Source organism: Dendrobium catenatum, unplaced genomic scaffold, assembly GCF_001605985.2.
Source record: "Dendrobium catenatum unplaced genomic scaffold, ASM160598v2 fragScaff_scaffold_410, whole genome shotgun sequence".
Classification (NCBI taxonomy): domain Eukaryota; kingdom Viridiplantae; phylum Streptophyta; class Magnoliopsida; order Asparagales; family Orchidaceae; genus Dendrobium; species Dendrobium catenatum.
This window is the reverse complement of record NW_021318872.1, coordinates 559,915-630,460: the sequence shown is the minus strand read 5'-3', so window position 1 is coordinate 630,460 and position 70,546 is coordinate 559,915. Positions and strand designations below refer to the sequence as shown.

The 70,546-nt window shown below is 33.8% G+C and overlaps 1 protein-coding gene across 2 annotated transcripts; it reads right to left on the bottom strand.

The window, feature by feature from the left end:
* Positions 1 to 12,479: 12,479 nt before the first annotated feature.
* LOC110097243 (sialyltransferase-like protein 1) lies at positions 12,480 to 14,350 on the bottom strand. 2 transcript variants are annotated; one of them, XM_020823507.2, is made up of 2 exons: positions 14,213 to 14,350; positions 12,480 to 14,123 (listed from the first exon to the last, which is right to left on the bottom strand). In XM_020823507.2, exon 2 carries the CDS (start codon positions 14,031 to 14,033, stop codon positions 12,831 to 12,833), a length of 1,203 nt encoding a protein of 400 aa, XP_020679166.1. In that variant the 5' UTR covers positions 14,034 to 14,123; positions 14,213 to 14,350; the 3' UTR covers positions 12,480 to 12,830. The 2 variants fall into 2 exon arrangements, with proteins under 2 accessions (XP_020679166.1, XP_020679167.1); XM_020823508.2 differs by lacking the exon at positions 14,213 to 14,350 and having other exon boundaries at positions 12,480 to 13,167; positions 13,273 to 14,185.
* Positions 14,351 to 70,546: the final 56,196 nt, after the last annotated feature.

Below are 70,546 nucleotides of genomic sequence, written 5' to 3'. Positions count from 1 at the left end.
AACTTTACAGTTGTATCCGGGCAGTTTTCAAAAACTAAGTTTTTAAAAGCTTTTGAATTTTTCGATATTTTTCGAATCGTAATGTTGCGGAAGGATATTCAATCACTAGACCACAATTATTTAAAAATATGTCATTTGATTTTTGGAAAACTCGCATGTCTATTTTCTTATAATCGATTGATTTTCGTATGTGGCATATGATTTTAATTGGTTATTCATCACCATCACGTATTGTTAATGGAATTAAAACTGATATTTCTTTTAATCAATGGAATAGGGATGAACGAATGGATGCTCAATTAAATGCAAAGTTTTTAAATTATTTTTTCTGTGCTTTAAATTATGATGATTTTATGTTAATATCCACGTGCACTACCGGTAAGGAAGTTTGGGATAAATTGCACACCATATACGAAGGCACTAGTGAAATCAACCAATCCAAGTTGAATTTGTTAATGCATGATTTTGAAAGGTTTTCTACGAAACCTTTTGAAACGATTTTAGACATGTATACAAAGTTTATTCAAATTACTACATCATTACATGCCTTAGGAAAAGATTTTTCAAATTTTGAAAAAGTTAACAAAATTCTTCATTGTTTACTTGAAAAATTCGATGCAAAAGTAGTTTCTATTTGTAAATCAAAAAATTTGAATGATTATTCTATTGATAATTTGATTGGCTCACTCATTGCCTACGAGCAAGGGTTGGGTCAAAGAATTTTGGATGCAGGTGAAACAATCGTTCTAAAAGCTGAAGATATGGAAAAAGGAAGCTTAGTTGGTGACGATAGCAATTAATTGTCAAGCAAATCACAAAGCTCGCCAATGCATAAGCAAAAGTGGAAGAAAGGTAAAAGTGGTAAGGATATCCATATTTCCACTGATACTATTTGTTTTCGATATAGGAAACCTGGACATATGAAGAATACGTGCCCTAATGTAAGAATTCTTCCTACAAAAGAAAAGGGCAAGATAAAGCTAAAGTTTAATTGGGAAAATAATGAAAAACAAAAAGTCTCATAGGCAGACATAGTTTCTGAAGAATCGGACCAGGAAAGAGATAACGGTTAAAAACCTATCATTTTTTTTTTATATTGTGTTTTTTCGTTTCTGTTTATTCTTTTCTTTTGATTGTTTTCGTAAAAAAAAAAAATTTACTGATCAACACACACATTAAATTTTCTAAAAAATGAAAAATCTACTTCCTATTTTTTTCTTGAAATCTTTGGTAAGTTTCTATTGACTTCTCTAAAAATAGTCAAACGAAGGAAACTCTTGATTTTTTTTCTTTCAATCTCTATTTCTTAAAAGAGGTTATTCTACTTTTGATTTAAAATCTTTTTCATCATTCAAATTGGTTTTTGAAATAAAATTTTTTTATCTCCCTACGTTTTATTTATCGCATAGGAATCTTTTGCAAGTCGTTGAATCTAACTCAAAATTTTCTTAATCAAAAAATTCGCTTTTTCACTAAGATGGGTTTTTCCTTTATTTTTTTTAGGATTAAGAAAGGTAGCATATTCAAAAAAATGGTCAATGATGTCAAAAATAAAAGATGCGCAAAGCGCCAAATTGAAAAATATAGAATACACAAAGTGTATCAAAAGATGCGCAGTGCGCCAACAAATGGTCAAGAGGCATAAAATGAACCCACAAAAAGTTAATGCTTACCATTCTTGTACTTCCTAAAAAGCTTAAGAAAATCCTTGATACTTTCGATACTTGACTTTGAAAATCTTGATTCTTGATTCAACAATTCGTTCATTGATCTTCTGTTAGATATATTTTATGGAATGAGTTTTTGAAAAATGATTGTTTCTTTCTCTAATTTGTTTTATGATTTAGATATTAAATTAAAAGTTTTTAAGCCTTTTCAAAGAACTTGAGTTTGGATTATCGAATCTTGAATTTCTAACCTTTACTGGGCTATGTGTTGTCAATCCAATTCTACTAAGTTTTTGATTAAAACTAAGAGGTAACTTTCTCATTTTAAGAATATTTATTTTTTCACTAGATCAGCGAGTGTTTCTGTCTTTTGGTCATTTTGTTTTTTGTGCCTCCTCTCTTTTTGATAATGTCAAAGGGGGAGAACGTATTGTTGAATTTTTGTATTGTTTCGTGTTTGTATCTTAAATTTAAAAACAACAAAAATATTTTTATCTCTCCTATTTTTAAAAGAGTTTTTCTAGTGAGAGGGAGATTAGGAAGAGTATTTTTTTGAAAATTCAAATTGAAATGTTTTGCCATCATCAAAAAGGGGAAGATTGTTACGGATCTAGGATTTAAGATTTTGATGATAGCAAACATTCCTTTTTTCTCTACGATTGCCTTATGTGCTAACGTTTCAGGTCCACACGATCAGACTGCAATCTTGAACCAGCTCAAGATTGGGTAGACTAGATCTATGTCAGTTTGTAATCTTTTCCCTATCTTGAGTCTGTTGTATTTGGTATGGCTATAACTTGGTAGAAATTCTCTTGCTCCCTATATGATTTTTATTTTTGGTAACATTGTCCGGGACGATATTAATATCGGCCTGGACGATCTGTCCAAACTTAGAAACCCTAATTAGGGCATCCTCATTAAGGCAGCCGTCAACTGATCAGCTTGGACGATACTTGTATCGGCGGGGATGATAATCTCAACTCAGAAAGAATCAACCGCCATAATCAATTTAGGAATTCTTTATTTTAGGAAATCGGCCAGGACGATATTATTGTCGTCCAGGACGATCTAACTCAATCATGCCTAAATTGATCTGGTATCTTTGGAAAGCATTAATGGTTGATTGATACGATCACATCGTCCGGGACAATCGCATGATCGGCCAGGATGATGGCCTGGACGATCTACATCGGACAGCTTGTATTCAGGGCGATGATCAGAACGAATGAAATCGGTTTTAAACTAATAGGCCAGGACGATCGTGAGATCGGACTGGATGATATAACCAATTTTCTTCTGATCATCTCAAATTGTCCCGGGCTAATGAGCTTAATTTGTACTGATCGGCTAGGATGATATACCTATCGGCCTGGACGATAATGTTGGCAACTTGCATTAATGAGCTCGTTTTGAGAGCTTCTATTTAAGCTAGGCATGACACTTTGTAAGGGTCTTTAGCAGCCATTGTAGCTTCGTTCTTGTGGGGGAAACTAGAAGAGAGAGCTTGAAAGGGAGAGAGGAAAGGGTGGAGTTTGAGAGAGGGAGAAGATCCTGTGAGGGGGGACTCAAGGGAGTGTGGAGGGGGTTCCACACGATTGCTCCGGCGAATTTGCACCTGAGTACCATCGGATTCAAGGCTTGTCTCTAGGTAAGTTCACCAAAGAAGAAGATCTCTTTGGTGTCAAAGGACCCGGCGACTCCGCCGCACCGGGGAAGGTGGATGTGATTTTGTAAGGGCTTCTCCGCCTAGCTGTGGGGGCTAAAGGAGAGACACTTGTTTTAGTGCAATACTTGGAGGGTGCCTCCAAGGAGTGGACGTAGGTCAAGGTTTGACTGAATCACTATAAATCTGGTGTGTTCTTTCTTTTTATTGCTTCCGCGTTTTAATTTTCGCACCTTTTTTGTGGTGATTTTGGTTTGGGTTTTTGTCTTTGTTTAAAATATTCTTCTTTTCCAAATCACCTCTCTCTTTATTAGCCTTGAGCCAGTTCGTATAGGGCCTAGCATCCCTAACGAACTTTCAAAAATATGCTATTTCTAATGTGGCCAATTATATTTGGGTGCTTTGGAAGGATCCTGTTCAGATAGATTTTATTAGTGATTTCACTCAATTTTTGCATTACAATATTGAAGCTTCAAATTTATAATGTTGTGCCTATTTTGTTTATGCTGCTTCTTCTCGTTATACAAGGAAATTGTTATGGGAGTAACTCATCAACTTTCATAATATTTGTAACTTGCCTTGGTTTGTTGGAGGGGAATTTAACACTATCTTAAATCCTTCTAAACATATTGGTGGTTCTTCTCCTATTTAATAATCTATGAAGGATTTTAATAATATTATTATGGATTGTAATTTAATTAATATTGGATTCTTTGGTAATAAATTCACTTAGAATCGTGGTCATTTATGGTAATATTTGGTTAGGCTTTTCTTTAATGATTGTTGGCTTAACACTTTTGATTCTATTATTGTTGAACATCTTAGCTGGACTTTTTCTAACCATTCTCTCTTATTAGTTTGTCTCAAGATCATGCATATTAATTCTCATGCTCAATTTAGATTTCAAAACAATTGTTGCTTCACGACTCTTTTATGGATTTGATTCAGGAAAATTGGAATGCCCCTTTACATCCGAATAACTCTGTCTTTGGCATGATGAGATTTTGGTTTAAGCTGAAAATTCCTAAATAAATTTTAAACTAGTGAAATTATAATATTTTTAAAAATCTTTTCTCCAATATTTTGAATGCTGAAGAGAAAGTGAACATTTTTTAAACTAATTGTAATTTGTCTCCTTTTGATGATAATTTCAATTTATTGAGGAATGCTACAGATTATCTTTTTAAATTATAAGCATAGGAGGAAGCTTATTGGAAACAAAAAACAGTTGTGAAACACCTTGTTGAAGGTGATAATAATACCAAGTACTATCATGCTTGGGTTAAGAGAAAATGTGCTAAAAATTGTATTAATAAAATTAATCGTGATGATGGTTTTGTTACTGAGGATGGTTGAAAATTACTAATCTTGCGATTGAGCATTTTTAAAATCGTCTCAATAGAGATTTTCGTCCTACTCATATTGATAACCCTTATATTATCCCTAACCTTATTTCTCAAGAGGACAATGAATTTCTTTCTAAATCTCCTTCTTTAGAGAAAGTTAAAGAGATTGTTCATGGCATGAATGGTGACTCTGTGGCTGGGCTAGATGGTTGCAGCACTAATTTCTTTCAAAAGTCCTAGCATATTAGTATTAATGATCTTTATTTAGCTGTTTTGGATTTTTTTGCTGGTACTATTACTCCTAAGTTTTTTACTTCTACTTTATTGTGCTTATTCCTAAGAACAACTCTATTAGTAACTGGAATGATTTTAGACATATTAGTCTTTGTACATTTTTTAATAAATTTCTCTTTAAACTATTTATTAATTATTTAAATTACTTTTTGTCTAAATTTATTTTGCCTTTTCAAATGGGTTTTGTTAAAGGGAGGGCTATTGTGAATAATATTCTTTTGGCCCAAGAATTTTGTCAAGATTTGGATGTTAGGGTGAGAAGTAAAAGGAATGGATTTTTTAAATCCTCTCATAGCCTTAGACAAGGTGATTTGATTTCTCCTATCCATTTCATTATTGATGTTGAGTAGTTATCTAGAGGTCTTGCCAACCATTTTTAGAATTCTCCTAGTCTGTATTTTATAACATTGGGTGGTTTTCCCATCTCCCATTTTTGTTTTGTTAATGATTTCATCATTTTTTACGAATGCTTCTATTAATAAGATCAATAAACTTATGGTTTTTTTTTTCATCAATTTGAAATGGTTAGTTATCTTGCTTCGAATAAACACAAATGTTATTTTATTGCCTCCAAGAAAGTGCCTAATGATTGTATTTTGGCTATTAAAGATTTAACTGGTTTTATTCAAGGTCATTTGCCTATTAAGTACCTTGGGGTGCCTCTTTTAAAGGTAAAAAAGAAAAATTTTCTTTTTGATGATCATATTTCTTCTATGCAGAACAAGATTATGTCCTAGGATTCTAATTTTTTTGAGTTTTGGGGTAGATTAATTCTTATCATAAGTGTTCATTGTTCTCTACCTGTTTATATTTTTTAAACTCTTTTTCCTACTCAAGTGGACTGTAATAGAATTGATATGCTTTTCAAAAAGGTTTTCTGGAAAGGGGATAGTAGCAATTCTAAAATTATATGGTCCTCTTGGAACAAATGTTGTGGTGTTCTTGAGAAGGGAGTCTTGGGGTGTAAGTGTTTGAATGATTTTGCCTATGATTTTTCCTCCAAGTTATGGTACAACTTTCATGCTAAAGTGAGCTTTTGGGCTAATTTTATGTTTGCTAAGTTTGTGTGGGTAAACATCCGACTTCTTATTGTTTTAACATTAGTGTTTCTAAAGTGTAGAAGAGACTTTGCAAAGTTAAATGGGTTGTTGAGCCCTTTATCTCTTGGGGCATTATTGGTGGTGACATTTTCTTTTGGCACAATTGTTCATTGGAGGATTAAACAATTGATGCTATTACTAAAACTCCTCCACTTCGGCTATAAAGGTGAATTATTTTTGTTAATAATAATTGTTGGAATTATGAAAAACTTGCTAATGTTATCCCTTACCCTATTATTCAACAAACCTTAAACCTCCCCCTGAACACTGACTCAGATGATGTTCTTTTATGTGGTTTATCCAAAGATGGTTATTTCATATTAGAGGTTGTTTGGAATACTTTTAGATTTAAGAATGAGGTTAATAATATTTTATTATGCTTTGGCATAAAAGTATTCCTTCCATGCTAGCTATTTTGGTTTGAACAATTTTACAAAGGTTCATTCCTATAGATGATAACTTAATTAAAATATGTTTTATCTTACCTTCCAAATGCCAATATCATGTGGAGAATATGTATCATATTTTTCTTTCTGGTCCTTTAGCTGTTAAAACTTGTACTAATTTTTATAATATTTTCAAATTGAATTGCTTCAATGTTAAAATGTCTATTAATGCTATGCTTAATACTTGGTTTATTAATTCCAATGGTTACATCAGAGATATTATTCATTCTCTTATTTTGTGGTATTTATGGTTGGATAGGAACAATTCTCTCTTCAACGGTGTTGGTATGAACCATAATAGAAGTATCCAAAATGTGAAAGATAAGGTTTTGGCTCTTTATTATGTTAAGTTACTCTCTATCATTAGTTATATATTATTGCCTTAATTATTTATCCAATCTGGCTAATGTTGTGTTCCATCTAGTTGACAATTATAACTTTATTTGAGTTAGTAGTTTGAGCTATTCTCTTGGTGAATTTTCCTTTTCCATCATTATATTTTGTTTTTTGTTAATTGCTTTCTTTACTGACCCAGCATGCCTTTTTGTAGAGATTTTTCGAGACTAGTGCTCGTTTTGTGCAGGGTCACCTTTTGACTGGTGAGGCTGAGCTTATTGTGGATTGCTATGCCTCTTTATTTTTTATTTTTAGAATGTTACTAGGTCCTTTTGTATTTGTGTTTAGTGGGGATCATTGGCTCTTAGGTTTTTTTACTTTTTCTTTTGTAGCTCTTTTGAGCTATAACAAGCTAGCAATCCCCTTAAGGACGTGTAACCTCTTTTTTGATATTAACGCATAGGCCCCTTTGTGGATTTTAACAAAAAAAAAAAAAAGAATTCAATAAATCATAAATAAATAACTAATAACTAGATAAATACAAACAAAATATGCATAATCATTAAATCATGAATGCAATCAATGAAAAATAAAAGAACTACAATAAAACTTAAAAAAAATTAATAAATAAATCAAGAAAATAAAATTTACAGATAAATTAAAAATATATTAAAAAGTATATAAAATTCCAAATGCTTTCGAACATTTATAGGTCTCACATTAGGTCATTTCTGACCTATGTTGATGATTTCATAATGATTTAAAGTGATAGGAATAGAAAATATATGAAGCTTATATAAATAGATTAAATAATGAAGGCTAAACATTAAAAATTTGTGGGTTCCAGTATGTGTCACTTCCGGTTCATTTTCATGTTAGCGAGTTGGCCTGGACCTGACCAAAATTTTCAAATGGGTCAAAAATTGGAATATGAACTCTACCTATTTGCTAAATGGGTTGACTTAAAACCAGATATTTTGGGTCGAATTCTTGTCAAATTTTAGGTCATGTGAAATTTTGACGCCCCTAAAAACAACCAAAATAATGAAATCCACAAAAACGTTTTCAAGATTCCAAGGATCCATTATAATAATAACACAATAGCTTCCAACAACCTATAAAGACCATTGGAGGAACAAGGTGAAAGAATAGAGGATAAACACTAAAAAGTGCACTTTCATAACAAGATCTTTCTTTTTTAGAAATTTTATCTTAAAATAATGGATATCTCTCCAAAGCAAACTGCCCTTTTTTCTTTGTCTAAGTATTTCCTATTTCTCACTTTCTAATTTCAAGGTTTATAAGAAGATATTTATATTGAGTGCTAAAAAACATAAACCAGAAATAAACTGAGAAAAATATATCAAGGAGAACATATAGTACAATTTACAATTTATATAGTATGATCAATATAAAGTAATCCATGCATTTCAAATTGTGTTACGTACGATTGTATAATCTTATTCAAATATTATATTATACTTAAGTTTGATTCATATTAAGTAATTCCTTAACTTACGTTGCTTAGTTAAATTAAATTAGAAAATCAATCATATAGTACGATGTATTTTGCACAATATAAATAACTCAAATTTTGAATTAATTTGATTAAATAAATTAATAAATATTGATATTAATTTGTATTTAAATATGACATATCATACAATTTGATTATTTCATAGATAATAATTCTCAAAATCTAAAAATCACTTATATATATATATATAGGATGTTAGGCCCTATGAACTAGTCCCGAGGCTAACCAAGAGGGGGAGGGGGTGAATTGGTATTTTTAAAAATTCTTTAAAACCAAAAGAACGATTATCACAAACAAAAATCACCACAGAAAAAAATAAGAGCGGAAAATTAAAGTGCGGAAGCAGTAAAAAGAACACAAGGGTTTATAGTGGTTCGGTCAACTTGACCTACGTCCACTCCCCGGAGGCGCCCTCCGAGTATTGCACTACCAACGTGACTCTCCTTGAGCCCCCACAGCTAGGCGAAGAAGCCCTTACAAAAACACCTCCTTTTTTCCACACCCGGTAAGGCAGAGAACCCAACTCCTTTTGCTTTCTCCTGAAGCAGGCAGAGAACCACGATCACTTGCTGAAACTTATCTCTCACAACCCTTCCAAGGACAAGAGGCTCAAGGGAAGAAGAAGTGGAACAATGCTTGGAGCAACCCTTGTGAACCCCCTCATAAGCTCCCCCTCACAAGATCCTCTCTCTCTCTCCTTTAGGTTTTTTCAGGTCAAGACAGCAGCTAAGGATGTTCAAAAACGTTGAGCAAGAGCTCTTAAATAGAAGAGCTTCAAAGGAGCTCATTAATTGCAAGTTGCCGACTTTATCGTCCAGGACGATATGGAAATTGTCCTGGCCGATTAGTACAAATATCATAAGATCGGCCAGAGCATCGCCCTGAATGCAAACTGGACGATTGAAAATTTGCTTGATCGTTCCAGATGATATCATGATCATCCCGGCCGATCAGTTCAAATCAGATGAAAATCGTCCAGAGCATCACCCTGAATTTGAGCTGTCTGATCCAAATCGGCCAGAGCATCGCCCTGAATTTGTATTGGCCGATATTTATCGTCCAGGAGCAACCAAGGGTTTTTGAATGGATCGTCCAGGCTGATATTGCGATCGTCCAGGACGATGTTATCGTATCAATCATCCTTAATTACTCCCATGATTGTCGGATCAATTTAGGCATAATTATGCAATATCGTCCAGGCCAATAAAAGAATCGTCCTAGCCGATTTTCAAAAATACAGAATACATAAATAGATCATGCCGGCAATTTCTTTCTGTATTGAGCATATCGTCCTGGCCGATACAGATATCATCCAGGCCGATCAGTTAATTACGGCTGCCTTAACTAAGAATCCTGATTAGATCTTCTGTTTTGAACTCGATCATCCGGGCCGATGTGAGTAAAAACACAAGTTCTAAATCTCTTATGTGTGTGTGTGGGGGGGGGGGGGGGGGGGATAAGGGGGGGGGGGTGTTACTTAACATCAGTCACTTCAAATAATTACAATTGACTCAAGAGAAAAAAAAAAAAAATGCAGACTGACTCAACCCTAATATACCCAGTCTTGAGCTGATTCTGATTTCCGTCCGATCTTTGAATCTTGAAAATATCAGTAGTAAAGGCAGTCGAAAAGAAGCAAGAGTGTTTGCTAATCATCAAAACATAATTCATGCAGCAACCTCTCCCTTTCATGGGGTTGTAGGTCGACTAAACATGATTTCACCTATTGAGGCAAACACCATAGCATTGCTATACACAATGGTTATTGCTTCAAAATCAGTTTGTATCATTGGTTGCACATCTTATTTCAAACATCCAAGAGTTATCATTGAGAATTCCTTTCAAGTTTGGAATGAGGGTACTTGGAGGATGAAGCCAAAATTACACTATTTTACTCCAACTTGATTTAGTTGTTGGTGAGGTCAAGTAGGACAAGTCTATTACTCCTAAAGGCATCTGAAACAAAACTTTTTGAAAAACCTAAATTAGCATTGCTTCAGTGAAAAAATGCTTTAGGTCTTGAAAATCCAGCATCACATGCTAGAAGTGAATCTTAAAATGGCAAAAGGGCTCATTGGGCTCTTATCACATTCATAATAACTATACAATTATTTAGCTATCATTGAACACCAACAAACTACATGAATAATTATTTCTTGAAATTTGCAAAGTAGGTGATGCTCTCCAAAGTAAGGCAAGAGAATGACCTACCGTTGTCTCTTTGAAAGAAATAAACTCTACACTTCACCACATTGCTAATATTCAGGCGGGAGATCATTGACTTAAATGATCAATATGGTTAGTAAAGTTTCAGCTCCCTTAATTCCTCCTTTTATGTCTTTGTTAAAGGAGGAATGTGGGTGTAATTAATTATTTTTTTATAAATTACTTTATGCATTTCTTCCAAAAAAAAAAAAAACAGAAAAAAACGGAGGTATCATAAATTTGAATTGTGGATCTGCCTCAATAAGAAATCATTTATGGGTTATGCTTTACAGTATTGATTAGTCATAGGAGTCTCCTGAACAGTATACTCTAGTAGGTACTCATCCTTAGAAAGAGATTGGCAAAAAACATTCACATTGTGTGAGTAAGCAAAGGCAAATATGAAAGGCCATTGAGCCAAGTTCTCAAGCAATGATCAATCTTATCAAATGATTTTCTTTTTTATTCTATTGCTTAAAAGTAACAGAACCATAAGGTCACTTACTTTTCAAGAAGCTTTTCTCATCCTTGAGATATTTCAAGACCTATTTATTAGCCTTCAATTTTCATGCTCAACACATCTTTAAGATGTTGGATAAAATGTTGTTCATTGAAGCTAGATACTAACATTATTATCGATGCTAATGAAACCCAAATAGCTGAGGAAGAAAGAGAAATTAGAGCTTAGAGATTCTCTTAAATTGATAGGGTTACAAAGGACGTAATTGAAGCGTTAGATGGAGGAAGATGAATCTAGCAAAACTAATAGATAATCATAGTATAAATAATAAGAAAAAACTAAAAGGATTTCAATTAGCTAAAATTTTGGCCAAAATTAACAAATGATACAACATCAATTCTCGATTAATTATACCAACTATATAAAATTGCCTATATGGAGTAAATAGATAAAATGGACTTGGTATATCTAGTTATATATCAAGTATTGCTAATAGGTATCCACTAGGTTGGAATTTTTTGTGAGTAAATATCTTCGTGAGTTCTAGGGTGAACTTATTAGCTAAGTATTAAAGATAGGGTATAGATTGTCCTCTAGTTGGCTTGATGAGATTCGATCATGGGCGATTCAAAACTTTAGGCGACTTTTGTTTTGACAAATTCCAAAATTTAGTTCAAAATCAGCATGTTAAATACGATTCAAATTCTTATGATGATTTATGAGCTTGATTCACATAAGTATGAGTGTAAATATACCACAAATTATTATAGGTAACCAGTCCTGATAACATATCAGATGTATGCCGTTAACTTCTTGTTGACCTCTCTAGAAAGAAAACCATAATAGGTAATGTTTTGTAGAGATAGTATAGCAATAAAGAAGGACAAGATTTGGTTCAATTAAGGAACTTAGTTCTAACACTAATATAGATTACAATATTTTGTTGTCAAGAAATCATGACCAGAGCCATGAACGAGAAAAAGAAACAAAGTAATGATCAATGACAATGTCTAATAGTTGTTAATCAGGCACTAGCAGAAAAAATGAATAAACAGTCTGCGCTAAGAACCTATAAATCGGGTTCATGATTTGCAGAGAATCCCATTGATAGTAAAGCTTAAGTTTTACAGAAGATTATACACCATAAATTACATCCGTAGCTAAATAAGCCTGAGCTTAACTAGAACACTCTTTAATGACAAATATTACAGGGTCGTTACTGAAGACAATGACTAGTCACATGAGCATTTCAACAAAAATGTTGCAAATATCATTTAGAATTTTATGGTAACTTTATGATTTACAACATAGATATCGTTTGCAAACAATGCAGAATTTTCCAATCACACGGGAGCACTGCTAATGGACATTCTTAAGAACCAGTCAACATTACAAAATCCATATTCCCAAAGTTTCTACATATTGTTTTTTTTTTTTTTTTTGGCATATGAGCAGCAACAACATATTATACATTTAATTGAATAAAACTGAATAATTTAATCTATTAATGCTTCTTTATCCAGCATCTCCTAATTAATCATGGTTCCACACATTGCTTTAAGAAAAGTTTCATCACACAAGAATTGCAAAAAGCCAAAAAGACCTGGGGATTTAATTTTACATTTGCAGGTACCATCAGGCACATCATAGCATAGGTTGGTGAATGGTTGTTCCTATCCTATTCAATACTTTCCTTTCCGAAAAATTATATTCAATTGAAAACGTGAAGCTTGAGCTCACATAAACCTAAAGTTTCAATTCAATTGAATCAAACTCTTAATAATAAAAAACAAGAGGTGGAACTGTTAGCCCAGAATCCTTAAGGAAAGGTATCACCTGCGGCCTATCAACTAGATCTTGGTAAAAGGCATACTCTGCATCGTAATCGTGCAAATCTAGCTCCGCCTTCTGGTTTGTATGATAATGATGCTTAGCATCCGCCGATTTCCCAAACCCAAAGACGCTAACTTGATCACAAATCCCCAGAGCTAGCATCACTGCCTGCATCCCCGAGGAGTAATGGAACATCTTCTCATCATGAAACTTGGCCCAATCCTCAAATGGTTTTCCAGTCACCTCAGCGAATCTCTTCAGTGAATAATACTTGACAATTCTGCTACACAACATATCAAAACGGATATCAGTGATCAACAGAGGAGCTCTGTGGGAGGAGTTACAGATCGTGTAGTCAAGAAAGTGGACGGCTTGGCAAATGTACATGATCATGGGCACGTTCTCGCCGTAGGGATGGCAGAAGCAGCCCGGTCTTCGGGCGCAGAGATGGAGAATATTGCTATTCACAAATGAAAGACCAGTTTTGGAGCCGACTTTGCGCTGGTAGCCATGAGTGCGGGCGTTATTGAGCCGTATCACGAGCTCGTGGCCATCTATGAGCTCGCCGCGGTCGCTATTGAGGAGGATCCCGCTGTTTCCGACTACGGCGCAGGAAGCGTAGCGAGGGCTGGAGTCCGTCAATCCGTTGTGGCGGTCAAGGGGCCGTTTCACGAGTTTATAGAGCTCAGACATTATTTCCGGCTGGAAACGGCGGTTCTTCCACCAATCACGGAGGGATCGGCGGAGCTCTGGAAAGATATTGTAGTCACGAGGGGAGCGAACGCGGATCTGGACCCGGCCATCTAATCCGGCGCGAAGCCCGACATCAAAGTGGCTGTTCTCTCGCCGCCACATCGCGGCTGGGAGATGGCGCAACCCAGCGGAGGCGACGCGTGTAGAGGAGGGGAAGTTGCCTTCCAGAAGCTCGTCAATGTCCTTCCTCACACCTGTCTCTGCAAGATCCAACGAGGCAAGGCGGAGAAGGATGGTGACGTTGGACAACACCGATACGACAGGGGATGCGTCGGCGGCAGGAGATTGAGAGCCGAAGCCCAGACGGACGGAGGCGCGGCAACTGAGGAGGGTGATGATGGCCAGGAGAGGGAGTAGGCTGAATGGAAGCCGGAGCGAGAAGACGCGCTTCATCGATCTCCAACACTACAAGCTTGTCAAGCTAGGCATAACGTCGAACAGCTGAGCGATGGGTAGTAGAAACCTAATTTTCCACCCAGCGAGCTGTGAAGAAAGAGAGAGTAAAGTTAAAATTATTATGCTAATATCGAATTGATTAGGTTTAATAAAGGAATTCTTAAATAGAAGACGACATGTGGATGCTGGGTTCGTAATCCTTTCCTCCAAAATTTTGGGTTGAAGGAAAGGTGAGCGCCGCCGGATAAATAGATAAAGCCAGCAATAACATTCAATAAAATTTAATTACAATTAATATAAAAAGTTAATTATTTATTTATATAATTTTTTGTTTAAATAATTCTAAGCACTTTTTTTCTTGAACTCTAGAGCAAGGTAAGTGTGAACTCACGGAGCTAAAATTTATATTTTTCAATGAAAACATAAAAGTATATTTTTTTAAAGAAAAAAAGATAAAAATTTTATTTTAAGAAAATCATTTTATGGGGCATGGCAAAATCTACAAAAAATTTTTATGAGGGCACTAATTATCATAACTTAATCCTTTTAAAATTTTCTTAACACATTAAATTGTTGGATCTAAATTAACAATGGGTGATACTTTTGACATTACTAGTAGGCAAATTCTAAGAGTATAATCAGAAAGACTATGTGAGAATGGAGGGAGAGAGAGAGAGTAATCGACTAGCACAAATATCTGCCTTACAAGACCCAATGGATGTTAAAGATGCCAAAAAAATTCAAATGATCATCTCGACCAATTATTTATAGGGATATGAGGATTAATACAAATGTTGCATCAATAAGTAAACAAGAAATGCATGATTTAATGACTCTACAAAGTACTTTGGGTACATTTCACCAAACACGGCTGACTAAAGTGTTGAATCACCTTTCTCGAACTTTCCTTAAATGCCTGTGGGTGAAATCAATGGTGGTGAGTGCTTGTGGATGAGTAGGAACAATTGTGTTCATTGGAAAGTTTTGAATTGAGAGAGTTGAGGATGGATGACACCCACAGATCATTATGAGCCTACATTAGAGCACTATTTTGCCTTACTGATAGAGAGGCAAGTGAGCTTGAGTAGCATGGTGTATGAACTTCATGGTCAACTGATTATAATACAGAGAGTTGGAGTCTTTTGGGGAGGCACCTTCCTTATATTTGAAGTGGCGAGTGAGATTAGCACTACCCCCATCGTGGTGGATGGAAAGAAACATTGACATCATGATCTTCATCTTCGGTGAGTGGCAAGTTAAATGAATTATGAGTAGTTTAGATTATCTGTATGCGAGGTGAACCAATATTAACTCCTTTACAAAGCTATATTTCATGACCTTTGCGTGAGCTCTTTTATGGACTCACAAGATGCAAGCTTTGTTTTCCATGACTCGCTAATTACTTTTTAAATACCTAAAAAGGCCTTTGTTAGTTTCCATTTAGCTCTAGAATTCATTAGACCCTTTGGTGGGTGAAGGATTAAAAGGGCAAGTTAATTAATGATGAGAACTAAATAGAGTTGCCAAATTATTACAAGATTAAATATGAAGTTACTATACTATTTTTATAATAATCTCAGTTTATTTTCGTGTTGATCCATCCAATAATCTTCACATTAGCATGCCAAGAATTCAATGCAAATGATCCTCTTCACTACAACAGAACCCCTATAACTACCACCAAACAAGAAGCAGTCTAAGAACAACTTTGGACGCAATTGAAGAAAAATCGAATCCCCAAAACCTCTGCCACACAAACCTTCATCAGGCATACTATGCTAATGGATGAACACCATCAAAATGGTGGTTCGCTCAACTCCACAATAAAGGATTCCAAAAAAAATATTCGCTTAAAATCCAGAAGAACCAAAACCACACAAGAAGGGATCAGAAATTACCCCAGAAGAAAAATCAAACCAAGAACAATCGATAGAAACACCAAGCCTACAGAGAACCTTCGCCAAGATAATCTTCATCCAAAACAACCTCAGAAATTCTGTGAAAGAAAAATCTCATTCATCCCAAAACAAATCAGATCTGAACATGATTGAAAAAACCATTCCAAGAAAATCTAACAGCCATTACAGGCCGACGTAGAACCTTTGAATGCCAAAGGTCAACCAAATGCCCATTCAAATAATTTGGTCTACCGAAAACCCCTACATCCAGAATCAAGTTAACTTTGGAATTAGAAAAAGAGATCCACGTTGGCCCTCCGTCGGCCATACCAGATCGACGGAGAACTTCCAACCTCCAATGCTCCATTAAAATCGCTGCTTTAAAATTGCCACTTTAAAATGCCGCTTAAACAATAAAGTTAAGCAATCAAGGTTAAATATTTTACTTAGTGACTATAAACTATTTAGCATGAAACCTAGTGAATCGATATTTGAAAATTATACTAGGTTTACACAAAGTATCACCTCCTTGTATACCTTAGGAGGAGATCTAACTAATTATGAGAAAGTTAATAACATTTTGAGATGATTGCCTTCTTCCTTTGATGCTAAGATTAGTGCTATAACTAAGTCCAAAGATTTAAATATTTATTCAATAGATAACTTACTTGGATCACTAATTGCTTACGAGCAAAAAGTGAACCAATGACAGTTTGATGCAGGTGAGAAAAAGAAGAAAAAAAACTATAGCCTTAAATGCTAATGATATGGATATTAATTTGTTTGGTATTGAAAGTGATCAAGTTGCCCTAATTACAAGGAAGTTCAAATGCTTTTTGAGAAAGAAATAAAGCACCGTCATAAGTGGAACAAAGGTAAGAGTATCAAGAATTCTAAACTTTCTTCTGATGTGATTTGTTTTGAATCCATGAAGCTCGGTAATGTAAAAGCTGATTACCCTACATTTAAGGCTCACCCAAGCAATGAAAAGGGTGAGGAGAAACCCAAGTTCAAAAGGATAAGAAATAGATCCATAAGGCTTTTTGGGCGAATTATGCATTTGACTCATCTAAGACTAAAGCTGAAGAGGAGATAGCAAACTTGTGTTTAATGACAAACAAACATCTTCGTCATTCTGATCAAGAAGATGTATGCAAATTATCATATGATCAATTACTTTAAGTTTTTAAGAAAATTAACTCATAGGAAGATTAAAATATTGTATGATAGTTTGAAACATGAATTTCCAAATTTATAAAAGAGCATGAAATTTTGATTAAAAATCATTCTACACTTGATAGCAGTCACATGAAATAGTTAGATGAGTTTGACGAATTGAACAAATAGTATGAATTATTGAAATCATCCAGCACTTTACTTAAAAATGATTTTAAAACATTTACGGATGAATCTGAGAGTATGGAGCACTATTTAAAAGTTGATAATACTATTTTAGAAAATGCTAACATATTTTTAAAAGCTGAATTGAAAGCACATAAGGAAAATAAGATTACACCCACCCCAAAAAAATTTTTCAATCCTACTCCGAATCAAAAAATTTTAAAATCTTGGAAGATGCATTATAACCTGAATAGATTAGTAAACCCTTTTCCTAGTGTTAAATATTTTTCATATGTCATGCTAAGAAATATTTCCCACATATGCACGATGCATTGTAGAACACATTTGGTATGGAGACCCAAATTTCATGATTCACATCATAACACACATTAATTGTATTCTTCTTTCCATAAGAAGGGACACAAACCAATTTTGGTTCCTAAATCTAACATTTGATGACTTTGTTGGTGTGCTATCACATAAGGCCTCATGAGAGCTCGTGGTACCTAGAAAGTGAATACTCATGCCACATGATTGGATATCCAAATCAATTCATTTCACTAGAGGCCAGGTCTAGAGGCAAGGTCACTCTTGGAGATGACAACACCAGGAAAATGGTGGGTGCAGGTATAATAAAAAACTTCAAGAACTTTTTGATTGAAAATGTTTTACTTATTAATGGCTTAAAATGTAACTTCCTCATCATCAGTCAGCTATGTGATAAAGGCTTTATCATGAATTTTTTGTCAAATATATGCATCATAAGCATGAATAACAACACTATTTTGTAGGGAAAAAGAATCAATAATATTTACATGTTTGATTTAAATAATATTTAATATGTTACATCTTTTTGATTAAAAACTATTATTGATGAGTCTTGGTTGTGATATAGGAGGTTATGTCATGCTAGCCTGAAAATACTTAGAAAAGTAACATAAAAGGACTTAGTAAGATGAATCCCCAAGCTTAAGTTCATTAAGGACCTCCTATGTGATTCATGTCAATAAGGGAAACAAGTCAAATCTTCTTTCCATTCCATTGAGGACATTAAAACCTCTAAACTTTTAGTAGTCCTTCGCATGGATTTGTTTGAACCCATTAGCACTGCCAACTTTAGGGAAAAAAGTCTTTAGATTTATAATAGTCGATGACTGTTCGAGGTTCATTGGATTAGATTTTTGTCACATGAAAATAAGTCATTCAATGAATTTAAATCATTCTACACTTGGATTCAGAAAAAACTAGGTTATAAGATCTTCACCATTTTTAATAACCATGGTGAAGAGTTTGAGAATGTGAGAATTGGAACTTTCTATGAGGAACAAGGGATTAGTCACAACTTCTCAACTCTTAGGACCCCTCAGTAGAATAGGGTAGCTAAAATGAAGAACATGACCTTAGTAGAAGCTGCTAGAGCCATGCTTGCTGAATATTCACTTCTAAAATACATTTGTGCTAACACAGTAAGCACAACTTGTTATGTGTTGAATAGGGTGAATGTTAGTTCCAAACTAAATAAGATACCCTATTAGATTATTAAGGGTAGGAAACCCAAAATATCTCACCTCCACATCTTTGGTTGTAAGGTTTTCATTTAAAATAATGGGAAATCACTCTTAGGAAAGTTTAACCCAAAATCTGATGAAGGAGTGTTCTAAGGCTATTCTAGTGTGGGAAAATCATTTAGGGTATTTAATAAGAGGACTCTGATGGTGGAGAAGACTACTCATGTAATATTTAATGAATTTAATTCTGAGAAGACTAGAGTTGAGGAGGAATAAGAAGGTGAGATTACTAAAGGAGTGGAAAATACAAATCTAGAGGAAAGGGTAGAACTTCAAAACACTATTAAAGTAGATGAGATTATCCAAGAAGTAGAATCTACAAATCTGGAGGAAAGGGAAGTACCTCGAAACACTTTGCCTAGAGATTGGATATATTCATCGAGTCATCCTAAAGAACTAATCTTAAGAAATAATTCTGAAGGCGTTAAAACTAAGCGTGGACTTAGAAAAGAAGTTAACCACTCTACCTTCATCTCATTGATTGAACCCACCAACATCAATCAAGGCCGTTCTAATGAATTTTGGATCCTAGTCATGTAAGAGGTATTAAACTAATTTGTTAGGAATAATGTTTGGGAGCTTCTAGAAAAACATAAGGGCCAAAGTGTAGTAGGAACCAAATGGGTCTTTAAGAATAAAATGAATGATTATGTTGTGGTGGTTAGGAATAAGGTGAGATTGGTGGTTAAGGGGTATAATCAAATAGAAGAGATTCATTTTAAGGAGACTTTTTCCCCTGTTGCTAGATTGGAAGTAATTAGAGTGCTACTAGCCTTTGCATATTATAAAAGATTTAAGCTTTTTCAAATGGATGTCAAGAGTTCATTTTTAAATGGGGTGATAAAAGAAGATGTGTTTGTAGAACAACCTATAATGTTTGAGAATTCCTAATTTCCAAATTATACTTTAAAATTAAAAAAGGCTTTATATATATTAAAATAGGCACCTAGGGCATGGTATGAGAGTCTTAGCACATTCTTACTAGAATGGGAATTTGTTAGGGGTAGACTAGACTCTGCCATTTTTTTAGTGGAGTATAAGATGAATTACTCATTATTTAGATTTATGTTGATGATATACTTTTTGGATCTTCAGATAAAAAGCTATGTGATGATTTTTATAAAATAATGTGTAGGGAATTTGAGATGAGTATGATGGAAAACTTATCCTACTTTTTGAGATTTAGTATAAGACAAATGGATGATGGAACCTTTCTTAATCAATCGAAGTATATTAAGGACATCTTGAATAAATATAAAATGAATAAAGCCAAGCCAATAAACATTCCCTTGAGCTCTAGCGTCCAATTAGATAAAGATTTGAATGTAAAACCAGTTGATCAAAAGAAATATAGAGGGATAATTAGATTGATTCTTTACTTGACTGCTAGAAGATCTGACATAATATTTAGTGTTTATCTTTGTACTAGATTTCAAGCTAATTTAAAGGAGTCCCCCCTAACTGTAGTTAAGAGAATCCTTAGATATATCTTAGGAACCCAAAACTTAGGAATCTGATATCCAATGCAAAATACTTCTTTTGAGATTATAAGATATTCTAACTCATACTTTATAGGATATAAGGTGAATAGAAAGAGTACCTTTAGAATGTATCAATTCATAGGATAATCCTTAGTCTCTTGGTGGAGAAAAAAACAAAACTCAGTTGCACTTTCCACTACTGAAGTTGAATACATAGCCTTAAGAAGTTGTGTGGAACAAGTCCTTTGGTTTAAGCAATAAATTCTAGATTTAGGATTATCTATAGGCCCAACATCAATTATATGTGATTACACTAGTGTCATCTGCATTTCTAAAATTTCTATTCAATACTCTAGAACCAAACACGTCGGCATAAGGCATCACTTTATAAGGGACCATGTTACTAAATGAGACATTGAGCTACACCATGTAGCCACTAAAAACCAACTGGCTGACATATTTACTAAAACACTTTCCTTTGAAACTTTTAGCATCTTAAGAACCAGATTAGGTGTCATATACATACATGCATAAACTTAATGGTTTCTGAACTCTGAATTTTCTATTTTTCTAATCTTTCTTTAGTTATTGTTGTTTGCTTACTTATTTTATTTTTTGTGCTATTGTTTTCTTTTATGTTGGGTGCTTTATAATTATATTTTGTTCTTTTATTTTATTTTATTAATCACTATTAGAATGATGCATTTTGTCTTATTTTTATTTTTGAAATTTAGTAATTAATGATAGATATCCCTAAATCTGTTAAAGGGAGAAACGCCGTTGAATGTTTCCCTTTATCTAACTCCTTTTAGCGATGTAATTTTATTTCTAAACAAAAGTCTATCTCAAATTAACAACTAGACATTACGATTGAGAACTTTCCTATCTCCTTATAGTAATCTATCTCATATAAATAATGTTCAAAGTCATTAAATCACTTTCAAGCTTTCTTCATCATATTATTGTATTTATTATATGAATATGATTTTGCTATGTGGTTTACTCCTCCTTATATTAAAGAGTTAGTTTTTCTTCTCTTTTATCTGGAAGATATTCTTACAACTGAGAGTATTTAAAAGTTTTGAAAGGGAGCTAGCTTGTAAAAATGACAAGAGGCATAAAATGAGCCCCCAAAAAAGAAAAACATAAAAGATGTGTGATGATTGCCAAAAAATTGAAAGATATACAAAGTGTATCAAAAATCAAAAGATACACAAAGTGCACTAACTAATCGACAAGAGGCACAAAATGAGCCCATAAGAGAATAAGCTTGCTTCTCTTTCAAACCTTTAAATCTTAGAAGAATTCATGTGTCTCTTTATATTTTCAAACACTTGATTTTGAAATCCATCATTGTGACTAATTTCTTTGAAATTTTAATTTATAAGATATTTTTCTGGAATAAAGTTTTTGAATGGATCACTTTTTCTTATTTGATTACTTTTTCTGAGTTTGATCTTTATTTTCAAAATATGGTTTGCCCCATAAGAAGTTTGAGCTAGGGTTAACAGGATCAATTATTCTACTATTTTTTGAATTTCAACGATGTTAATTCATTTTTCGCTAATTTTTAATCCAATCCCAAGGAAAATTCATCATTACATTGCATTGATTAACAAAAAAAACCCTTAGATTTTTTGCTCTTTTTAGTGCTTTTTATGGTATTTGTATTTTTTTCTTTTTAATTTGTGCTTGTTTTTTTTTCTTTTTTATGGTTTCTTCTTATCAACTCTTTCCATCCTCAAAATTCATTTTTTTTCACATCATCCTAGACTATATTCCTATAGTCCTGGATGATATCATCAATTCACCTTTCATTATCTATCAAACAGCTAATCTGACTCTACTATTTGAGATCGTCCTAGACAATCCACATTGTCCTAAACAATCCATATCGTTCTGGATGATCTGATTAATTTCTTCTTCAATTATTGGTCGTCCTAGATGATCCACATGGGAAAAATGGTTAAATATTTTAAATTCATCCTATATGATTTATTATTGCTAATCATCCTGGATGATCCACCTGATCATCCTGGATGATATATTTTATCAAAGATCATAATGGCTGACTCCATGGGAGAATCACCTATGTCTAATCATTCTGGATGATGTCGAATTATTATGGATGTTAGGATCGCCTTCTATACAATTCGTCTCAGACATCATTATTGCTCTTGATCGTCATGGATGATTCCATAATCATCCTGGATGATGTCCCCAACCTTATATAAACTGTTGCTTTGAATTGATTTTATTCACTCCAAACTCTTCAAATTTTCTCTCTTTTAGTCAAAAATCCTCTCTATGTCTATTGGAAAGCATTACAGGATGCCTACTGGAAGCCCCTCGAGGGCCACTATCGACCCCTCGACTCACTAAGGTGGCTGATCAAGCTCCCTATCTTTGCTACAAAACTGATGGAATCATAACTTCTAGGATTGATAATTCATACACCCTCACTTACCCGGTTCTAGATTTGTTTTCTCAAACTACTCTCAATTTTATTCAGACACTTGCTTTCCCATTTAATTCAAAACTCCTTTACGAGTTCTTTTCTAGCCTAAGGATCAATACCACATATACCGCACTATAGTCCTATGTTCACAAATGCCCTATAGAAATCACATACCAGGATTGTCACAAACTTCTCCAACTTTCTACCACTAGGAACAAGCTTCATATCTTATCTTCAAACCCTGATTATAATTCAGGTCCTGTCAATCAATTACTGAGGAACACTAATGCCACCTTCCATGATGGGTCCTCAAGAATCTTAGTAAAGGATTCTAGGATAATTCAATATATCCTTAAAACCTTTTTGATCCTAAAGGCTGGTGACTATGTTCACATCACTACCCTACACTAAAGCACCACCTATTATATAATGTACATATGCAGTTCAATGCCACAGATCTTCTCTTTCGCTTCATTGAGCACTTGACTAGTATTAAGGATCCTAAAAATAAAAGAAAACCCAATCTAGCCTTAGGACACATCATAGCTTTTATGCTTGAAATGAAATACAACCTCCAACATCCTAACCCACCAAACTACCAACCAACCTTGTACACAACATCTCCTTTCACATCCTTCACAACACTCGCATCCACTTAGAGTATGAGGAGGCAGAGGGAGCAGCGGAAGCGGCTATTCTTGAACCCAATCCTATCTGCTAGTAATTACAGCTTGATCAGTTGGTGGAAAGGTTTTACCAGTGGGAGGCTATATTTGACTCCTACGTCATTGCGCAAGAGTAGCTGCATGCAACCAATGTCGATTTATTCCATGCATATATGGCTCAACATCAACAGCAGCATGACCAGGATATGGCCTAGTTTAGGGAGCAGTTTGCTTCCATTCACATTTTCTTTCAGCCACAACCACCACACATCCTTAACCTGATCAGGGCCCTTCATACCTATAGGCTACTTTTTATAATAATTTTTTTTTGATGTTTTGTACCTATTTCTATAGTTTGTTCTATTTTGTGTTTCCTTTTCTATTTTCCCCTTTTATGACGTCAAAAGGGGGAGTAGTGTTACTGTTATGGTTGTATCATTTAGTGTTAATATTATTATCATTATACCACCTGCTAGTTTTAGTAAATATGCAATTCTTTATTTATATTATCTCTTTTATTTTAGGTTTCATTTTTATTAATCTACTTTATTTAAATTTCCTAACGAATGTTTGCCATCATAAAAAAGTGGGAGATTGTTGTAAATCTAGATTTAATGATTTTTATTTAATGATAATAAATATTTATGACATTCTTATTTCTTTACTATAGTTACTACTATATATCTATTTTAGTTGCCCTGCCTACTAATATTTCAAGTCAATAAGGTCAATTACAATTCAAGCCAACTCAAGATTAGATAGATTAGGACTAAGTCGGTCTATAATTGTAATTCTAGTGATTTTTTTCTTTTCTTGAGTCAAATATAATATGGTGGATCCTGATGCTAAGTAACCTTATACACATACACTCAGATGGAGAAATTTTCTAAGTTTAAGGGTTTTTTAATTTTGATTACATCATATAGGACGATCTAAAATCATCCTAGATGAACAGTTAAAAATAGAAACCCTAATTAAGGATCCTATGTTAAGATAGCCTAACTAAGCAAATCGTCCTGTATGATATTTACATCGTCCTGGATGATAGGTTCAAATCAAAAATACTCAACTGCCAAACTCTTTTAGGTATGATATTATTTTTTGAAATTATATTGGATGATACCATATCATCCTGGATGATTCATTACAATCATACCAAAATTAATCAGGTGATTAAGGAAAGCAATTAAGGTTAGATGAATCGATCATATCGTCCGAAATGATTGCAGAATCATCATGGATGATCAGTTAGAAAAACCTTTTTTTTTTGAATTAGTTGGATGACCAGAACTATCTCTTGGATGATCTATTATAATTTTTCATCATCCAGATGTTTATGCTGGATGGCCAGAACAATGTGCTAGACTATAGTCAATAATTTTGAATGAATCATATAGGACGATACAAGCATCATCCTTGATGATCAATTATGTTTCTTCATCGTCTAATATAGATTTACTAGACAACCAGAACTATGTGTTGGATGATATGTATGATTTTGAACTAATTGTACTTGATGATGTCCACATCATCTTGGATAATCAGAACAAATAATATGCTCTAATCATCCAGTACACCCAAATCATGCTGGTTGAAAGGGCTGAAATGCACTGATCATACACGATAATATATTGATCATCCTAGACGATCTTTGATAGCATATTGCAAATTAGGGAAATTTTTAAGGCCTTCTTTATAAGATCTCTTGATTATTATTGAGAGTATCTTTTGCTGAAGTTTTGAACTGAGAGAGCTTAGAGAAGGAGAGGGAGAGTTTCAGAGAGAGCGAGAATCTTTTGAGGGATAGTTTTTGAGGTGTTCACAAAGGTTGCTCAAAGCAAGGATTTGAGTCATCTTCTCCATTTGTTATTCATGGCTCCTTGGTGGCTTTTGGGAGGTCTTTGTTAGCAATCAATAAAGGTTCTTTGCCAACTTTAAGAGGAAGCAAAAGGAGTTAAGGTTCTCTACCTCACCGGGGTTGATGAAAAGGAGTTTGTAAAGGCTTCTCCGCCTTACTTTTTTTTTTTTAAGAATTACAAATTGCATTAAAAGAAATAAAGATATTACAAACTAACCAACTAGACTACTATCATATTCCTTCTTCAAAAGGCTATACAAAAAAGAAGGAATATCCAAAAAATAAGTAGAATCAAAGCAAAATCTATTGTCTAAAGCTAAAGTAGGGCATAAATCAACTACTTTATTACAGTCTCTAGAGATATGTTAAAAAATTACCTTATTGAAGTCATTGAAAAATTACATATTATCTGAAATCAAGTTATTAGCTGCATATGTTGATTTCTTCATAGAATCTTGAAGGAATTTTATCACATGTTGTTTTCACCTTCAATTATTATGCCTTTACTATCAAACATCCAATCTTGTAAGAATTCTTTCAAGGTAGAAATAGCCTACAACTCAATTTGATTAATATCCCAATTTATATTCTTTTTACCAAAAGAAAGAAGTAGTCTACCTTTAAAATCTCTTATTATACCTCCAATGCTTACAAATTTAGCGTCCATTAAAGAAGGATCCACATTTATCTTTATCCAATCTAGAGGTGGGAGGTGCCAACAAGTACCGAACTTCAAATGGATAGAAGCACCCCAGTCAACTAGAATCGGATATCTAGCAGTGGATAAAATGGAGAGAAGCACCCAGTCAACTAGCAGTGGATGAAATGTTTGTAGCAATAACTGAATTAGGTAAAATAGAGTTACCATGTGTGCTATCATTCTGACATTTCCACGAAAAAAAACTACTGTGCAGTAAATCCTAATAGTTTTCAAGAAGTCTTTGGAAAGTGCTCTCAGCTAAGATAAACAGTTAGCCAAAGATTGAAAGATAGGAATATTAAATCCCCAAAATCTTAGCTTGCAAATTATGTCAATGAGTTATTTGCAATGGACAACAATATGAAAACAATTTTTAACTTCCTGGCAACCTCTAGCACAAAGATCACTATGCCAAAGTCTTCTTTATTTTAAAAATTCATTGGTAAGTAAGGTGTACCTTCTCATCCTCCACCAAAAAAGTTCAACTTTTGGTTTTAGCTTTAACTTCCTTAACTAATTGGAGAAGCCAAAATCTTCATCTTGATACTTGTATTTGACAAATTCTGCATAAGCCAATGCAGAAATCAGTTTCCCATATAGTTGGAAAAGTGGTTCCACCTTATCATTATGTCCATCGTGAATAGCACATTATTACAAAATAAGATTTACAAGGTCATGGTTAAAGAACCAATTCAATTCAGACAAGTTCCAATAGCCATCCCGAAGAAGAAACTGCTGCAACATCACGCCGTCTAAGCCAATACAGTCAGCTAACGTTGGCCATTTATTAAAGCACCACGTCCAATAACCAAACGTCATTCATAACATTGATACTTTTACCATTTACAATTTGCCATTTAACTATTGTATTTAAGTAAGAAGCCCCATCCAATAGAATAAACCAAACAGCTGAATGACCTCTTTTAAACACTCCATTCAAAATGTTCGTACCATATTTAGCAAAAATGGATCTATACAACAAAGATGAAGGATTTTGAGAGAACCTCAAAGACAATCTATCTCCTAGAGGACCAACTTTATACATCAGAATATTAACCCATACTGCCTAGATTTTTGGGTTTACATAAATCTTCCTTTGCAACATAGTGAAGACCACATCTACCATAGTCATTGTACTAGATGAAGTCTCGACAAAGTCTATCCAATTCATGTAGAACACTTTTTGGAACCAAAGAGTGAGTAGATGCAAAAATAGGCAAAGATAGAAAAGTGGACTTAATAAGAACCATCATACCAGCCAAAGATAGAAATCTAGCACCCAAAGGATTAGCCCTCTCCAATGCATGATCAATAATGGATTGAAAGTCATTCTTCACAATTCTTCTTAAGATAATTTTTATGCCCAAGTAATGAAGCATTTTAACTACTTTGAAACCACATTTCTTCCCAATTTTCTTTCTCAAGCTTGGTCTCACAGATTTTCAAAAGTGAATATAAGATTTGGTATTGTTAATACTTTGTCCTGTCCATCCATAATACTCCATGACTAAATTCATCACAGCTTGAACCATATAAGAAGATGCTATCCCAAATAATAGTACATCATATGCATAAAGGAGATGAGTAATTTTAGGAGCACTTGGAGAAGTTTGGATACCCAACTATTGTCCTCTTTGATTAATAGCATTTGATATAAGCTGAGAAAACATGATGAAAAGGTAAAGTGACATAGGACAACCTTGCCAAAAACTACTTTTAGTTCAATCCATCTAGAACTCGTACCATTTAAAAGGATACAAAATTGCACATTAATCACACATTCCATGATAAGATTGTAAATCTTAGTTGGAAAACCGAACCATTTAGAAACAAGATCCAAGGTCTCCCAACTCATACTAACAAAAGCTTGTTCTATATCAAGCTTAACTTCCATAAGTCCTTTTTTCTATTTCTAGAAATTTTAAATTTATTGAAGATTTCATAAACTAATAGGCTATGATCTGACATAGATCTTCCCGGAATAAAAGCAACTTGTTCTTTCAAAATGATTTAGAGATACAACACTTCAATCTATTCACAATCATAGTTGAAGCAACCTTGTAAATGGTTTGGCAAAGACTAATAGGATGAAAGTTAGAAGGAGTTACTAGGTTCTTGATTTTAGGAATTTGATCAATCAATGTGTCTTTCCAAGCTCCATGAATTTGCCCGGTCTTGAAGAAGTCATCAATGTCCTTCCAAGTTGCATCTTTGACAATTTTCTAAAAAAATTTGAAAATGAAGAGGTACACCAATCCAAACTGGGAGATCTATTTGAGCCTTACTAAAAAATCACAAAAGTAAATTCCTCTTTAGTGAATTCAGCCTTTAACAAGTCCCTATCATTATCATCAATCATCTGATCCAAGTTAACTGAAGGCCAATTAAGACTCATAAACTTCCTAGATCTCCATTTGTTTGAAAAAAACTTCAAAAAATAGATTCAATCTTCTCCGTGTCCTCCATAACCATGTTATTTCCATCCTTAATTTGCCTAATCAATTTTCCATTTCTTCTAGCTGAGGCATAATCATGAAAGAATGTTGAGTTTGTGTCACCCTCTTCATTCCAAGTAACCTTTGCTCTTTGATTCCACCAAGTAGATAATTTCAACAAAGTAACATTGAGTTCATTAACTTTAGCATGAAGTAAAGTCAACTTATCTGGACTTAGGCCTCCTTCCAATTCTTCTTCTAGTTGTAATTTAAGAATCCCATCCTTCTATTCCTCCTAAAAAAAAATAGATTTTTACACTTATGTTTGTTCCAAAAATAAAGAGACTTCAAAGTTCTCTTAATTTTCCTATCTAAAACTACTGCTGCCCTGCCAAAATTCTTCTTCTCCCAAGCATTAGAAACAATCTTCCAAGTTGTTGGATAGGACTTCCAAGTGTCTTCAAACCTGAAAACTTTAGAATGCAAATGATGCACTTCATCAAATTTAAAAGCAATAGGGCAATGGTCGGATGCCACCCTTGCTAGATGTCTAACCGAAGCCGAAGGAATTAATTGTAGAGTTGTAGAATTCAGTAAGCATCTTTCCAGTTATTCCCAAATCCTTACAGTTCCTTGTTTATTGTTGCACCAAGTGAACCTTAGACCAATAACACCTAAATCATGATTAGCCATAAAAAATTTCATCTTCTTTGATCCCTTAGACATACAAAACCTTTTACCACCTCTCTTGTTCTCCTTAGAAAGAAGATAATTGAAGTCTCTTCCCATAATAGTAGGAATTCCACATGACACATTCCTACCAAGGTTTTCCCAAAGATCCCTTCTAACCTAAAACTCCTTATTAACATACACCATGGCCACATGCCAACATCCCTTACTAGTAGTATCAAGAACCCCAAACACTAATTGAGAAGAGTGTTCAACCATAGTAAAGGAAACTAGATTTCTATTCCAAAGTGAAAGTTTGTTAGGGATTTTAGGCCCTATGAACTGGCCCAAAGCTAATTAAGAGAGAGAGGTGAATTGGTAAAAAATTATCTTTCAATCAAAATACAAATAAAAAATAATATCACCACAAAGAAAACTAAATGTGGAAATTAAATGCGGAAGTAATAATAGAAAGAACATACCAGATTTATAGTAATTCGGTCAAAGCTTGACCTACGTCCACTCCTTGGAGGCACCCTCCAAGTATTGCACTAAACTATGTGTCTCTCCTTTAGCCCCCTTAGCTAGGCCGAGAAGCCCTTACAAAATCACTTCCACCTTCCCGGTGCAGCGGAATCATCGGGTCCTTTGACACCAAAGAGATCTTCTTCTTATGTGAACTTCCCTCAAGACGAGCCTTGAATATGATGGTATTAAGGTGCAAGCCTGCACAAGCAATCGTGTGGAATCCCCCTGCACACTTCCTTGAGTCCCCCCTCACAGTATCTTCTCCCTCTATAAGAATTCACCTGTTCCTCACTCCCTTTCAAACTCTCTCTTCAAGTCTCCCCAAAAGAACGATGCCATAATGGCTACCAAAGACACTTACTAAGTGTCATGTCATAGCTTAAATAGAAGATCTCAAAATGAGCTCATTAATGCAAGTTGCTGACATTATCATTCAGAACGATAGGCATATTATCCTGGCCGATCAGTACAAATTAAGCTCATCAGCCTGGGATGATTTGGTACGATCAGAAGAAAATTGGTTAAATCATCCAGGCCAATATAATATCGTCCTCCTAGCCGATTAGTTTAAAATCGATATCAATCATCATGATCATTGCCCAGAATAGATGCTGGTCGATGTTAATCATCTAGGCCATCATCCTGACTGATCTTGTGATTGTCCCAGATGATGTGATCGTATCAATCAGCCTTTAATACTTTCCAAATAAACCAGATAAATTTAGACATAATTGAGTTAGATCGTCCTCGATGATCTGTATATTGTCATGGCCTATTTCCTAAAATAAAGAATACCTAATCTGATAATGGTGGCTGATTTCTTAATTGAGCCTATCGTCCTGGCCGATATCGTCCTGGCCGATATAAGTATCATCCAGGCCGATCGGCTTAATGACGGCTGCCTTGATGAGGATGCCCTAATTAGGGTTTTTGCTTTTGACCTGATCATCCAGGATGATATAAATATCGTCCCAGACGATGTTACCAGAAAACAGTAAACTTTAGGGAACAACAGAAAATCTTCCAAGTTACAAAGCATCAGGAGCCACACAAAATACAATAGACTCAAGAAAGGAAAATAGGTACAAATAGACTCAGACCTAGTCTACCAAATCTTGAGCTGATTCCAAATTGCAATCTGATCATGTGGACCTGAAAAGTCAGTAGATAAGGTAGTCGTAGTGAAATAAGAGTGTTTGCTATCATCAAAATCATAAACCATGAAAATAGATCCACAACATAAAGTACCAGAATACCGTTAGATGTACCTTCAACTGGCTGATGGAGAAAGTCCCAATTAACACCAATAATCTGTTAATATCTCTTCTACCAATATTTTCCAACTTGGTTTCAGGTAACCCAATAAAAAAAACTGCATTGTCTTTCACAACTTCCCTTAGGTAAAGAGAGGCATCCATATTTCTTGACCCTCTATAATTCCAAAAAATAAAGGAAGTCATTAATTACATAAAGGAGAAGAGTCCCCACGTTTCTTCTTTACCTTGCCTTCAACTTTCCTTTTCCTGGAGACGAGTTTAATAGGACCCAAAAATTTTAGCTATAATTTGGATTTCTGTTTAGAAGAATTCAAAAGCTCTTTATCAGCACTTCCTTGATTTGTTTTATCAACATTTCCTTGGTCTTTACTTCTAGTGATATCAGTTCCTTCAGCATTAATGTCAGAGACAACTTAATCAGTAGCTTCGAGATCCAAAACAGAATTTGTATTATCATTAGAATCTACAAGAGAATCAATAGAAGGATTGTTCTTGTTTAGATGAATCAGTAAAAGGATCATTTTAATCCTTTGCTGCTTCAGTGACTATATGAAGTATAACATCATTCACTTTGTTGATATCTTCAGCTAAAACTTTAAACCTGTTGGACATACATACATCAGGCAATGAATTCTCACAAGTAATGTCCTGATGGTTACCATTAGAAGTACTTTCCACAATGGATGCCTTATCTTCTTGACTAATATTCGCTGCCTAGACACTATGATTATTCTTCTCAACATTAGTGTCATTATAATTATCAGGATTCTTAGTAAGAGCTTCCTTTTTCCAACTACCCAGTTAGTTCCAATTCATATTTGTTCTATTTTTGAACTTGACATGAATTCATGGACCATATTCCTCATTTTGATGATGATGTATTACATCATTTTGAGTAGTAACATTCAACTCATTACAATTTCCTTTATCTTTTTCATATTTTGATTGGAGAACCGGGCATTCAGATTTTAAATTCCCAATTTTGGCACAATGATAGTAAAAGGAGGTTAATTTTTCATAATCAACTTTCTGGAAGAATCTTCCACCCAAACCATCAACCCAAACTCCCAAAGGGAATTTTGATTCTATGTTGATACAAACACAAACACGAGAAATTCCTTCTTTCCTCATTTAAAAGAGTTTCCATCTAAATACATTGGTGTTCCAATCCTTGAAGTAACTTTAGCAATATTTACTTCATCCCAACAATATAATAGCAAAAGTGGAAATCAAATCCAAATGGGTGTAGTTAAACCTTTATAAGATAAAGGAAAAAAAAAAAGGAGACCATTTGTCCATACCTATAATGTGACCACCAACGTACCACGAGCCACCACTGAGAACTGCTTCCATGGCATCAGATGTTTTAAATGAATAAAGAATCCCGGTCAGACCCAAGGTTGTCAAATGGAAGTTACCAAACTTATTCCATTACCTCCGGAGCTCAAAAAAGGAATGTTCTTCCTAAGAACCTTCAAAACAACTGAGTTAGTCAAAATTTGAGAATTAGCTAACTCCAATTTAGAATTTAATTTCACAGTAACCCCCTCTGAAGACATTTATGTTGAGTTAATATCAAAATTAATTTGGATATTATGAGGCTTCTTCCATGCATTGATAAACGATTATTTTTTATTGCTAAATTCATCAATCGGTTGATCCATAGCTTTATCATTTAATGAAATAAGGGCTATATAGTTAATAGTTGTTACTTTAGGATTAGAGAAGTTGCGATTAAGGGATCCTTCATTGTTTCCAACAAATTTATTGAATTTAAGAATCAAGTTTGAGGATGTAGAGGCATCCTGGTCCAGGGTTTTCGAATGAAAAAGCATTTAAATCAATACCTGATTCAGGCATAGAAGACAACTTCGATGGTTCTACTAATTTCTTACCCTTCCCCTCAACAATAGGATGTTGGATTCTATCATGAAGAGCAATTGATCCATAACCTTCTCTGATGGTCAAAGGCTTATGGCAATTTCTTGAATCTCCTTTGATAGTTCTTTTATCCTTAAGAACATCGGCATTGCCCAGAATCGAAGAAATCTTAATTGATGATGGGGATGACCCACTAACAGGATGAAGTTGGTAAGCTGAAGGTGGAAGTTTTTTAGGAGGTGTCCACTCTGTTGGCGGTCGGATGTCCGATGCCATCATGAAGAGAAGCGGATTACCCGCAAAATAAAAAAGATTAAAAAAAAACTTTATCTCACTAGAAAAAACATAGAGCTTCTCTACCTTGCTGTGTGAGCAAAAGGAGAGTCACTATATTTTAATTCAATACCTAGAGGAAAGGCTCTAGGGAGTGGATGTATGTCAAGTTGACCGAACCACTATAAAATATGGTGTGTTCTTTCTATGTTATTCTTGTACTTTTTTTCCGCATATTATTTTCTGTGGTTTTTTACATTTGTTTTAAAAATATGTAAAATGGTTTAAAATTTTTTTACTTTGTGTTTAAGAATTTGTAAAACTGCAAATTCACCCCTATTGGTTAGCCTCGGGCTAGTTCAAAATGACTTAACATCCCTAACAAACTTTCAGTACTGTTGCAACATAGATTTCAAGATTATGTTTTATATAATATGATTTTTAATGATACTAAAATATTATTTTTATGATTACTATTTCTCTTAACTTATAATAGACATATGTTCTTTGTGTTGTTTGTGTATTAACATTTAAGGTAAACCATACTTTAGACTAATGAAGAATTCAAGACAGATTAAATTAGGATTTCATGAAATAAGTTCTGTATTTTTTCTATTTTTCTTGAGTTTGAGGAGTGTGATTATAATTTGTTAACCGTGCAAAAACACACCGGGGGAGTGAGTCAAAATTTTAAATTTTAAAACTAATTGTACTGGACAGTTTGTCATGATAATTTCTCCAAAATGAAGTTAATCAAATCAGGCCCATGACTTTTTTTTTACCATTCGTATTATATGTTAATATTTCATATAGATGACTCATAGAGTATGAAATGAGGTCATCCATATTTGTACCAATAAAAGCATGATTTGTATAAATAGTTCGTACTATATGAAGTGGGTGGCAAACATATGATTCATAGTCTACAAAATGGGTTTGTACAATATCATTATGAATGAACTTGTTTAGTTTTAAACTATTTGTATAGAACAATGTCATATCACTCAGATGACTAATAGAATATAAAATTAGGTTCGTACATGATCATACATGAAATTTTAAAATATTTGTATGAATGAAATATGATCGTACTATATGATCTGAGTACGTTCAAGTTGAGTTTTTCAATTTTTTGGCAGGTTTTTCTTATCTTTCATATATAAGCATTCTAAAAACTGACACTACAATGATCTTGCTGTAAATTTATTTTAAGAGTGGAAAAGGAGAGAGTTTGGGAGAGTTTTTTATGAGTGAAGATTAAGATATATTTTGAGAGAAATTTGTGAGGAGATTCACAATGTTGCCCTGAGGCAAGGATCTCTTGTTTCTTCTTCAATTTTATCCCTACTTTCTTGAAGGCTTTTGAGAGAAGATTTTTAAAGAATATCATGGTACTCTACCATTACCAGGAGGGTGAGAAAGGATGTTGGTACTCTACCATCACCAAAAGGGTGAGAAAGGATGTTTGTACTGTACTATCACGTGGAGGATGAGAAAGGACATCTGTACTCTACTACAATAGGGTCGTGGAAGAGAGGTTTTATAAGCGCTTCTTCACATTGCTGTGGGAGCAAAATGAGAGCCACTTTTTATTTTGTGCAATACGTGAAGAAGTCTTCAGGGATTGGACAAATGTCTAGTTAGACCGAACCACTATAAAATATAGTGTTCTTTTGTTCTTTAACTTTTTACTGCATTTTTATTTTCTGCACTTTAGATTATTTTGGTTGAAAAATATTTTGTGAAAATGTATAATTTTGTTAAATATCTTAAATCAATTTTCTAAAATCTATGACAATTTTTAAATTACCAAATCAACTCACTGATGGTTAGCCATGGCACAGTTGTATTAGGTTTAAGAACATATTCAAACTTTCATGTACTCGTACTATATGAATTAAATTATAATGTATGACTTATATCATACCGTACAAATAAACTCTTATTGAAATGCTCTTTTATGGTTGTAATAAAATTACTTCTATTCTTTCTTAAAAGTTAAAAAATTGCTGACATGATTAAAAACAAAGGGATAAAAATTTATGAATTAACATATCCTTTCTTATTTCCTTTACATGTTAATTCACTGTGTGAACTTGAAATCTAATTTTAATTGGAGTTTAGATGGTTGAAATGAAAACACTTTCATTCTACTATATATTTTTATATCATGAATATATTCTACAATTTGATAAATGAGATTCATTACTCTTCATAAATCACCCAATTTATTCCTATTATAAATATATAGTTTTCTTTGTAGATTATTCTCCCAATATAAGAGAGTGAGTTACTCTTCTCTTCTATTATGAAGATAATATTTACAACTAAGATTCTTAAATATTTATAAAGAAAATAATTTGTAAAAAATTCAAAAGATGCATAATGACGTCAAAATTAACGGTTGCACTAAGTGTATCAAAAAAAAAAAAAGATGCACAATGTACGTTAAAAGTTGATAAAAGAGGCACAAAATAAGTCGAACTTAAATTAGAATTTCTTTCTATTAAATCTTTTTTTTTTTTTTAAGAAATGCAAATATTGCATTAAAAGGAAAGTAAGAACAACCTAATACAAGCTTGAAACAAACAGTAGTTCCTTGATAAAAGAACTTTATTGAAAGCATATTTGTTAAGCTAAACGTATTATAATTGAATTGAAACCGACTATTTCCCATTTTAAAACCCTTGAGATGTAGGGGATACCAAAATATTAAACAACTCGAGGGTTGGTTAGTATCCCAGATTTTCTAACTGGTTAAAAAATAGAACCTAGTATCAATCTCATAAGCAATTATAATAAGTTTAGAAAACAAATAAAAGACTAAAAGAAAAAAGAAGCAATAAAATAAAATACATTTAAACATTGTCATTCCAAAAACACCTAAGAAATAAAGGTATTTCAAATGCCATTTCCAATATTCCAAGTTGTAGTCCAAAGTTAGTATTCTGAATAATTCTTTGATCAATAGCTCCATCTTTAAGTATCTTTCCACTTTGTTAAAAGCCAAGGAAAAATCAGCAAGCATTTTAATGAGTTAAATGCGAAGAACCTCTCATAAAGTTCTTCATTTTGAGATCAGCAATCCTGCTTCTAGGTAGATCTTTCACCTGTCCTAGAGCTTGTAATTCTTTGAACAATTTGTGTTTAGAACCAAAAGAGCCATTCTCCTTAGTATTATCCTTTAATAAGACAATTTTTTTGAATTTTAAACTAATCGTAGAAGGAGTAATGGTTTCATTATAAACACCTTTTGTTACTTCATTAATATCATCCATTTCAAAAGTCCTTGTTGCATTTGTTGGAGTCAAAACTGAATTCTGCACCTCAACAAACTTTGACTTAGTCAATAGATCGTTTAAAGTTTGATCAGCAAGTAATTTTGTTTCAGAATTATCAGCCTCCTTATCTTCCTCCTGAATTTGTGGAATTTCAAAATTTGAATTTTGAATTTTCAAATCTTCAGCAATCAAGGTCTGATCCACAAAAATTTTTGCATTTTCAAATGGATCAATCACCATACCATTATCAACAATATCGGCATTATTTTCAGCAACCAAAGCTTGTGAAGGATTGAAATCAAAATTTGAATTTTGAGCTACAAGCGGCTCAACAATTAAATTTAAATCTTGGCTAAGAGCATCTTCATATCCTTCCTTAATTTTTGCATCTTCTACAATTTGACAATTAATTTATGCAACATTCAATGGATCGGCCACCAAATCTATAGTATTAGAATTCTGAGCTGCTAATGGATCAACAATAACTCTGATTAAGCAATAACATTTTCTTCATCTCCTTCCATGAATTCTGCATTTTTGAAAGTATGGCAAACAGCATCCGATTTTTCCTTGGCTGAAAAAACCTTGGAATTAAGCTGCTTTTTCTTAGAATTTTTTCTATTTTTGGTTTTGAACTTCACATGCATCCAAGGTCTATAAGGATTAACTGTTAAGAGAGTTTCTATTTGCATGTTTTACATTCTTGTAACTTGTATAGTTTTGATGATTCCAAATATTATTGTTCCAATTATTATTTTCTCTTAACACTTCTTGGAAGAATTATGTTTGTTCTTGTGTGGACTAACATTTCAGGATAATCATACTCCATACTACTGAAGACTTCAAATCAAATTCAGCATATCATATTTTATAAATTGAAGCCTATATTTTTCAGTTTATTGAGTCAGAGAGAGTATGATTGTAATTGAGTAACCTAGCACACACACACTGAGGAAGATCTTTAAAAGGTCAAACTTTTTTATACTGATCGTACGGGATGAACATTGTTCATACGAGACGATCAAGTCAGTATATCCCTCAGAGAGCAATGGAACAAACATAAAAGTGAAGGAATTTTTCTAAGTCCTGCTCGTCTAGACAAAATACCAAATTCATCCCTGGACCATGTTCTCTGATTTCTCACTTTGAACTGTTTGTCCAGTCAAAATGGTCCATTCATCCCAGGACGATCTTCTCTGGATTCATAACTTAAACTAATCGTTCAGACGAAATACCCAGTTTGTCTCTAGACAATGTCCTATGGATCCTCACTCTGAATGGATAGTCCAGATGAAATACCCAGTTCATCCTTGGACGATCTCCTCTGGATCCTCACTCTGAACTGATCGTCCAGACAAAATACCCAACTCGACTCTAGATGATGTCCTCGAGATTCACATTTTGAATAGTTTGTCTAGACGAAACACACCATTCATCCCAGGATGATGTTCTCGGGTTTCAAGTTTTGTATTGTTCATCAAGACGAACATGAACATTCTTCCTAGGAAGATGTTCTCTTTTCTTTTAACATATGGATCATCTGCAGTTATGTTTCAGCGTAGCTTTAAAATATCTGTTCGTACCAGACAAACATAGTTTATACGGGATGATGATCGGGTCACCTCGTCCCAATGCACATAAGAGTTCATACGTAATCATTTTACATTGTTCGTACGTACGAAATCATGATCATACGGGACGATCATGTTCGTATATAATTGAAAACTAGCAGTTTTTAGATGTTTTTTCGTGTCTTTCATACAAAAGGTCCTTTATAAACTTCCTTGTAATATTTTGGGTCATTGGTCTTCGTGCTTACTGAAAGAAGTGTGAAGGAGAGAGTGATAGAGAGTGTTTGAAGAAGTGTTCCTACTATTAGAGATTGAATGTTTCACTTGGTACTCAAAGGTAAGGATCTCAACTTTGTGAATTATAATTACTTCACTCTTTTCTCTTATCCTTCTAGATTTCTTTTGAGAAGATATTTCAAGGAGATCCAATTCTCTGCCGACTCTTAGAGAGTGTGAAAGGATAAAAGGTTCTCTGCCTATAATTGGAGAGTGTGAACAGCGGGAGGTTCTCTAAATACACTTGGAGGGGGTAAAAGGACGATGGTTCTCTGCCTCGCTAGGTAGTGGTGGAAGAGAGTTTTGTGAAGGCTTCTTTGCCTTGCTGTGGGGGAAAAAGAAGAGACACTATTGGTATTAGTGCAATACTCGGGGGGTGCCTCCGGGGAGTGGATGTAGGTCGTGTTTGACCGAACCACTATAAATCTTATATCTTTTTATTTTTTGCTGCCTTTCTTTTTGTTTACTTTACTTTTTTCTGTTGATATGTAGTTGAAAAATCTTTTTACAAAAAATCATTAAAGTTTTTATAGGTTTAAAAATTAAAGAGCAAAATTTTTTAATTACCAATTCACCCACCCTCTTGGTTAGTCACTGGGATATAAGCTTAGGTCTAACAACCTAATTCATATTAAACAAGTTTCAACATTAACTTCAGTTTGAACTGAACTGGAAAGGACATCTTTAGTAAACAAATTCTAATTATGAGATAAATTTGGACAAACGGAATCAATATGTCCTATTCTCCCACATTTGAAACAAAGTGATGATAGATTTTTATATTCAAACTTTTCAAAAAATCTACCATGAATACCTTCAACCCAAATACCAGAAGGGAGTTTAGAATTCAAATTAACTTGAATGCAGGCTCTAGCAAATTCCCTTCTCCCCCATCTAAACATGTTACCATCCAATAATAAAGGAGTCCCAATTCTAGAAACAATTCTAGTGATATTGGATTCATTCCAGTAATGTAAAGGTAAATGAGGAAGACGAACCCAAATCGGAGAAGAAACCCCATCCAAGGAATTAGGAGAGAAGTTAGGAGACCATTTGTCTAAACCTACAATGAAAGAGAAACCCCACTCACAACCAATGGAATATCTCTAGAAGAAAATTTTTCCAGAGTAAGTCACAAAGTCCTTTTATGAAAATCCTTACTACCAAAAATAGTAAAAATCAACCACATCCCTTTCCTAATAAGATTAAGCTCTCCAATAACAAATTGAGAATATTCCTCCATAAAGAGAAAGAAGCAATATCATATCTCCAAATGACCATAATCCCACCCGACATTCCATCTGATGGATAGAGGAAAAAAATCCCATTTTGTACCCATAAATTTTTAAACTTTAATTTATAAATAGAATGAATTTAAGTTTCCATAATATCGATAGAAAATAATTTAAAATATTTTACAAACTCCTTTAAATATAAATAGACTTCTTTTTTCCTAGCCCCTCTATAAATCCAAAAAGCTATGGAAATTCATTAAAAAATAAGGGGGAAGGACCCCCACTCCTTTCTTTATTCAACACCTCCAATTTCCTATTGAAAGGAAGAATGTTCATTGGGACAAGGGACTTTAGTTCCTTTTGATGTTTCAATATTTTAGCATTAGAACCATGAGCTAAGTATTTGATTAAAAAGTGTTATTGGAGTTTTGAAAACTTAATTTTCTTTTGGAGAATTTAATTTCTAGACCTTTTCATTTTAAAATCAATTATGTCATTATTTATGATATATAACCTCAAAATGTGATCATATCATTTTCTAATGGGTTCAAATTTCAAAAATTTCAAGTTCATTCTAATTATTATTATTAGATTCAGGAAAGAAACACATATGACTCCAAATAGTCAAAATGATATTCGATCTAGTATTTGAGTATGGTAATCTAGAAAAAAGGATCATCAATTTCATAATTAAAGTTATGATAATATAATGGTATATCTTCTCTAGGAAAGAGGATATCGTCTATTATCGATCATTTGAAAATGATGATAATGATCATTGTATTTGATTTTCTTAACAATAATCAATTGAGGTTCTCAAATATTGATTTTGTAAATTAATCTTGTTTTAAAATCTCTTATGAGTGTAAGCTCTCACAGTTATTTCTATCATAAGAAACCAAAATTTCTTACGAATACTCTCGATTAAAATATTGGTATAAATTTTATTTAACATTTTAAGGCTTGAACTCAAGGGAAGCAAGGTTTGAATTTCAAATGGGATTGGTTCAAAGTTGAACATTTATTTTTGGAGATCAAATGGGTAATAGTAAGAGGTTCTTTGAGATTATAAAATATTTTTGAAGCACCCCAACCTATCCTATGTTTTAGGCTTAAATTTTGATTGATAGAGATTTAAGTTTGAATTTTTATTTTTTATTAGAAAGTTAGGATTTAATTCTTGAAAATTGTTGTCTTATAGTTTGAACTTGCCTCAAATCCTAAATTCTAAATTGGGTACTAAAAATTAGTAACCCAAACCTAGTTAATGCATTATAAATATAGATTTACCTCGTCCTAGATTAGGAAGCTAGCTAGCCACCTAGGCACTTTAAAACCATGAGTCATATCTTTATTGAAAGAGAGGGTAAAGTTTTTTTATTAAGTTAAGTTTAAGGAGTTGGGGATGACATCTAGAGTAGATCCTAATTTAGCCCCTGACTTATTGGGTAGTATAAAGCTTAAAGTAAATATAATTATGTTTTTAACTCATTTTTATTTATATCTAATGCAAAACATGTATGTCGACTCAATGAAAGCCTAAATTTAAAATGAAGCCATTTTAAAATCAAGCTTAACAAATAATTTTATCCTAAATATTGCACAACTTTTCCTTTATAGGATTGCACCTAATAGGTCAGGTGCCCTGCTAAAACCCACAAGCTGGGAGTTGCCTAAAAAGGTAGAGAAAAATTTAATACATATGAATGAAAAACCCTAAGCATTCAAAAGCACCTACAAAAAATATTGTTAATTTTAAATCTTGATTTATTTTTCCCCCTTTATAATTAATTTCCCTATATGAGTATGATCACATACATAAGATTATGTTAGCATTTAAATCACCCCTAACCTAAGGGCAATCCTAATGCCTATCAAGTCAATACATAGATTATATTAAACTTAAAAAATCAAACTCATCAATCTATACTAGCAATTTGCAGGTAGTGGAAACCATGAAATAATTTGGTACACAACATAAAAGTAAACACAGGCCTAACATAATACTAGTGTTGGTTATCCAAAAAAACCATCTAAAGTTTGTGAGGTAGGTTGTGAGGGTTGGATATGTTCTATATAGGGCAATTGGTTAGAATTGTTTGATGTTCTTGTTGGCTGAAAGGCTTAAGAGAAATTTAAATTAAACTTTAAATATTAATGATATGAAATATATTTTAAAGAATATTTTTAAATGTTAAATGGATACCACTTTACTGCTCATGGAGGCCGAGAAGTTTATTTCACCTTCCTTGGGGCTATGATAATAGCCTTGTAAGCCAGGGGTACATAGCGATAATCAGTATAATTAAATAATTACATTTGATTAATTGATAAAAGTTGATGAATTTTTATTATTGATTTTAAAGATGGATAAAGGTTTTTTTAAATCTTAAATTATATTTTGAAAATTTAGAATTTTTTGGAATATTTAAAAGCATTAATTAAAGGCATAAAAAATTAACTTTTAGATTAAAATTGATTTCTAGAAAATTAGTATTTTTTTTAATAAGAAACCTTAAGATGATTAATTAGACTGTAAGTTTACTGCATGTGAATTTTTCTATAATTAGTTATGAATTTTTGAAGTTTAGACTTAAGTCTTGCCAGATTATTGGCTTTTTAATTTTGAATTATTTATGATAATTTGATATATTTAAGAAATATTAGACCCCAAATGGAGTTCAATGCCTTTGAGTTTGCTCAATTTGGAATTTTCTAGAATAAGTTTTTTAGAATTTTTGATATTTATCAAAATTAATTATTTGATTTAAATAAAAGTCTTTTAACGCTTTTGCTTAAAATGAACTCCAAACTCATTGAAATCCCCTCTAAAGGTTAGGACTGAACTAAGGAAAGATTCCCAAGTGTTTGGGAGTTTTCTAGAACTTTTATTTTTTTAATTAATTTAATTAATTTTATTAATTAAAAATTAAATTTTTAGTAAAAAATATTTTTTTAGTAAAAAATAAATTAAACTTAAATTTTTTGTCAAATCCAAGGGTTTTTAATTTTCATTAGTTAAGGTATGGATTCTGATCAATTTGAGGTATTGTATGTAATTTTTTGATTTAAGATTGATTTATTATAATTTTTAGAAATATTTATCTTAATTAAGGCTTTGATTTTAAATTAGTTAAGCTTTTGAATTAATAAATTTTAAAATTACTAGGCTCCTATCGTAAGGCAGGTAGTGTCACTATGGTTAAGTATTTTGAAATTTATTCATATTGGATGTAAGTTTGGACCTTAAGTTTTGCATAAGTTCACTAAAAGTTTGTATAGGATTAAATTAATGTCACTCTAACCCTTTGAACACTAATTACAATTATATAAAATAATATTGTGCAAAGTAAAGTATCATAATACCCTATGGAAGGATTTATATTAATTTATTAAAGTTATATGTCACAATGTGACCTATGAACATAAATAATTAACTACAAAGAATTAGATGCATCAAATTGAATTGAAGGCATTTGAGGATATAGGAAACATCCTCAAATGAAGCTCAATCCAATTTGATACTATAATCATACATAGTTTGACAATTATTTATATAAATCCATATACTATAGAAAGCAAGTATTCCTCAAACCATACATGATAATAATCTAATTTTATTTTTCAATGAAAGAGAGTCTTTAACTGATTTAATAGAACTTTAGCATGAAATTATTCAATTTAGATTGAATTAGTTATGAATTTTTAAAAATCTACGTCAAACTTTGATTTAGTTCTTTATAAATTCATAAAACTTTAGACCCATAAGTCTATGTTTATCTATCTATAAGTTGGTAGCCAAGATGTTGTTGAATAGAATGTTGGTGATTATTCCAAAACTGATTTCTGAAGATCAAGTTGCTTTTATTAAAGGCCGATCTAGTTCTGAGCATAATCTGTTAGCCCAGGAAATTTGTAACAAATTTAGATTCTCAAAATAATAAAAAGGGCTTAGGTCTGTCAAAATAGATATGGAACAAGCTTATGATAGTATGGGTTGGTCAACCCTTACTCAAGGTTTGAAGAAATTGGGAGTTCCAGATAAGTTTGCAAACTTTCTCATCCAATGTGTTTCTGATACAAAATTTTCTATTATCATTAATGGTATTAATTCGAACTGGATTGAAGCCAAAAGGGGTATAGACAAAGTTTCCCTCTATCTCCCTTCCTTTTCAATTTAAGCTTTCAACTGCTTTCTAAACGGTGAAGCAAAATGGAAAGAACTTGGGTATTAAAATAGCTCCTAAGGTTGAGAAAATTTCTCTTCTTCTATTTGCTGATGACATTGTTCTATTCTTCGAAGCTAATGAGGGAAGTGTCTTAAAAGTCAAAGACATTCTGGAACAATATTGTAAGTGGACCGGGCAAAAAATCAATATCCAAAAATCATCTATTCTTTTTGGAAATTCTGTTAACAGAAGGAGGAAGAAGAGATTGTCTAAAATCTTGAATTTCAAAGTGGTTCAAGAACTTAATTATCTTGGGATCAATATTTTGTTGAGAAGAACTTCTTGAATGGATTTCTACCATCTATTTGACAAAGCTAATAAATATATGAATGATTGGGGCAACAAATACATTTCATTATCAGGGAAGATTTTTCTTGTCAAATCCATATTTTCTTCATTCCGAATCTATCACATTTCTCACTCTTTAGTTCCTTTGAGCATACTCAAGGAACTAAATAGAATGTGTAGGGATTTTCTTTGGAAAAAACATGATGGTAATAAAAAAATACATTTTGTTTCTTGGGAGGTTCTTTGCAAACCTCTTAATATGGGAGGGCAAGGTATACATTCTTTGGTTTCTAAAATCAGCCCTCTAAGAGCTATGTTTTCATGGAAACTTATTTCAAGTTCATCATTTACTCTCTACAGAGTCTTGGCTGCCAAATATGGAAATCAACCTTGGAACTTTAAGCAGAAAAATCATAGCTCTCCTACGGTCAAAATTATCATTAGCGGATTTCAAGCTCTCAATGATATCTTAAGGTGGAAGGTTTCTAAGGGAAACAATATCAACATCTTCAATGATGTTTGGATTTATGACAAATCTATTTCAAAATGGCCTACCTTTATAGCAGATATGGGACAAGATATCCAGAATCTGGATTTTTTTATCAATGAAGGAGTTTGTGATGCTGATAAACTAAAACTCTTCTTTGGACCTGATTTAATTGAAATCATTGACAAGGTTCAAATTCTTCCCGAGTTAAATGAGGATCAACTAGAGCTCATATTCAAGTTCTCAAGTAAATCTATTTCAGCATTAATTTCTAGTAAATCTTGTTCTTATGGAAGTGAAGATCCTACAGGGAAATGGAGGAAAAATCTTAAGCTTATACCTTGAGTAAGTCTTTTTTGGTAAAGACTTAGCATCAACGCTATTCCTTCTAATGCCTTCTAGAATCACATAAGTCTGTCAAGGATTGAGACCTGTCCGAGAGGTTGCAATTTTGTGGAAAATCAGTTCCATATTGCGATGAATTGTCATAAACTGATTCAAATTTTCAATGTTTTAAGAAGCTGGGGATTCTCTGTCCTTGTTTTTAAATCATTTGAATATTGTTCTAAAGATTTAAAGATAATGGCCTTTAAAGAACCGGTTATTGGTAACATCTACTGTTCAGTAGTTTTCTTAAACTGGATCAATAGGAACAATGTAACTCATGGAGGAAAGGAGGACATCACCTCTTATTTAGTAGCTACTGCTATCAGCATGGCTGTAGCTTCTTTTAAAGATAATTCGGTCAACTGGGAAACTAACCATCCCTCAAAGCTGTTAAATTATTGGTTTCGTCCACCAACCGAATGGATTAAACTAAATATAGATGTATCTATAAAAAGCAATTACAATGCTGGTATTGGTGGTGTCTTCCGGGACCATAGAGGAAGACTTCTTTGTGCATTCGGTATTAAATGTAAGCATTTGGATCCAGCTCAAATAGAAATGTCTGCAATATTATCTATAAATTCTATTATTCTTCAAGGCAGATATGATTTCAAGGGGATCATCATAGAAGGCGACAATAAAAATATTATTTATTTTTTCAAAAAAATCTTTAATAAACAAACAGGTGATGAGGAAATTCAAGGTAACTTGGATTTTGCTTTCCTAGTAGAATTCAATCAAGTTTTTTTTCACTTTGCTCATAGAAATAGCAATAAATTAGCGAACTTTTGTGCTAATTATGCTTGCTCATTTGATTTCTTCTAGGATGATCTTAGTAGTAATAAGGTTCCTTCTATTTTTTTTACCTTACTCAAGGAGGACTGTGATTGTGAAGTAATCACTTAGTTTTATGTAATTTTCTTATTCTAATAAAATCCTACTCTATGCATTTCCTCAAAAATAAAAATAAAACTAATTGAGATTGCATAAAAAAGGCTTGAGAAAATTAGGGAAGATGAATATCATACCCTATAATACCTTTGCCAAGTTTCAAATTAAAATAACTTATATATTTTTACTTAAAATTAAAACAAGGTTTCATGTGTTTTTGAAGTAATTTATAAAATATTATCAAACAAATTTGATTTTATTTTTAAAATAAAGCACGGGAATTCCGAAGAAAATGAGCCCTAGAACTTAAATAGTGACTAAAAAAATGAATTTTCTACTAATCTTTGAAGTTTTAATTAATGTTTTGATTTAATTTGGGGATATCCGATGACGCTGACTGTTAATGTGCTTTCCATGTGCAAGAGATGATTCGGCCACCTAAATGGTGGTGGTCATGTGATTGTGTTCACTTAACTAGTGTGGTATCATGTTGGGCTGTTAGATCTATTGCGGATTTTATCCAACAGTTAAGATCAAACCATGCAATAAATCAAAATGAAAAAGGTTGGATGGCCATCTGAGACCCTAGAGTTTGAAATGAACTATCATATGATTTAGATGGCTTCATTAGACCACGAATATAATGAAATCATGATTGTTGATCTAAAAAGAATAGATACAATGATCATGAAGTTGTTTTCCTGCTCTGAAACCCCATAAACCCTAAACTTAGTTTTAACTTTATATAGCTTAAATAATAGATAAAATTAGTTTAAAATAATTGGCAGAGGTAAGCTAGGATCTAGGAAGGGGTGGGGAAATGATTTTTGAGCAATTAATGTAATCTTTGATAGCTTTTTTGTTAGGAACCAACGTAAATTCTTAGGGTCAGACATATAACTTATATGATTGATGGATTTGCTTGATTTAGATTGTGTTTAGTTTGTAAATTGTCCCCACACAATCCTTCAGAAGACATCAAAGTCACAGAAGGCTTTTATAGAGAGTTCAAGTGGATGGGATCTAATAATATAAAGTCTTAAGCTCTCCTCACCATCGGTAAGCTCCAAACATCAAGAAATCATCAGGAATTAGTGGAGAAAGCTCTGAGAGTGTAATACAAAAACTCAAAGAGACTTGAGAGTGTATGGAATGAAAGGTATGTTTGAATGAATAGTTCTATAAATCCTACATTATTCCATCCATTGGAGAGAAAAGGAGTAGTTAGGATTGATCAGGGAGTTAGCTAAGATGCAAGATATCTATCCCTAGCCATTAGGGTATAGAGAAGCACACTGCTCATGTAAAAATGACATGAGGTCATTCTCATGCATGGGGGGGACCATTGAGTCATTGGGCTGAGCTAGGGGGCATGCCAAGATTTAAGCTAGGTTGAGTTAGATCCAAAGAAGCTTCAAGAATCCTTTGGGTGAGCTAGGCAAACCATGATTAAGAGGAGATGGATTGGGTGACGTATTTGACTATTTAGAGCTTATTATAGATCTAATTAACTTTTTGACCGGTTAAGATACGTTAAGGCTATTGAGTTAGCTTCTTGAGCAAACCTAGAGTTATTTAGCTGTCTGGATAGGCCTAGGCTTTGCTATATAAGTTGGGTTAGAGAGTTTGAGCACTCTTAACCCATTTGAATGATTATTGACCATATTGACTTGTAAAAGTCCAAGTGGACTACTAAGGTGGTAGTGAAGATGCATTAATGAGTTAGTTTAGAGGATTTGGAAATGGTTTGATACTTCAAGGTTTAGGATAAAAACGTATGAGTGAAGGTTTGACCACATAAGTTAAGTTGACTTGGTCAACCTCACCTAGGTTTGATTGAATCATGCATAGGAGATGTCTAGGCTATAATTTAGAATTGATTTGGAGCTTGATATGGATTGAGATTTCCTGAATTAATTAGAGTTTAAATAAAACTATAAAGTATTAATTGGATTTGACCAAGTGATATAGGGTTGAATGGATCAACATCATTTGGATTTCATTAGCCAATTTTTAAGGCATGATTAGACAATGGTTTGAATAATAATGAGGGCTTAAGGACATTAACTTAATGATATGACTTGATTTGATCAAAAATGGGTCAAATTAGGCAAAACTTGGGTCTTAGTTGACCAAGTAACCGGTTAACCAGGTATAGGGTCTAATCAAGTCCAAATCACTAGAAGAAGTGATTAGAGAAGTTTGAATGGGTTTAGTACTGATTTAGAGTTTGATCTAGTATAAGAAATGCTTAAGGGTTAGTTTGGTCAACCTAGGTTGACTTGGTCAACTAGGTTGACAAAAGGTCTAAGGTTTAAGCTCAATAGGTCTAAAATGATATTCTAAGACTACTGGAGGGGGTCCAAAGGTCTAGGGAGGTCAATTCAATAAAATTGACTTTTTTGGACCATAAAGGGCATATTTGGTCAATATAGGTTGACTTTGTCAACTAAAGTGACATAGGGCATGGGTTTGAGTCTAACAGGTTTGATTTGATGTTTGAGATATTGTGGAAGTTGTCTCATGCAAAGAGGAGGCCATTTGATTTTAAATGATAGTTTAAACCCTTGAGGGGTATTTTGGTCATTATGATCTCTAGTTAACTAGGGTCAAAGTGGGTATACCAAAATGCATTTCACTGCCTAAAAAGTCATAAAAAAGGTCTTTATGTGATCAAAAAGTTTGGAGATGGCTCCAAGGTGAAGTTTCACAGGGTGGCAAGTCTAGTGGCATAGACCAAAAATATGTGATGATTTTATAACCTTTGGAAATCAATTAAAACTCTAGGGTTAGAGGCCTCAAATTGAGCTAAAATTTGGAGGGTAGATCCTACAGACATGCCTAATCAATATTTAATTGATCAACCATGAATTGGGTGTTATTTGATTGGGGTTAGAAGTGTTTGAAAAATCACTGGAAAAGGGTTTTAGGACATGGCCCTTTAACCTTAGATTTTTGGTTTGAAAATCTTAATTTGAGCTAGGTTTTTTATTTAAATGCTTAAATTTGAGTTATCCAAATAATTAACAATCATTTTAGTGATCATAAATGATTGGATAGGTTTGAACTTAGATTGGAGGCTTAAGTTTTAAATTGGGAGTGAGATCTGGATATGGCTGGAGTCTGGATAGGTTTTAAGTATGGGTTTTATTTAAACCTAGATTGATCTAAGATCTAGGTCAATCCAAAGGTTTTGATAGTTCTAGGTTATGTATATATCCTTCGATCTGGTTATATCTAGGGTCTGTATAGATCCTAGGGTAAAGATTGATCTAGGGTCTTGATAGATCCTAAGGACATGATTGATCTATGGTTTAAAGTCAAGGAGGATCCTAGAGTCTAGAATGGTTTGGAGTCTAGACTTATTTGGGGTTTAAAAAATTCTATAATATTTATTGGTTTGAAGTTTTGATTAGTCCTTGAATTTAGAGGAATTTTAGGGCCTAGAATTTAGAAGAGTTCGAGGGCCTAGATAGATCCTAGAGTCTAGATTGATCGAGAATCTTGGTTAGCCCTAGTGACCTCATAAAAAAATTAGATCAATATTAAGCAACAATAAATATTAGGTTTATCAAGATCTAAATAAACCAAAAAATTCCTCATAATCAGCAGCAAATAAGTAAACCACAAAAAAAGAAAATAATCTTAATATGAAGGGTCCAAATCATAATAATATAGTTGCTCAGGTGTGTAGTATCATGATTATCATAACTAATATTAATCACTTGTTACTCAATCTAAACCACCACCAATGTAGATAATCAAGCGAGCCACTAGAAAAAGGCAAGAGGGAAACATGTAAAGAGACATAGAAATCGATACATAACACCTGAGAAATGACATTGTTAAAAAAATTCAGAACACTAACAACATAGAAAACACAAACTTAGATATAGTTACAATATTTCCATAAAAGAAAAATGAATAGATCCATAAAATCCATACTAATCTAGAAATTCCAACTATCAATCAAACAAAGATTGAACTTTTCCTAAGTCATAACTCTCAATACAGTAACACAACCAATCAACTCTCTAAGAATCATTAGAGGATAAGATGAGTAGCATAGGTTATAAAAGCTAATCTCCCACAAGGTATAATTATTTCAAGAACAAATAAAGCTCAGGATTGCCCAACACAATAATAGGACATCATTACAAAGACAAAAAAACCCATTTAACATCGAAGAGACCACTTGAATAATAGGAAAGGAATCCAAAAAATAGGTAATATCTCAAGAGAACATAGAAACAAAATATCAAAACAACAAAACATATTCCACTCTACCAAAAAAAAAAAAAAAACCAAACCCCCAAAAACATAGCAGACAAAATAATGAAACAAGGCATAACAACCACAAACCAACAAATGACCAAAGTAGCAAACTCCAAAATCGATAGCAAACCAACTAAATTATCCAAGATAAAGGCAAACTAGAGCAGTCCAACCTAACCAATCCTCTAAACTTCTTAGATAAGGATTGTTCAATATACTCAGCAAAACCATCCAAGTTACACACAAGTTCTAATGAATCAGCCACAACATTTCGCTCCCACAATATATGAGAAATATAAAAAGACAAGAAGGAAAGCAAATTTCTTATCCTTCTAATCATAAAAAATTAGCATAATTGATAGAAGAATTTCCCTATATATAATGAATAAGAAGCATGGAATCCACTTCACTAAAATTGTTAGTAATACCTAAAGAAATGCACAATTGAATACCATATACAAAAGCTTTAATCTATTCTTTAATAGTATTGTTAGTACTACTAGGACTCACAAAAACAAAAATAACTTGACAATTAAAGTCCTTAATAATACGACCACACCCAGCATTCAAATTGTTAATAGAACCATCAAAGTTAAGCTTAAAACAACACTATCAAGGCTTCAACTATTTAACAATTCTATCATTGATAACAAAGGTCGATGATTAAAAGGACTAAACAAATTCCACCACAACATGGTGAAAGCCTTTGAAAGAAGCCAAATTGAATAAATTGGTCACAAATAGCTAAAACAATTTCACCTTGACTTTTGAAATAATACTTAAAGCATTCATCCTAATTTCATCAAGCATAGACTTATTCCTACTATTCCATAAAAACCAACAAATAATGATAGGTAAAGTATTCCTAATATAACCTTTTTTAGGTATAAACTAATCATTAAAAAGATTAGTGATAGAAGTATAATAAAAAGAGGTCTGAACATCAAGCATGTTGTCAAAATATAACAAAACTTTCATAGTAATAGGGCCTTGCATAAAAACATGATTATGATTTTCAACAATGAAACAACACTGATATTTAGAGGCAATATAAAAACCTTTTATCAGTAAAATAGAATCAAGAGCAAAATATTTATGATATATTCTCCACATAAGAATAAAATAAGATAATAGAATTATATTGTGCAAAATAGCTGAATTGAACAAAGCTTTAAAATGAGTTTGCCTTATAATGTTCCAAACTGGCTTAAGAGTAAACTTAACATCATTAGAATGGTTGAACAAAATGCAATCCTCAATCTCTAATTGAATGGGAATATCAAGGATAATATTTATAATAAAATTGGGAACATAATCAGCAAGCAAATTCATATTCTATAGGCCATCTTCAATAAAATACTTAACTTTACAAGAAGAAGTGGAGATTGTGTTCAATAAGTTATCAAAAAAAAATTTTGTAACCATTTATCCCGCCAAAAGAAAACATTACCAGCTCCTATACCCCATTAAATAGAATGCTCAGCCTCCCACTTAATAAAATATAGTCTTCTCCAATTAAAAGAATCAGCTTTTTTTTTTTTTTTTTTGAAGAATTGTAATTTCCTTAAAAAGAAATAAAATATAATGCAAAGTCCTATGTGACAAAAATAATATCACAATTCTTCTTAATCAAGTCAACAATACTTGAAGGAAGGTCCCCAAAAATATAATAATCCCCAAAAAACACCTAATAGGGCATAATTAGCACAAACATCGGCCAATTTATTACCCTCTCTAGACACAAAATGGAACTTTACAATATGGAGACAATCTAAAAAAGAAACCTTCAATCCATGCGTATAACAATTCCCGGCCTTCAAATTTTGATAAACAGCATTCAAATAAATTTTAACCATTCAAGGATTCACATGAGACATCTTCTCCAGTTCTTTCCAACAATCAGACATTCCATTGAGTTTTGGCAAATGAATTCCCCATCTTTCTAGAACATGAAAGATTTCTAGCAATTTACTACATTGTGTAGCAATATGATAATTACCTTCATCTTCATTGTTGCCTCTTGGACAAGTATTGTACTCCTGAAGTTTTCTATATTTCATCCAGTTGTTAGTTGGTAATGTGTTATTCATAAGCCACCACAATAACATTTTAACATTAGGAATTATTTTAAATTTATTCATCCAGTTGATGTTAAGAACATCATTTTCACAGTTATTCACAGCCTGGGAAGCCATTGCAGCTATTAATTTCCCATTATTATTTACAACCAGCTCCAAATGATCTTGTTTCAACTATTTATCTATAGGGATTCCAACAATTAATTCTATCAAATCATCTGAAAATAAATTACTCATAGCCTCCTTATTCCACTCACCATTTACATCCAACAAAACTGAAACTAAATTTTCATCTGTCTCTTGAATATTGATAAAAGATGGCCACTTATTCAAACATCTATCCAATATCCAAGTATCATTTAGGATACTAATAGATTCCCCATTTGAAATTCTCCATCTAACAATTTTCTTCAAAGAATTAGCACCATCTCTAATAATACGCCAAGTTCTAGAAGATTTTTTCCTTAAATATTCTTTCCAAATATCATTTCCATATTTGGCTGAAATAATCTTGTTAACCAAAGAATTTTGGTTTTGAATAAAATTCCACACAATTCTAGTTCTTAACGGCGCTTGTCTTTGAACAGCCCTATGAATACCCCAATAGTGGACATAATAAACCCAATGGACATCCTTGTATGTGAACAACTATTGATTACCCATTATTATTTATCCAATAGTGGACATCCTTGTCTAAATCGACATTCAGCATGAATCCATTTACTTCTTCTCCCATTAATAATAATTGAAAACATGGGACAAGTAACACATTGAATAATTAACTTAATAAACATCTCCAAAAAACTCATTATGAAGAGGACCTAATTCAATGTCTCCCAACACGTACTATCATAGGCTTATTCCATATTAAGTTCAAGCATCATAAACCCAAGATTTCATTTTTAGAATCTAAATTTATTAATAATCTCATGAGCAAGAAGAAAATTATCAAAAACTGATCTACCTGGAACAAATGCCACTTGTTGTTCTAAAACAACATTTTGAATACATTCCTTTAATCTATTCCATATCATACCATCCACCACTTTGTATATATTTTTACATAAACTAAATGGTATGAAAATGTTAACTTCATTAGCATCACTAACCTATGGGATCAAGACAACCAATGTTTCTTTCCAATCTTCAGGCATACATCCCAATTCAAAGTAAGCTTTCACTGCATTCCAAACCTCCACATGAATAATGCTCCAATTGCTCTTAAAAAAGAAGGAATTCAACCCATCATTTCCCAGAGACTTATCATTGTTCATCTTCATAATTATAGAAACCAATTCTTTCTTTTGAAAATATGCCATTAGAAACTTCTTTTGATCTTCATTCTGCATATTGTGCATTTTCATCTTCGGCCAACCATCAAAAGAGCACCCCCTGTAATTCCATTTCTTCATAAAGAAATCTTTAAAGACTGTATGATTATCATCAAGATCGGTAATAAGAATTCCATTCAAATTTTAATTTGATGAATCAAATTACCATTTCTTCTAGAATAAGCAAAATTCTTAAAGAGTCTTGAATTGCTATCTCCATCAATCAACCATTGAGTTCTTGATCATTGCCTCCACCACGTTGATAGTCTAACAAGAGTTACATTAAGCTCGTGAACATTCATCCTCAAAACAGCAAGCTTCTCTGGGTTTAGATCATTAACACTCTCCTCCTCTTATAGTGATAAAATTTCTGACTGCAATTCTTCTTCAGTTTATTTAAGTCTTGTAATTTCTTTTTACTCTAGTACAAAGGACTTTTAAGATTTCATGCAATCTTTCTATGAAGGATATCTGAATCACATCCATAGTTAAATTTGTGCCACGCTTTCTTAACCACACCCCAAGAAGCATCATAAGAACACCACACACTCTCAAATTTGATAGATTTCTAAAAATAAACATGCTTATTAAGATGGTTGATAAGAATAGGACAATGGTCCAAAAAACTCTAGCCAAATGATTAATAACTTCAAACGCAATAAGATCCAAAGCTTTAGAATTTAGAAAAATTCTATCTATCCTTTCCCAAATATGAGCTAGTCCCTCTTTGTTATTACACCATGTAAATTTGGGCCCCCTCAACCCAATGTCATGAAAATCATTCCTATTTAAAACATCCATCATCTCTTGTGGCATTTTTGAGAATAATAATCTTTTACCTCCTTTTTTTTCATTTTTTAGAAATGATACAATTAAAATCTCCCCCAATAATACAAGGATCTGCTGCAAATGTATAATTTTCAATTAGCTACCATAACTTTCTTCTTTCACACACATTCTTATTACCATAAATAATAGCAATAATCCAAGTAACACCCGTTGTATCCATTAATTTCCCAATAATACATTGATTTGATGAAGTAAGAACAATAAAGGAAGAAAAACTACTGTTCCAAAGAGCAAGTATGCCACCAGAAGTACCTTTAGCATCAACATGAAAGAAATCCCAATCACTCCCAACAATTCTACTAACTTCATTTCTATCCATAGAAGCCAATTTGGTTTCCACTAGGACAACAAAGAACACTACATAATCTTTAATCACACTTCTTAAATAGTGGGAAGATCATTTTTTCTCAGCTCCCCTATAATTCCAAAAAAGCAAAGAAGCCATTATGAAAGTAATGGGGAGTAGCCTTCATCACTATTTAACTTATCACCTCCTTTCATACCTCTAAGACTGCTCTTTAGAGGTCCAAATTTTTTAAAATTCTTCTTTTGATTAGTTGATACTTTAGGATCATCACTATTCTTTTCATATGAATTACAAAGATAATTATTACAAACATAAACACCTTCAGAATTGGAAATATATACCTTAAGTTCAGTCATACCATCTTTTTCTTTTAAAAATAAAGAATGGTCACTCTTTCCAACTTCTTCACCAACAGACCCCTCTTGGAAATTATGTATAAAAGCAAATTCTTCACCTCTTTATCAACAACTACATGAACACATTCTCCTTTTGATTCAGTTATACCATCTTTTCTTTAATAACTAAAGAATGATCACTCTTTCTAGCTTCATCACCGGTGGCCTCAACTTGTATAATATGAACAACAGTAGTTTCTTCATCTTCATTAGCAACATTGCAGGAACATATTCACCTTCTTCCAGCATATATGTATCATTATAACATTTAGTATTCTCGATTCCATCCAGTTGCATAAGAAGATTATCATTCTTATTAAGAATGATATGTACATCTGCACATTCACCATTACCTTCAGGAAAATCAACATTTAGCACCTTATCCTCCACCAAACTCTTCAATCCTAAAGTTAGCTTATCATCCAACAATTTAGACATAATACTAATTTTCTACACATATTTAACTCCAAAAATAGCTGCATTTTACCTTGTTCTATTAGGAATTGATCTTTTCTTACCACGGTTAACCAGAATCTATGGACCTTATTCATCTTTATATTCCTTCATTCCTTTAACAGGAACAACATTAGAGATGGTTTTTCCTTTTTCAACATACATATAAGCATAATTCCAAGAATCTATTCCATTGGATTTAACAACATGATTATTAACAGATAAATCTACCTTCTTTGTGTTTGTATTCAATCTACATTCATGTGAATTATGACCAATTCTCCCACAATGAAAGCACAATGATGAAATTTTTTTATATTAAACATTTTGGAAATAATGACTAGAATAACCTTCAACCCATACACCTTAGGGAAGCTTTTCATCAATGTTGATACGAACATATATGTTTCAAACTATTTTCATGGCTTATGTTTTGATGATTGACAAACACTATCTCTCTTGGACTACTTGTTGCTTCTAACTTTTCAGGAATCGAAGATCGAACGATCAAGAGGAAGCCAAGTCCAGGATCGCGTAGGTTTAGGGTTGAGTCAGTCTGTAATTTTATTTTTCACCTTTTGAGTCTACTTGTAAGAATCAAAAAGACTGATGCTAAGTAACCCGTCACACACACACTTGAGAGGCTTAGAAATTCTGTTTTTGCCCACATCGGCCCGGCCGATATTTATATCGTCCGGGACGATCAGCTTAAACCAGAAAGTCTAATTAAGGATTCTTAATTAAGGCAGCCGACATTAACATATCGGCCTGGACGATACGTGTATCTGCCAGGATGATAAGCTCAAAATAGAAAGAGATAGCCGCCTTAGACAGTTTAGGAATACTGAATTTTAAATTATCGTCCAGGACGATTCCAGGATCGGCCTGGACAAAATTACCAAATTATGCCTTAATTGATCAGGAAATCAAGGGAGTAATTAAGGATGATTGATACGATCATATCGTCCAGGACGATAGTGAGATCGGCCTGGACGATCAAGCCAAATTTCAATCGGCCAGGACTGTTCCCAGGGCTGTGCTCAGGACGATTTACCTCTGATTTGAACTAATCAGACAGGACGATCGTGAGATAGGCCTGGACGATCAAGCCAAATTTCAATCATCCAGGACTGTTCCCAGGGCTGTGTTCTGGCTGATCTTCCTTGATTTGTACTAATCGGCCAGGCCGATGTCCATATCGGCCGGGACGATAAAGTCGGCTACTTGCAATTAATGAGCTCCTCTTGAGCTCTTCTATTTAAAGAGCTCTTCTTCAATGTTTTTAAGAGACCTTTGGCTACTGCCTTGACCTGAGAAGACCTTGAGGAGAGAAAGAGAGAGAGGGAGAGAGAGAGGATCATGTAAGGGGGAGCTTGTGAGGGGATTCACAAGGGTTGCTCAAGGATCGCTCTGCTTGTCTTTCGTCTAGAGTTTCTCGTCCGTGGAAGGGTCGGTAGAGGTAAGGAGTTTTGCTTTTGGTTGTGGTTCTCTGCCAGCTTCAGAAGGAAGCAAAAGGAGGTAGGTTCTCTGCCTTGCCGGGGTGGCAAAAAGGAGTTTCTTGTGAGGGCTTCTCCGCCTAGCTGTGGGGGCTAAAGGAGAGTCACGTTTTGTAGTGCAATACTTGGAGGGTGCCTCCAAGGAGTGGACGTAGGTCTAGTCGACCGAACCACTATAAATCTTGTGTTCTTATTTTTGCTTCCGCACCTTTAAATTCCGCATTAGGTTTGGTGGTGTGATTTGGTTTGTGAATTTATTTCTTTGTCTCAAGAATTTTTAAAATACCAATTCACCCCCCCCCCCTCTTGGTTAGCTTGGGACTAAGTTCATAGGGCTTAACATCCCGAACGAACTTTCAATATATTCTTGCAAACTCTTTTCTACCCCAATTAAACATATTGCCATCAAGAAATAATGGTTTACCAACTTTTGATGCAATTTTAATAATGTCGTTTTTATCCCAGCAATATAAAGGAAGATGTGGCAACCTAATCCGTACAGGAGAAATTAAATTCTTCATAGAAAGAGTTGAAAAGCTTGGAGTCCATTCTTCCATACCAATGATGTGTCCGGAAACAAACCGAGGACCTCCGCTTAATATAACCTCCTTAACATCAATGGAATGAAATGAACATAACATCTAATCCATTCCTAAATTAGTTAGTTGAAAAGTACCTAAATGAGTCCATTGTCTTCAAAGCTCAATACTATGATAAAAAAAGGATAGAATTTCTAATGACTTTGACCACAATAGAGTTACGAAGCCTATGAAAATTAACTTTCTCATTATTTGATTGAATTTTGATAGCCAATCCATCTTCAATCATTTCAATATTATTAGGAGGATTAATAATCCTGATATGAGGTTTTCTCCAAGCATTAACATTATCCATTACCTTAAGAAATTAAGTATTATTAATACCTGGCTCAATATCTGTCCTAGCCTTAACCGTGACAATCTTCTCTTTAAGTGAATTTGGCATCACATTGCAATCAGATAAAGCATCAGATGAAGAGTGCACTTGTGCAAAAGTTAGAGAAATAATAGTTTCAGGAACATTATTACCAACATTCGAAAATTTGTTAACTTTCATATTTATACCAGATTTGGATGAGCCTTCAAAATCATTCATGTGAGCTGCATAATCTTTTTTTTTTTTTTTTTGAAGAATTGCATCAATTGCATTAAATGAAGCAACAAAGAACTAGATACAAGCAATAAAAGGATCACATTCCTTTTTGATTAAATCCATCAAGACGGAAGGGATACCTTCAAGAGAAAAGCTATCAAAAGAAAAACTATTTTCCAATGCCAAAGTAGCACAACAATTAGCTACTTTATTACAATATCTATAGGCATGATGGAAAACAACTTTATTAAAATCATTTAGAAACAATAGATCCTTTATCGACCATCTATCCAAAGGCCATTTATTCTTCTTAAAAAAATCTTGAATGAAATGGATAATGTTGACATTATCACTCTCAATGATCAATCCCTTGCATTCCAACATCCAGCTCTTAATAAACTCCTTCACCGTAAGAACTGCTTCCATTTCGAGCTGTGCCACATCCCAATGAGTCTTCTTCTTTCCAAATGCACTGATCAAATGTCCTTTATGGTCCCGGAAGACACCACCAATACCACCAAGATTAGAGCTAAGCAAAGAGGCATCTAAGTTGATCTTAATCCACTCTTTCGGTGGAGGGCACCAAGCATTTGAAGACTCCCTAAGGAGATTAGTACCCCAGCTAGAAAGATAAGGACTAGACTTGGAAACAGCTAAGAACAATGCATTAGAAGCAACCAAAGAAGCGGGCAATGCATCCTTACTGTGCTTCACATAATTTTGGTTCTTCCTGGATAAGTAAATCACAGAGCAATACAGCTTGGCAATTCCAGAATTACAAGTAGAAAGCCTTTTAAGCTCATGAAGATAGCAATCGAAAGATCTAAAAACAGGGATCATAATACCCCATTCACGCATATTCATAATGACCTCCACCATATACTTACAATGAACCATAATATGTTCATAAGATTCAACCACTTGGCATCCACTCTCGCAAACATCCAACTCTGTGATTCTACGATTCTTAAGAAACATATTAGTAGGAATCGTAGCTTTACCTAACCTCCACCAGAAGATTTGAACCTTCTTACTGAGTTTGAGCTTTTGCAACCATTTGAAATAATCAACATCTTCAAATGTATACCTGTTAAACAACAACTGTTCATAGACTATTGTAGAAACTGTCTTTCCCGAACACCATTTTAGCAGCTCTATGCTATCCTCTTCCACAAAATCAATTTGGATTTGTCTAATCAACAAGAAAAGTTCTGAATGAAAGGCCCTCTGAAGCAACATATGATTCCATTCACCATTATTAGTCAATAGTTGTTGAACATACATTCCATCCAACACATCACAGTCCACACAAGTTGGCCATCTATTGATGCTTTTATCCAACAACCAAGCATCATTCAAAACATTAATTTTGTTGCCTTTACCCACCTTCCGTCTGATAGCATTTTTTAAATTCTTACCCCCATCCAACATAATCTTCCAAGCACTAGACGTGACTTTCTTCTGATCATTCTTCATAATCTCATCTCCATATTTTGCCTTCAAAGTTCGATGTAACAAAGAGTCCTATTTTTGAATGAAGCTCCAAGCCAATCTAGATCTCAAAGAACCAATTCTCAATAAAGGAGATTGCAAACCCAACCCACCCATACTTCTCGGCTTGCAAATTTCACTCCAAGTAACATAATGCATACCTTTAGACCCATCATTCTTATGCCATAAAGAACTTATACACAGTTTTTCTAGCTCATGCAAAACTCTTTTAGGAACCAAAGAGTGAGTGATTAGGAAATTTGGCATAGAAAGTAAATAAGTTTCAATGAGAGTGAGCTTACCTCCCATATATAATGACTTCTTACCCCAAGAGTTGAGTTTGTCCATGACCATGCTCAAAAGTTCTTGAAAATCTGCCATCTTTTTTCTTCCAAGTGAAATCTTGACACCAAAATACTTCATCTCCTTGACCTCCTTGAAGCCAAGGACTTTGGTAATTCTCTTCCTCCTAGGGTAGCTCACCACCTTACCAAATAAAATCTGTAATTTGTTGATATTGACTCTTTGTCCTGTCCACTTACAAAAATCCTTCACTGTATTCTTCAATAATTTGGCTAAAGTAATGGAAACATGAGACAAAAACATATCATCTTCATAAAGAAGATGTGTGATCCTTGGACCTCTAGGTGAAATCCGAATGCCAAGATTCTTCCCCCTTTGCTCCAAAGAATTGGATAAGAGTTGAGAACACAATATGAAGAGATATGGAGAAAGTGGGCATCCTTGACGGAAACCACTTTTAGCACAAATCCACTTGGATTTCCTTCCATTAATGATGATAGAAAACCTCACATCTACAACACATTCCATAAGGAGGTTAGAAAACAAAGTAGGAAAACCATACCACTTAAGAACCTGATGAAGTGTTGTCCAACCCATGCTATCATAAGCCTGTTCCATATCCAATTTAAGAGCCATCAATCCCTTCTTATTCTTGCATAATTTTAACTTATGAATAATCTCTTGGGCCAAGAGACAATGTTCTGATATAGATCTTCCAGGAATGAATGCTGCTTGTTCTTCAAAAACCATCTTGTCAATGACTTTCTTCAATCTGTTAACTAACATACTAGCCACGATTTTGTAATTAGTCTGACATAGGCTAATAGGTCTATAATTCGATGGAATCAAAGGGTATTTTACTTTAGAAATCAAAGTAATTAATGTATCCTTCCACTCTCTATTTAATATACTAGTTTTGAAAAATCAATTGACTGCATTCCATAGAGTTTCCCAAACTATACTCCAATAACTCTTATAAAAAGAGGAAGTAACCCCATCAATACCTTGTGCCTTGTTATTCCCCTGCTGAAAAACTGAGAGCTGCAGTTCTTGTATAGAGAATTCCTCATTAAGCATCACCATATCAGCATTATTCATCTTCTGGACTTCGTCAATGAAAGGCCATCCCGTCAGCTCACACTCACTATGCTTCCACTTCTTCTCAAAAAAATTTGTAAAGACCTTCTCAATTTGATCCTCCTCCACATGTAATGTATTGAGCTCATCTTTGATCTGATTAATACAGTTACCATTACGTCTTACCGATGCAAAATTCTAAAAAAATCTTGAGTTTGTATCTCCTTCCTCATGCCATCTTACTTTTTCCCTTTGATTCCACCAAGTAGACAGCCGCCTCAATGTAATATTCAATTCATGTACTTTGTTCCTAAGCACACAAAGGTCACAACCTACCAGTTACCATCCAGAGCTTCCTTGTTTTGAAGGTCTAGAATTTCCCTCTTCAAATTTTCCTTTAACACATTCAATTCCTTGCACTTATTTTTATTCCAGAAAAACAATGCCTTCAAAGTACGGTTGAGTTTCCTTTGTATGATTATATATTCATAACCAAAGTCATTCTTCTTCCAAGAGTTATAAACAATACTCTTGGCTGCAGGGTATGATCTCCAAGTGTCCTCAAACTTAAAGATTTTAGCCTTACAATGCACTTTATCCTTCATATTTAGAACAATAGGACTGTGGTCTGATGCTACTCTAGCAAGATACTTGATAGTAGCCATTAGAAGCTTTTGAATAGCAGCTGAATTCAGTATACATCTATCCAACCTTTCCCAAATCCGAGAGGTCCCCTCTTTATTATTACACCAAGTGAACCTTGGTCCTACACTTCCAATATCATGGAAATCTTAATTAACCATAAAATTCTTCATCTCCCTAGGTCCTTTTGAGAACAAGAACCTTTTGCCTCCTCTCTTCTCCTCCTTGTTAATAATACAATTAAAATCCCCTTCAATAATGGAAGGAGTTGCATCCTCCATACAATCCTGAAGTTGCTTCCACAAGCTTTTCCTTTCCTTACAAATTCTGCTCCCATAAACCGTGGCTATTTTCCAAATTCCCAAGCTAGGAACCGAAAGGCTACCAATAACGGCTTGTGATGATGCCTCCACCACATCAAAAGAAACCATATTCCTATTCCATAATACCAGAATACCTCCTGAAGTACACACAGCAGGGTAATGAAAGTACTCCCAATCCTTTCCAATCATATAATCAACATCTTTTCTATCAATGCTAAACAACTTGGTCTCCATAAGCCCAATAAAATAAATACTTTGATCTCTAACAATTTCCTTCAAGTATAAGGAGGCCTCTATTTTCCTTGCCCCCCTACAATTCCAAAAAAGAATTGATGACATTAAACAGGTGTAATTGGTCTCTCCCCACTCTTAGGGTTCAACCTATCATACCTCTTTTTCTTTTTATAATCCACATCCACAGGTCCTAATGATCTCAGTTCCTTGGACAACTTCACCTTGGCAGAAACACTATAAGCACCCATCTCACTGTTACTGACATTAGCTTCAATACTTTCCCGACCTCTTTCTGCTATTTTTCCATCTTCATCATGATTCCCCAGACAATCTTCTTCAATACTTTCACTCAGCACAGCAAACCTATTGGTTATAACAGTATCAGAGCTCTCCTTTCTAACAGGTTTTATCCAGCCACAATTTCTAGAACCAGGACATTCTTTTCGACAGCAGTACCTTTTTCATTCACCATTTTAATACCTTTATGTACATTATTCTTCTGATTAATCTTCCCCCTGAAAACATTGCCAAACCTATCAGCATTCAATCCATTTCCAGTAACATTACCTCTGCTGCTTTCCCTGTTTTTGAAGTGAACATGGATCCAAGGACCATATTTGGAGCTTATTACAGAAGTTTTACTTTTCGGCATAATCTTCTCACCATTATCCTTAACTACCTCCTTCTGCTTCAAAGCTTGATTTTGTATTCCAATGGATACATTTTCTGGACCGATATCTCTATTATGGCCCACTCTACCACACTGATAACAGAGAAGATCGATTTTCTCATATTCAACTCGTTGGAAGAACCTCCAAGTTGAGCCATCCACCCAAACATCATTAAGCAATTTCTTCTCCAAATCAATCCTCACACATACACGAGCAAACTCCCGTTTACCCCAATGGAATGTGTTTCCATCAATGTACATTGGCGTTCCCAAGCAAGATGCAATGTTATCCTCATCCCAGCAATACAAAGGTAGACATGGAAATCTAACCCATACTGGTGCTGAAACTCCTTTAAACGTGTTCGGATCAAATGCAACCGACCACTATCCATTCCAACAATGAATCCATTTACATACCAGGGTCCCCCGTTCAGAACTTCTTCAACCACATCACTCATATGAAATGAACATAGGATCCAATTCATACCATTCGATGTCAAGTGGAAACCACCAAACTTGCTCTATTGCCTTCTCAACTCGGTACTACAAATTGAAAAAGGCACATTATTGCCCAGTACTTTAATCACCACCAAATTCTTTAAAATTTGTGAATTCTTTGCCTCCATAACTGCATTCAACTTAACAGCAATGCCATCTTCTGAAAATTCGACCTGATCCTTATTAAATGATATCTTGATTGGCTTTGGTTTCGACCAGTCTTCAGCAACCTCATTGCTTTTGTTCTTCCAAAATTCAGTGTGCATTGGTTCCTTAGTATGATCATCCACCACTTCATTTTCCTTCAGAACTTCCACCGACGACAAATCATCATCGATATTATACCCCTTAATCGTATCAAGAACCCCAGAAAAATTGTTCTCACGTAGAATTAAATCATCCGACGCCGACAATTCAAGAATTGCCAAACCTGGATTTCCTTTCACACCAAAAATTTCCTTCCCAACCATATTTTCAACTAGCACCTTCTTTCCGTTACCATCAACAGGGGCTTGACGACAACGAGGTAACTCTCCTTCTCTTATCACAATACCATTTGAACCTCTACCATTAGGACGTAGAGGTCCCGTAGGTCGCGAAGCGTTCATGAAGATGCCAATCAAACGCCGGCGCTCATCCACTGCCGCCACCACCGATCGCGGGAATCCCGCGAAGAAACCAAATTTAAAAACAGGAAGACGAGCTTTCTCTCTCTAGAATTCAGGAGCTTCTCTCTTTAGAATTCAGGGTAAAGCCCAACATTAAAAGGCTCAGCTTTTTTTTTTTTTTTTGGAAGAAATGCAGCAGAGATTGCATTAAGAATGGAATCACAAGTATGTACAAGTAATGAGGGGATCACATTCCTCCTTGATTAACTTTGCCAACAAGGAAGGAATGCAATCAAAGGAAAAACTATCAAAAAGAAACTCTTCTCAAATGCTATAGTAGCACAACAATTAGCTACTTTATTACACCTTCTATTAGCATGGAGGAAAACAACTTTATTAAAATCACTAAGAAAACACAAATCTCTATTAGGCCATCTATCAACATACCTTTCGTTCTTCTTTAAAGAGTCTTGAATGAACTTGATAACATTGGCATTATCACTCTCGATGATCAAGCCTTTGCACTCCAACATCCAGCTTTTCAAAAATTCCTTCACCGAAAAAATAGCTTCGAGCTCTAATTGAGCAATGTCCCAATGAGTTTCCTTCTTCCCAAATGCACTAATAAGCCTTCCTTTGTGATCTCTTAGGACACCCCAAACTCCAGCCACATTGGAACTAAGCAAAGAAGCATCAACATTGATCTGGATCCACTCTTTCGGTGGAGGGCACCAAGTGCTTTGAGACTCCCTTAGGAGATTAGCACCCCAGCAAGAAAGATAAGGACCAGAGTTTGAAATGGCTGAAAACATGACATTTGAAGCAACCACAGAACTTGGCAATGCACTGTTACCATGCTCGACCACAATCCTATTCTTCCACGAATGGTAAACAATATTACAATAAATCTGTACAATTCCCAAATTTTTCTGTGCAATGTGTTTTAAACCTTGTAAACAGCTATCAAGGGAACTAAAAATAGGAATACAGATACCCCATTCACCCATCTTTGCAATAACATCAGTCATATATTTGCATTGTACCATTATAAGCTCATATGTTTCACAAACTTCGCATCCTCTAGGACAACAATCATCAGCTGTAATCTTACGGTTCTTCAAAAACTGATTTGTTGGGATTGCTGCCTTCCCCAACCTCCACCAAAATACCTCCACCTTTTTCTTGAGTTTCAATTTCTGTAGCCAGGAAAAGTATTCAACAGCCTCCATATTATACTTGTTAGATAGCATTTTCTCATAAACCAAAGCTGATACAATCTTCCCCGAGAAGTTTTTCATCAATTCCAACCGATTCTCCCCTTCAAAATCAATTTGAATATGGCTGATCAAGGTAACCAGATCAGGGTGAAAAACCTTCTGTAATTTGATGTAATCCCACGTACCATTACTCAATACAAAATGCTGGACGTAAACCCCATCCAATGACTTACAATCAATAAAGGTTGGCCACCTGTTAATACATCTATCTAGTAACCATGTATCATTTAGAACATTGATCTTATCACCCTTTCCTACTCTCCACCGAACAGCCAATTTCAAGCATTTCCCACCATCAGCCAGAATTTGCCAAGCCGTTGAAGTAATCTTTCTTTGAGCACCATTCATCACATCATTCCCATATCTAGCTTCCATTACACGGTGAAACAAAGACTGTGGTTTCTGAATAAAATTCCAGGCCAACTTGGACCGAAGAGGACCAATTCTATCAAGTGGGGAGTGTACCCCTAGTCCTCCAAAGCATCTTGGTTTACAAATATCTCCCCAAGCCACATAATGCATACCTTTAGTCCCCTCATTCTTATGCCAAAGAAAACTTTTACAAAGTTTCTCTAACTCATACAAAACCCTCTTGGGTACCATAGAATGAGTTATTAAAAAGGTAGGCATAGATAGCAAAGAACTATCTATAAGAATCAACTTACCTCCTAAAGAAAGGGACTTCTTACTCCAAGCATTGAGTTTGTCCATTGCATTGCTTAAAACATCTTGAAAATCAGCCATTTTAATTTTCTTCAAAGACATCTTCACTCCCAGATACTTCATTTCTTTGACAACTTTAAAGCCAAGAGCTTTAGCAATCTTTTTCTTCATAGAGTACCTAACAACCATGCCGAACATAATTTGAGATTTGCTTACATTCACTCTTTGACATTAAAAGGCTCAGCTGCATAATCTTTACCAACTGATTTAATCACTAGAAAAACTTTGTTTTCTATAATCTGATCTTTACCTTTTCTAGGGTAGAAATCACTCTTCTGAAAATCAAACTTCTTTATCACGTCACATTGATCTGTAATAATAAGAGGCGATCCCCACGAACTTCTACGACCCAGACCAGAAGTGGAGGAGGTTTTGGTCTTCGGTGAAGTCCGACATTCATCCCTCGCCATAATTACGGAACAAAGAAAATTCAAAATCTAACAGGGGTTTCTGTCACTAGAACAGGAATTTCTCTCACTAAAATTCAACATGGACCTTATTTGAAACAAAGAATCACCTTGTTTAAAATAACAATTATGAAGATGTTTACCAACACAGTATTTGGAGATCATAAAATTAGCCCACAAACTTTTCTTAGATCTTAAAGTGAACTAGATCTTGTGAAAAAAAAAACTTGCGACATATCTTTGAAGTTCTTAAAACCTAATATACATTTCTCAACTAACCCAAAGCAATTAGACCAAGAAGCCCACAAAATTATTTGCTTGCCATCTTTAGCCCCACAAAAAAAGTAGTGAACAATCTCTCCATTCTACTACATACATTAATGTAGGACATTAAGTATAAAAAAAAGAAAAAAAGGGATATAACAAAAAACAAGCTGGATTAGCACTATTCTACCACCAAAAGAGAGGAAATTGAAGGCACAAGTAGAAAGTTTCTTGTTAATACTAGTGAAAATGTCATCAAATAAATTAGAGCTCTTCTTACCTTTGAAAAGATGAGTACACATATATTTCATTAGTAGATTTTTCCTTGCAAACCTAAACTTTTTTTTAAATCATCATAATTCTCTTAGGGAATATTGATTTAGCTAGAATAAAATTACTCTAGGAATGGTTGAACATTAAACCACTAGCAATCTAAATTTTATTAAGAAATTTTAAGAGAATGTTAATCTTTTTGATAAATCCATTAATAAAAATAATAAAATCATCACCAAAACTCAAATGGGGGTAATAGAAAGGCCACTAGCAATTATGAATTATAGATTTGGATGAGATTTAAATACTTCATTAAGACCTCTAGATAAATATTCCATAACAATGATGAATAGAACAGGAGATAAAGGCCCCCCTACTTAAGTCCATGAGTAGAATTGAAGTAACCATGAGACTTAACATTAATAATAACAGAGAAAAATAATTCTTAATACTATTCTTGATAAGATTAATGAAATTCATGTTGAACCTGAAAAACCATAGTGTAGTGTAAAGGAATTTACAATTCAAGTTGTTACTAGCTTTGGTGATGTCAACCTTAAAAATTATTTTCCCTCCAGTAATGTTGACTCGAAAATCATGAACTAACACCTAGGAAAGCATCACATTATCAAAGATAAATTTATCTTTAACAAAACTAGTTTGTTCTTGTGAGATAAGATTATGTATGAATAATGCTAACCCCCCCATAAAAATTTTTCCATTTAGCTTATTAATAAAGGAACAAAGGTTGATGGTTCCGAAACTTAATGACATTTTTCTTGGGGATTAAAGAAACAGAGGTTGACATGAAAAATTTTGGGTAAGGATTACCCAGAAAGAAATCCACAACCACATCAACTAAACTACTTTTAATAATAGGACGTGATTTTTGAAAAACTTTAATGGTGAACCCCTCAAGGCCAACAACAGAGTTTATGCTCATACCTATAATTGTATCCTAAATTCCTCTTGAGAATGAATCTTTGTAAGGAATAAATTATCCTCCTTAGAAAAAATAAAAGGAATAACAAAAAAACCAATGTTTTTATTAGGGCTAAATATTTATTGAAAGTGTTGTTAAAGTACTCAAAGATAGAATAATAAATCAAATAAAGATCCTGAAAAGAATAACAATTAATAGTAATTTTTTGAATGTAAATAACCACCTTCTTATGGTTAGCGATATTGCAAAAAAAATCTTGTATTATGATCACCCTCCACAAGGAATTTGAATTGCTTTGAAATCATAATTTTTTAATTGCATATTGATTAGGCATGTCCCTAGGGTCAAGCCTCTAAAATGGGAGAAATCAAAGAACTCTAACCCAAACACTTGATTGAGTTCCAAAGGCTGTAAGGCATTCAAATATTTATAGCCCATGGAATTAGATAATGCATCTTGGGGAAATTTTCCTTGGGAACCTCCAAAAAACCATGGAAGTTTCTCATGATAATTATTATGACATGTTAAACATAAAACTCAACTTTTGGTGGACCTTGGTGTGCCCTTGGTTGACCATGGGCCCATTTAACCCCAAAAACCCAAAAGAAAAATTGAGCTTTCTCCTAAAGCTCAACATGGCTCATTTTAACAAACCTTTGAAAACTCTTCCAATGCTTTCAAAACTTCATTTGGGATGTATTAATGCTAAACCAAAGCCTTGGAAAAATATTATTGGCCAAGTAAACCATGGTTAACCAAACCAACCCTACACTCAGCCTTACCCAAATCTAATGCTCTAAATATTCTCAAACTAAATTGAACCCTTGGCACGATTCAGTGTGACCCTAGGAACCTTCCATAGAAGACCCAACACTATGGTCTACTTGGGCTAGCCACATGGCTTAACCTAAGAAGTTAAGAGGGGCGTTTCTTGAGTCAAAGTTCAACCCAAGATAATTCAAACTCCCAAGATCATTTTATTGCATGCTCTAAGCATACTCAACACCTTCATAAGTCAAACTTCTAATGTTTTAACTTGGTCAACTAACATTGAGTGGTAAAACCTATGCGTGAAGTTAACTATTCATCTAAAAACCAAATCCTTATCCTCAAACCCCTGTTTTATTCCTATTGCATGTATAACTCTCCAAATTCCCATCCTATTTTAGCTTTAACTGGTTTTTTTTTCTTGAAGAATGCAAAATTGCATAGATTAAAGCAAAGGAAAAGCAATAAACCTAAATACAAACTAGTGAGAAAAAACTACCTTATCACATTCTTCCTTCATAATTTGAACAAAAGAAGGTGGTAGTTCATTCTCACAAAAAAAGTCCCAAAAAAATTCATAGAAAAAACTAAGTTAGCACAATAGTGAGCTAACTTATTACAAATTCAACTAACATGATGAAAAGAACATTATTCCCCTTCCCTACTAAGAAACAATTGTCATCTTCAATGCTTCCATCCACCTTCTTCTCTTTTCTATACACTTTATGAAGAAAATGGATCACATTAGCATCAATAAATCTTCCTTTAAGTACTTTATCCAAAGAATTAAATGTCAATAGCTATACTTGAGCTATATCCCAATGAACTCCATAGAAACCGAAAGCCAAAACGATTTTGCCTTTGAAATCCCGAACAATGCCTCCAATTCCTGCTTCATAGTTCTCCTTGAAGGAAGCATCAATGTTAATCTTATACCATTCGTGAGGTGGGGGATGCCAGGAATTAGAAAATAGTCCAAAGGAATGATGGTCATCCCAGCATTCCGATAGTATAAGATTCCTTTTACAATACTGAGAATAGAAGCTGCTGTCAATGTTTAACTTGTCTCCACCTTTCCATGCTTCACCTTGTTCCTGTTATTCAAAGAAAACCACAACAAAGAACAATAAATTCTAGCCATGAACAGATTGGTTCCAACCAATACTTCCAACTTACACCAGCATTCTTGGAAAGAATTGTATTTCGGAATCATAAATCCCCAATTCCTAAATACATCAATAACCTTCAACAACTTAAGACATGAAGTTGTGACATGATTGATATCTTCAACTTCTCCACAACCTCTAGGAAAAAAATTATGTTGGCTAAGCTTCTCTTCATGAGATAATCTGCTGTCGGTATAGCTGTCTTGCCTAGCCTCCACATGAACAGTTAAACTCAGCCATTTAACTATAATTTTTGTATCCATGAAGCTGAAACTGAATTAAGCTCCTCATTTAAGACTTCCTCCTTAATCAAAACCGAAATAAATCTTCCAAAAAATTTTCTCTTCAGCCCAAGAAGTCTCCATCATCCCTTCTATAAATCTGGATATTACAAATTAAAGCAAGTAATTCTTCTCCAAAGTACATCATCAATCTGTCAATATTCCATCCTCCTCCATGAATGAAGAAGTCCATATTTGTGTCCTAATCTTCAAAGTTTGCAATAAAAGTATGCCACTTGAGCAAGCTCTTATCCAAGATCCAAACATCTTTTAGAACATTAATTTTATTTCCTGACAATATCCTCCATCTAACTGCATATTTAAGAGCCTCACGTCCAGATTTAATAATTTTCTAAGAAGGAGAACCTCCCCTCTTATTATCATTATTCCACCAGTCTTCCCCATACTTGATTAATATATTCCTATTCATTAAGGAAAAAGGATTCTCTAATAAATTCCAAGCAAACTTAGCTCTTAAAGGGCCCAAGCTAGACAATGCTGACTGTATCCTCCAGCCTCCCAAAGCTTTCGGCTTACAGAGGTCCTCCCAAGCCACATAGTGCAGCCCAT

Coding starts and splice junctions, on each gene's coding strand:
- LOC110097243 (XM_020823507.2), bottom strand. CDS start 14,033: ATGAAGCGCGTCTTCTCGCTCCGGCTTCCATTCAGCCTACTCCCTCTC.